A 72,089-nucleotide genomic window follows, 5' to 3' on the forward strand; every position below is an offset into this window, starting at 1 on the left:
TCAACTACTTCCCCCTCAGTGTCTCATACTGATGCACAAGGTTCCCTTTACCTGCTGTATGATGCACTGCTGGAAAGCCTTTTTAAAATGAAGTTAACATTGTGAAACAGTCACACTTTGGGTAGATTTAGGCACTTGGCTAGGTTCAAGAGAAGACCATGGTTGGTTGCGCATTCAGTATGTTGTGTTACATGCATCAAGTGACTTCGCTGAAGCGTCTCACAAGATGAAAGTTTCACAACTCAAGTCTTGTGATGCACATATTGTTATGTACCTTAAAACTTTTAATAACGTTTTGGATTCACATGAGACATTAAACCCAGTCTCCTGAGGCAAAGTCCTATGTTTGTTTATTAAGCCAACTGTCCACCCCACATTCTTAATGTCCCTTCTCGCTCTTTATTCTATGTTGAAAGCCGGCGCGTCTCATACAGCTGTGGATGGGTGTACGTTGAAGAGGCTAATGGGCTTGCAGCTGAGAGCCACAGATGGGGTAGAGATGTCTTCTAACACTATAGACAGATGGAAGAGCACATTGCTGGTTATGGTCTTTTCATGGGCTTTGTTGAAAGTGACTAAAATATAATATAACACCAGACTTATCCTTTAATAAGCAAATATCATTATCATCAGTCCGTGGGGGACATCTGGTTTTAGTCTTGTGTCAGCTTTCACCTCTTCTGTCCAATTCATTATTTCTCTCTGACCATAAGCCAATCAAAACCATGTCAACCAACAAGCTCATTATCAGACCACTCTGGCTGAGTCTCAGTGTGTCGCAATACAGTAGTTATTGTTGTAGATAACTGCTCTGCTGTTCTCCCTTTATTTTATGGGTTTTATTTAAATATGTGATTTAAAAAAACTGTTGAAGGTAAGAATAATCCTTTGAAAAATCCATATAATGCATAATTTGCAATGGTGATTAGACTTCTTTTTTGTTGTTGTTGTTTTTGCTTTGTTCCCTTTCTTTGAACACCAATAATGTGACTTCCAACATGCATTTGCAGTATTATGACATGCTTCTGAAGTTTTTTCAAATTTTCCACCATATACAGTACTGGATACTCTGGATTGTCCCACTCTAAACATGCATATGTTAAAATTAGCTCAAATACAGATGAATGTAAACATCTTATTCTGTACTGTATTGCTTTTACTGCCTATTCCAAAGTGATTTGGAGTTAATCATCCGTTATAAGGTGTGATAAGAGATAATAGACGTTGTAATATGATCTTAACCAGGTTATGAGCTAATATCTGGAAAGATATTAAAGATAAAGATATAAAAATAAAGAAGCAGGTAAGGTAAACACAATCAATGAAATTTTACCATTGAACAAATTACCTCCTAAAAATATCCATCACCTGTTATTTATTAGTGGTAGCAGGATTCAATTAGTAGACCTCCATCATAGCAGCCCTAATTCAAACCACACAAGGTCAGAGGAGGGCGCGGTCTGTTTATCTCCAGCTGATGAAGTGCTACATGGTCTGGTTCAACGGCCGTCACGTTCCACCCCAACAAACCCGCCCAGACCCCCGCTATCAACCTGCGACCTCTGACCTCCAGTGGTAGAGCTGGCCAACATCTGGTGGGAGGCACCCCGGCGCCGCTGCTGCCGTGGAAAAGGGAGGGAGGAAGGCTGGTGGGCGGTGCTGTTTCACATAATTCACACCTCAACAGACGAGGATCGGCTTTGAAGCTGGCATTTCAAAGAGCAGGTTCTGTTTGTCCGTGCCGGGGGTCAGTGGGTCGAGAAGGTTAGAAATCATGCAAATATTATACCTGTATTTTGAGTGGTAATGCACAGTGGGTGTAAATGCCATTTTATGTTACATTAGGCCTTAAAAATAAGACATTACTGCCAGTTAAAGACAAAGAGTTGAATATGGTGACTAAACTGGTTCTCAAGGCTTTAGGAGGCAAATGACTGAAAGACGCAGAATTCTCTCCACACAGCAAGTAAAGTTGAAAAAAAAAGTAAAGTATATATATAATAGAGCCCAAGCAATACATTTGTCAATTGATATTATCGATCTGATATTGGCCTATCACAGTTGTAACTGTATATACTGGTATAGGCATATACTAGGTTGTCTGAAACACGGCTATATTAAAACTTTTTTTTGACAGACCATAATGCAGATTTTTTTATAGGCAGCACTTATATATATATATTTAACTCCTTTTCTTAATTTCTTTAATATTGCCGACATGCTTTGCTGTATTTTTAATTATTGAAAATATAGGGGCAAGTTTACTGTTTCTGTGCCCAGTTATCATTTTAAACTGTAAAATATCCTGACTTCAGTAAATATCTTTAGCAAAAGTGTTCCCTACCTGCACTGCAAAAATGTTTTCATGTATATATTTTCTATTCTGCATAAAGAATATTGGCTGATATATCAATATCAGAATTTTTTTTTACTTACGTTGGAGGATGTGTTTATTGAACGGTACAGTTGAGCCAATCTCACATGTTTTAGGCTGCATATCTAAAATAACTTTTTTAATCCTCAAAGACAAAATTATTCTTTTTTAAATAATAATAATAATAATAACAATAATAATAATAATAATAATAATAATAATAATTATTATTATTATTATTATTATTATTATTATATTTCTTTGTCAATGCAATAATGACCCATTCTGAGCAGCCCAAACATGCCCATCTCGCATTTCCCCAATTTCCAGATGGCCAACCCATCACTGAACACAATCCATCATAGAATAACTTTTTAAACTAGATACTGTTTGATTACAAAATAAGCAAACAAGATTAAAATCTGGCCAGTTATTCAATGCCAGCTTTTGTCAATACTAGGTACTCTTCAGAGATACATTTCCATAATCACCAAAAATATTGGGCCTGTGCACCAAGGTCTCATCCACTTCTTTTCAAAACCATTCAAGACCTTGTTTAACTTATCTCAAACTGGCAAACATTCAAAAATGTCCAAGGCCAGTGGAAGCCCTGGTATAAACAGAGAAGGCACGGCGATTTAGAGGTTAAGAGGGGCTTTCCTTGCATGAATGAGATCACAAGTTCAAACTCTTACAACAGCCAATCTGTCCATTAACAGCCATGAAGAATCTTTGAGTGAGACTCTGAGCTCCTCCCTGCAAGTCTCTCAAGATAAGACTGTCAGCTCGACGCCTCAGATGTAAATTTCTGTGTCTTGTTAGCAGACAGCTTGACGGTGGCGTTCGTCTCCATCAGCTCCTCGGCTCAGGCCCACTTCTAACGATGCCCCTTTCTACTTTTTCCTCTTCTGCATGTAAATTCGCAGCTCCAGCAGCTGCAAAAGCCAGTCACTCTGAACAACAAGTCCCATCTGTGCATCCTTTGCTGAGGATGTGACCAAACAAACAAGAGCAGCAGTACAGTGGCTTTCCACAGCGCCATATGTTTTCCATATTCGCACTCTAAATCAACACTGCAAAGCAAGTTGTGTTTTCGTTTGAAGCGCCATATTATGCAACAAAAGCACATGCAGGGGATAAAAAAGAAGGCGCTACCACTGATGAAAAATGTACTATGAAGTAACCCCCTGCCTCCACTCACATCTTAGAAAAATACAACTGGCTTTCACATGGTTCACATTCCACATAAGAACACTTAGCAGCACTTATACAATGACTGGGTGAAAGTTTGATCAGTGCAGCAGGATGTCTGGATCCAATAAATCCTCTAACTGAAATCTTAGCGTGAGGCAATTTCTACAGTGAATCAATTTATTTGTTTTCTGTCTTGAAGTCAACAGTTGGCAACCAAACCAACACTGATGTTGCACAGAAAAGGCTGTGTCCCCTTATATGGCTGGGGATAGAAGGTGTTGTGTGTTGTACAGATTGTGACACCAAATTCGTGTATTTCAGAATAAATTACATTACATTGCCAAAAGCATATGCACACCTGGACATTTCATGCCCATGTGACTATACAGTTTTAACAACATTTACTCTTGTTGGAGGGCTGTCCATGAGATTTTGGAACCTGGCTGCAAAGATTTGCTTCCATTCAGCCATAAAGAAACCAAACTAAGTGTTGATATTGGAAAATTCTGCAAAATCCTGGATTTTGTTTGACAAAGTTTTGGAAGGTTCAGTGTTGATGTTACGTGAAAATTATTCACAGGATAATGGGATGCACAAAGGAATAACTTGGGTATAGTACTGACAATGGCTGATAAAACCCGGGTCACAATATTTTATATGACATTAGCTACTGCAGATGTAAGTGTAACTATTTATACATTGGCTACATAACGTGGCATGTCTTGTCATTGTTTATCACAAGAAAAGACATAACTCAGGAGCAACAATTTGTCACAGCATGCCCTGTCCCTTGTCCCCCTCTCTCACAAAGTTAATACTGCATTAACTACATCCCTCAATATATAGTAAATAGGTTGCTTGTGCACCTAGCTAGGTGGCAAATAGTTGCCAAGCAGGTGAAACTAGCCCCTTGACATTTTAGTACAGTGGCAGAAATGATCTAGCTGGCTTTGCAAGCTTATCTTTCTTTGTGCTTCCTTTCTAAGTACCAATAAAAGTTTGACATGGTCCCAGCCTGTTTTATTGATGATCTTGTTGTGGTAGGTAGCCAAATTTTATTACAGAAGATTTGGCAGACAGCCACAGCTTGTTCTCTTGTCTCCCGCATTCACCTTGGGGACCCAGGAGGCATGACAGCCATTAATGGTAACAAAACATTGAAACTAGAAATGAGTCAGTTATTGGTTGCATATGAAACAGGAAATTTTAAAACAAATAAATAATGCACTGGCAACTTAGTGATATCCCAGCAGTTGTGGTCTTGACTGGTCTGAGATAAAACCCTGAATCGTTGTTGTCTGAGACTGAGACCAGATCAAAACATTTGGTAGACTCAAATATAAGACCTTAAAAAACTGGGACTAAGACCAGTCTCAAGTATTCCAACACTAGGCCGAGGTCAAGGCTCTGGACATGCCAAGCAAGTTCTTCCACACCAAACTGGGAAAAACACGTCTCTCTTTGTTAGTTTGAAACAGAGAAGGGCCTTCCCCATACTGATGCCATATAAATGACCCAGTAAAAATGACTGTACGCTGTAGCATCACCATTTCACTTCTGGTACTAGAGGCTTATACCAAACCAAGAAAAAAAAAAGTCCCAAACCAAAAGTAAACAGTGGATAATGAAATATTGGCCACCTAGTGTAGCTTTTCTGGGGAAAATGACAGCAATGAATAAATAAATAACAGCAAAAGAAGTGGCAATCTGAAAAGAATAATAATGGAAGAGTGTTCCAGACCTTGGGCCTCATCCACTGATGCATTTTGAGTTCTTGTGCTTTTGAAGTTTATGTGGTTATTTTTGTTACTTTATTTGTTTTCTTTCTTTACTTGGCAGATATGTCTGATATTTTCCTCTTTGCAGTCAAAAACCGAAGCATCCTCAATGAACTGAATGTCTCTAAGGACTCATATTATTTACAGCACTTCATACATGGGATGCCCCTGAACTGTTCAAGTCAGCAGTTGACATTGCAAAAAACATTTTGCAAATCTACATCCTGCAAAAATAAAAATGTGAAGTTGAGATTCCAGCCCCGGTTTTCTATATTTCTATGGAAATCCTGAAATGTTTTTCTTCCCTAAGAAGAGTGGGCACCGTATGTGCCAACAGCTGAGGAGGTGATGGCGGTGGTGCTTGGAGGGATGTGCAGAGGTGTGTCTGTGAGTGTGTGTGAGATAGGGGCTCAGCCAGAAGGTGTACTTGAATGGTGTTCATCTCTGCACTGTTCTAACCTGCTGGAGTTGTATTACATAACAGGGCATATACAGAGAGATTCACACACACTCACCTGACCCACATCACCCTGCTCTCTGACAGAAAATTTCCACTCAATTTATGCCGCGGGTCTTTGGGGAAGAGCTTAGAGAGAAGGGCAATCTGCCTGTGCAATTGGGCAGAGGAAAAAAAGTGGGGAAAACAGAGAGGGAGAAACCTATGGGAGGAGAAAAATATACATGAGGGCTCTGTAATTGTCTAGTTGTGGTCTCTCACCGCAGATCAGATTATGCTATCTGTTGTTACGCTGAAATAACCTGGCAGGTGAACAATACATGGCAAAGAGCCACACTACACACTGTTGCAATGCTTAACACTACACACGAATCACATTTAAGACTCTGTAAGTCTTTTGTTAATACATGTCTGGAAATTACAAATCTGTAAGGATACCTCTGAAATGTTTTGCTTTGCTCCTGTGGCCATCAGTGGGTTCTTACAAGGGCTGAAGTTTCAAATCTAAATCCAATATTAGATTTGTTTACTAAATTTAAGTCCCTTTTAATCACCTCATCAAACCACTTGAAGTTGGGCTTAGCCTCATAAGACATAATCTAACAATATTAGAACATAGACTGAGATTCAAAAACTCTACCAGGATGTTTTAGTACATAATTTTGTAATAAAACTAACTGTCTACATTCACACCAGTGGCCTCAGAGCTGTGATCCCCATTGTAAAGAAAACCAAGTTGTAGGACTAGTAAAAGCTGAAGTCCAGTTAAACTTTTTATTTATGTTCAACAGGTGTGGACTCGAGTCACATGAATCAGACTGAAGACACAAACTTGGTCATTTAAGTCTTTAAATCACTGGAACTTTGAGAGATTGTTAGCATTCCTTCTCTGATTCTCTGATTTTGTTTGTTTGGGATTTTGTTTGTGTGGGATTTCATTCACAGTGTAGTCTAAGTGTTTACTACTACTGACAAGTAGTAAACTGAAAGAGGAAGACCTTTTTATATCAGCCTCTTACAATGTCAGAAAATTATTCTTCTTTCTTTTTTCTTTTCTTTCTTTTTTGTTTTTTCACATGCATGTTAATTCAATAAATCTTAAACGGTACAAAATCTGTTTTCTATTGTCTAAAACTTTCAATAACGTCACGAGTCTCCCCACACCCCGGTCAGAGACGTCAGTGCAGATGTTTTGCTTTGACAGCTAATGGAAAACACCTGCTGTGACATCACGGTGATAGGTTTTTGAAGATAAGACGAACAAAAAAGTAGTCCAAGTACCCTTCAAAATAATCTCTTATCCTCTTGCACTCATAACTTCAGGGTTTCTGAGTGCAGTTTAGATGTTTATGGGACTTGAGAGGTAATGACTTGAAACATCCACAATGACTATTGAATGAACCAAAAGACAGAAAAGAGGAGAGGGCTGTTGGGCCAAAAGTTACATAACATTTCCAGGCTCACAGCGGCCCCGGTAATAAACATGCTCCATATCCATCACATAGTCAAATTACAGGACTAATGACCCAGACCCACGCAGTAATAATCCTTCATGCTTTGCTGCTGGATATTCCTTTTGAAGATCAGTTACAGTCAGGTTCAGGTCGGTACAGATCTGTAGTATCGTTTGTGTCTTTGACTTTTATCAGAACTGACCTCCTATTATAGTTATAATCTCATTCCCTTGTGTGCACTGTTGAACTCTCTCCTCCTGACCTTTCCTTCTGCTTTGTGCAACTGACACTGAGACTAATCTACAATGTTAAACTACAGTATCCTCATTTTTTAGGTTCATTTTCTTCATTTATTGCACAACCTAAATGGCTGTCAGCCAAGACTGATCCATGTTAGTTTTAAAGACTTTTTAACCCTTTGTGGATGCTGTTTTTAATGACCCTACAATCTAATTTACATTTTGACAGAGGCATGCTCCTTTTTTTTTTTTTTTAATACTATACCAGTTCTTGAAGTTTACCTTGACCCAATGGCCAGTGGCCACAAAAAGTGACTCTGTGGACACCAGATATTCCAGATAGGTGAACCCCTGTGGTCACCAAGTTTAAGCCCAATTCTGTGAGCATTTGCAAACACATTACAGTTCCACTAACAGAAAAAATGGGCTGGACATGAATTCGGGAAACACCACATCACAGTTCACTGGAAAAGCGGACAACACAAGAGTCACCATTAAGGAAGGCTATGTTAGGGGTTTGGTGGCCCAGACAGCCAATGCTAAAAATATTAGTATACCTGCTGTACTAACACCATCTTAGGGTATTTTATCAAGTGCTGAAACAATTAGTTGATTAATGGATTTGTTGATGCACAGAATATTAATTTATCAGGATGGAATGGTTCACATTTGTTGGTTCCAAATGTTCTCAAATTTAAGAATTTACTGCTTTATCTGTATTCTGTCATTTTAAATGTAATATCTTTGACTGTCATTAGTCTGACATTTTCTCGACACATCTATTCAAGTTTTTAGACAGGTGGGACAGATGAATTGTTTGGTTTGGTTTATTTGTTGCACATATAAGATAAATAGCAAGATTTCTAGAGGGAAGGCAATCAGACTTCTGCTATACCATGCAGGTAAAATCAAGAAAAACTCAAAAATAAGTAGATAAGAGACAGCAAGAACAAACACAGTCTCTAGATGATAAAAGATACAAAAATATGTAATCATAATATTATAAATAATATAAACTTTTCTTCCCAGAGACCACCTCTTTATGAAAACATAAATGAAGGTACACTGGTTCAGTTTAGTTCAGTCATAGCTGTTTCTCCTCATCATTATCAATATAACTAGCATTATCCACCATTTTTTCTGTTACCAAACCAACTGGAAAAAAAAAAATACTGCAAAAAACTGCATAAACCTCTATGCCTCAAGGGTTTACATGAAGAAAATATATGTTGAGTGTTGGGTCATGTTAATATTCAAAATACTGTAGATGGGAAAACAGATATTGAGCAATCTGAAAATACTGCATGTCCCTCAGTAATCACTGTCTTTGCCAAGTCAGAAGTGCAGGAATTTGTCTTGTGGCATTGGCACTGAGGCTGACTGACAGTTAACGCAGAGAAAGTGAGATGGAACGGAGCGAACACTTGGCTGTGACTCAGTCAGATGGGGAAATAGATCACAAAGTGAGTGACACCTGAGCCGGTGCACATCTGGTTTCAGGAGTGAACCTTCTCCCCGAGGCCACACATGGTTTTCATTGAGGCTACATGCTGCAGGGTCAACCCTTAAGTGTAAGGAGAAAACCTGAGGCGGCGACCCCCCCCTCATCCCCACCCCCCCGCATCTGGAGTTCTCAACAGTCTCCACTTGACCCACTTTCAGCCCTGATAGTTGTTGTTTTTTTTTCTCCTCTTTTTCTTTTCGGTTCAGTGGCTGACTTGGCTCACTAGGTTGCTGTTATGTCAAGCACGAGCAACATGCTGTAATGTTGTCGATTTGATTCTGAGCTAATTATGCAACTGCAGAGTTACAAGAGGAGCCATGTGTTTTTCAGCAAAGCAATGTTCTGTAGCATCTGTGTAATACAGCAGATTTGTACACCAGACTCAAAAATGCTTTGAAAAACAGATCATAAAAGACCACAGTTTTACATGGACACAACAGTCTTACCATACAAAAAAAATGGTTAGGTTCAGGCAAGTAAAGTCAGTTAGTTATGGTCAGGCCAAAGGATTTGGTCATGGTTACATAACAGAGGATGAAGCTGAAAATGACTAATTAAAAGAAGTATTACCATACTTACTTTCCACAGTCCAACAGGCTATTTCAGTGTCAAACTATGTCTTGGATCTAGTCATGTCTCCTTCAGCTAAAGCACTGATGTTATACATTGTAAAGACATTAACCCATTACAAAACTATTCACTGCGCCAGTCCAAGGTTTCAGAACAATACAGGTAGCCAAATGGGATGAAAATATATTAAACGTATATTGGGCCTTCTTCTAGTCTTTATGCTAAGCTAGGCTAACAACATTTTTAATCCAGCTCAACTCAAGACATATAGATGAGCTTCATATCTTCTCATCTCACGTACTGAAAGATAGCAAATAAGTGCTTTGCCAATGTGTTGAACCACTAATAGATACTGTATCAGCAGAATGAAAAGATGCATAGCAACCAAGAAATTAAACAGCTAAATACACCTTGTTTACAGGTTGATTACTGGTATTTAAAGCTGCGTATAGTTTGGACAGGGGCACTCTTAGTTTGACTTGTCAATGAGAATCAGATTCAAATTGTTTTGCACTGCTGAAATAAAATGTGGGCACTGATTTTAGGTATTAGGTTCTGCTTTCCTGTGCAACTTATTCCAACAAAACAGTTCAGATCCTCCTCTAGACGTCCATGTTGTCTGTCTTCCACCAGCATTGCTCTGATGGATAAACAAGCACTTTTTTAAGTCTGAGAAACGTGTGAGCGCTGAAAACATTTCTCTCCTTGGACAGAGAATAAAGACACAAAATTGTGCTGAGCCACGTAGAAATGAACCTCTCTCTTTAACAGCTCTAAAGATCTATGAACAATTTGTCCCCCCTGCTGAGCTGCGAAAAAAAAACAAAAAAAAAAAACACTGTTTCTCTTAACTTGGCACTGCATAAAATCGCAGTTAATGTATGAGTCCTATTTGTCATAAGTGGAGTTTGTGTGGTCCTTCCAAGCTGCTCTAACAAAAAGATCTATGGCTGAGGACTGTACTTTGCATCCAAATCGCAGCACCGCCAAATGCAGGTGACAGTGATTAATCCGCTTACTGTTTTACTTTTGACCTCGATAACACACACACACACACACACACACACACACACACATACTCAGACACTTTTCCCAGCTTGACTGTTCAATTGCATTAATAAGCCGGCTGTAATTTTTCAACCTTTTTATGCCACTGGCGAGTCGTGGCATTACATACTGAGATAATTTATCAAATGAATTTTTTCTTATCGCCAGTGCAACTGCTGCTGGCAGGCTTTTTAACCGTTTCCACAACATCACATGAGTTTGGGGGCACACTGGAACTTTTTTTTCTGGAAGTGTAGACATACCCCCTCAAGAATAAGGGATACAATGGGTGGTTTATTACAGCATGTTTATTGAATTCCTAGAGCAGTCGTATTTTGTTTCATGCACATTCGGGTTCATTTTTGCAGGATGCCTTAAGGAAGGAGACCATTCAAAACAACAAAATGTTCTGAATTAAATTGCATTCACTGAAATATGAGAAGCAAAGCAGAACCAAACACATGCAGGAGTTTGTTCAAGTCCTAAACCCACAATTGTGTTTATATTCCAAAGTACAATGAGGTTTGAATGAGAGTTTTTGTTAAGTCTGTCATCACACATAATCCCCAAAACACAATTGTCTAAGCTGCTGATAAAGCAACCTTGACATGTGTTTTTATAGAAGTTTTTTTTATTTTCTACTCTAACTCAATTTCAATTCAACCTGATGACTAATGACCCAGAAAACATTTTGACATTGATATAGATGATGGTACTTGCACCAGCATATGCCGTAGTAAAAATGGAAGTCTGTTGCTGATACATTTTTATGAAAGTGTACCAGGCATACATCCATGTTTTAACAGAACTTGACATCCTACATGCTACTTTATTTTACTTGTAAAGTTTAGTGTGGATATAACTAACAGTTATTTTGATTATTTATTAATCCAGAAATTGCTGTTTCAATTAATCAATTGTTTGTTTGGTTGATAAACTATTGTAATGCAGGGAAACTAAAATTACCACCTCATGGTTGTAAATCTCCTCCAACCAGTCAACTTGCAGTTTATGTACATGTCTGTCCAGTCTCATATAATACATGGAGTGAAGTCTTTGCCAATAAAAGAGGTGTATTTTTTGGTAAAATTTAAGTTACCATGACACTGACATGCATAGTTGCAGTTGATTATTTCCAATTAGAACCACATTGTCTTCACTTAGAGGCGAGTTTTACAGAGAAGGACAGAGGACTCATAGAGAGCAGGAACATTATGATGCCACAGTGAAGCTGTTATCATCTCATCATTTTATTCTGTTAGATATTTGTGTGGGATTTTGACATAATTAACATATGAATTCTTAAGCTTGACCTTTGCCCTCCAAATTCGAATTAGTTCATCCTTGAGTCCAAGTTGATATTTCTGCCATGTTTGAAGAAATGCCCTCAAGGGGTTCTCCAGATATCGCATTCACAAGAATAGGACAGATGTGAGCTCATGGTCATCTCTACTTTTGACCACCAAAATCCTCTCAGTTTCCCTGCGTCCAAAAGGACATTTGTGCCCAATGTAATGTAATTCCCGCAAGGGATCCCTGAGATATGTTCATGAGAACAGGACAGATGCGGAGTCACACTGACTGTGACCTTTGACCACCAAAATCTAGTCAGTTCATCCATGAATTCATGTGGACAGTTTGAAGAAATTTTTCTAAAAAGTTCTTCATTCATGAGAATGAGACAGACAGACAGTTACAACCATGTAACCATCACCACCACCAGACAACTTAATTTCCAAAAACCCAAGATGGCATCTGATGCTGATTTTATCCGACCAAGAGCCCAAAACCCAAAGACATTCACTTATACATTCACAAAACAGACAAGCGCAGTCAAATAATCACATTAAACAAGCTGCAAGATAAAGCTGATGTAAATCTGTGGATCAGCTAATCATTTCAGCATTTAAGTTTAGGTCCCACTTCATACAATCCTGTTACCTTTTCCCCTGGTGGAGACAGTAATTGTCTCTAATATCACTGCAAGCTGCACTCATGTTCACACAGTGACAGCTCCAGCTGCCCGACAGAGAGGTCACTTAAATCCTGTTACATTACATCAGTAAACTGCACACAGCATGCTCATGTTTACCAGCCCTGCTGCTCTGTGATGTTTTAAACCAGAGGAAACCAAACACAGCAAACCATGCAAAGCCTTGTCTGGGCAGAAAGATTGTTCATTGCTGTTTAGGAGGCAGTTTGGATTTTGTTTTTAAGTGTTGTTACATTTCTCATGAGCAGACAGTGCCAATAACCTCCTCTTGGAATGAATTCCAGCAGTTATCTAACATGGCCTTTGCACATCTCCTTGAGGGATGCCCTCCAGCTATTGTAAGTACTATTCTCTTACTCCGAAAACTTTGCTAAACTTTTGAGAGATAAACCCTTCAGGGGCTGATGGAGTCCAACAATGATGTAGACTTACCCAGAATGCAAAGTAATTGTTTATTATTTCTTCAGCACGATGCACTGTGGCAGTCCATTATAAATTTAAGGCCAGTAAATGATGTTTGGATGGAATACAGCTCACATTTTCTAGCTTGGCTTTTGTACCCAGGCAAATTCAGTACAAGACAAGCAATGAAAATATCAAATATATTTGAAAATGTTCTGTATTTTCCAGACAAGGTGGCGAACTTGTGTCTAGCCAGTGAACTGGCCATGCACTTCAGACACTACTAAAGGTTAATGCTGCATTTAGGCCATGTCATAGAAAGCTGTCACATATTAGTTGGTATTAGATCTTATATTGGTTACCCCGATTGCTAGTACAGTATGGACATCCAACCTGTTCAACATCTAACCATAAATGAAGGAATCTCCATCTGGCTGTCAGTATATATGTATGTCCTTCAATTTTTTTCAACCAACATTCATCACACTGGGTGGGTGTTGAATTTGGTGCAATTTGGCCTGATGATGGCCCTACAACAACAGACCTTGTGTTTTGGCCTGAAACTTTTGAAATTTAAATCTCAGAAAGTCGGTTCTTTTTTCTTGGATTCTGTAGGTTCTGTAGGTCTGTAGATTTCTAGATCAGTTTTCTGCCATTTTGAATCCGTTTCACTATTCCTCCCACAAATTTTGAACAGTCATTACCAAACCGTCTCTGGGCCAGGCTGGAAAAAGTAAAATTTGTGAAATTTTGGATATTCTATACAGTTTTGCTATAGCTGGCTCTCAAAATTTGCTCAAATGCTGCAGGGCTTGTGCCACATCTCCTGAATATTTATTGCAGAGATCTAAACCTGTACTATCAAAAGAACTAGTTTTGGCCAAAAGAAAAAAGAAATCTGCCTGGAGCTACAATACAATTCTGCTTTCCTCTTAGATGTTTTTATTTCTTTGATTTTTTTTGTTTTTGTTTTAAATTTTGTATCCATTAGTAGCTTAGGGAGAGTCAAGACTAGCCACCGGCAAAATTAAGAAGAAAAAGCGATGAGTCGAAGATGAAAGCTATGTCACAATTGATTGGTACTTTTTTTTCTCTAAATTTTGTGTACAGGATACAGACTCTAACAACTATAAGAATGTAACTTCAGGCCTACAACACTGATAAATCAAAATTAAAATAAAAAAAATGCTAAAGCCATATGGAACCACTGGAGAGCCACATACAGCTCTGGAGCCGCAGGTTTCTGACCCCTGACTTACTGACTTACTGAAAGCGCAACTGATGAACATGTTATGATGTCAGCCATGTGTATGTGTATATAACTGCCCTTCCCTTACTTCAATAACTCTTCATCCTTCACATTTTGTGGGTGTGTTACTGTGGACCCAAGGCAGTGCATCATTAACTGGCCTGAGTGCTGCGGTGCAGCCACACCTGGTGGAGTTAGGGGTAAGTGTGAACTCGATTCGATGAGTAGTTCTTGAGAATCTGGAGGCTAAGCAATTGGCCTGCTTTGACTGGGCACATGTTCCGAATGGGCACAGACTCCAAACAGGCACACCCCCTGATAATCCTGTGAATAATAATACCGGAAGCCAAGCAGTAGGCCCATTCTGAATCTGAGTATTACATTACACCTGGTCTACACCAGACATGTCTCAGTCAGTCCTTGCAGTCATTGCTGTCCATACTATAGAAGATGAAGGGGACACTACTTTCTACACTGGTACTAAATGTTGGCATTGGATGTAAATTGCAGGTACAATAATGAAATGCAATGATACTTTGCTGCATTTTATTATGTAAGTCAATTTATTCCATGCTTATGCATATACTGTATAAAAAAGTATATAATAAAGATTTCATATTGAGCTGTTATAAGTGCACAGCAGCTCTGTGGCTAATAGATGTAATAGATCTGATGCAGGACTGCAGCTGCTTCATTCATCTACAATATTATATTCTTCTGCTTCTTCTTCTCTGCTGCTCTTAATAATATTTATCATTATCAGTTATTGAGTCAGTGTAACAGCGGGTGTGGAACGTTTCATATCCTCAGTTCTCCTTTGCATCCAGCAGCTGCAAGCATTCACTCATATACTGTATGAAACCACGCATGACCAACAAGTTCCAGGGTTGAGTGAAGGGGGGCATGTTAGTAGCTGTGCAGGTTTTTATTTCAGCATGACAGGGTTCCAGATGAGAATGAAAGTCCTCCTCACCGCACTCCCTAATTAATGCAGATGTGGGGACTGTATTTTAACACGGAAACCTGTCCAGAAAAGCTTCTGGTTGTTCATTCTGATGTGTGACTTCCCGTCCTAACTCTCCGTGTCGTCCTCCTCACTATCTCCTTCCTTCCCTGCTCTCCGTGGGAGCGAGCCCCTCTTGAGCCCTTCACCCCGGCTCTGTGCCAACTGCTATTTGGCTGTGGAACGTTATTTGGAATTCACACGCATTTGAAGGGGACACGGCAGGGGCAATTTCTCAGCACTCCGGGGGTGTTCTCTGTGCTTGGGGAGGAGGTGGCGGTGGGGGATTTTTGGCTCAGCAACCAGTCGCTCTTAGAGGGAGCGCTTGGCAAATCATAGATCTTAGTGGAAAAGAAATGGCAGCACAGCCACGTCTGTGAATGTTCTGATTGTTACTGACTCACAACATGGCTTGGAGATCTTTAGAGGGGGTGTTTGGCAGTCTCGGGGGGTGCAGGGGGGGGTGAAGGGCATCTCAGGCTTTTATTCCACTTTTTCTTCCTGTCTGTCTTTCTTATCTCTTTCTGTCTTTTCCTGGCAGAGCTGAGTTGTTAGCTGGATCACAGACTGAAGGAGAAAGAATGATTTCATTTAGGACGGTGGGGGCATTTTTCTGCAAGCACCCTCTGAAATTGTACAGGCCCTTGTGGGGAAAAGGGGTGGGGAGGTTGGAGGGGGCTACAATAGCTGCATGGTCTGACTGCTACTCTGACAAAAAGATGTAATGTGGATGGGAGCTTTGAGGCGTGAATGAAATGCTTGTGTCATGTGTCAGATATGTTCCGAGACAGAAAATGGAAGTCATTTAAATTTCGGTTCTGGTTTATTTCCGAGTATATGACAGGCTGTGCGGCTAAATTAGATATAAAAATCATCACTTCTAGCACCCTGCAAATAAACTTCCAACTGCCATTACTGCTGTGGTGATTGCAGTCGCTCTGCAATGCACAAGCACATCACACATTTGGACAAACATGTTCCTACATGCTTTTATTTGTCATGTTTCTATTAAAATGTACTTTTAGCTGCATTTCTTTGGTCATTTCTGCAATTTTCTGTATTTGCTGTTCAAAAATGTGCCTGAAAAAGGTGTGTAGAGTGTGATGACTACTACTGTAATACACCTTCCTCTGGAATTAATCAGGGTTACTGCTACCGGCTCCAACTGGTGCAGAGCACTGCTGCACGAATTATTATCAAGATCAAGAAACATGAACATAAACCTTCCTGCTATAACCACCTTGCCCTGGCTCCCTGTTAGGTTTTTCTATTGATTTTAAATTTTTTACTACTGACTTTTAAAGCTTTAAATAGCCCAGTGCCAAAATTCATTACTGACCTCTTAACCCTGTGTATGCCTGCACAGCCAGAGGTAGGAGTGAACTAAAATGACGCCAAACAAAATTAAATTTGAAAATGTCTCACTTTAGGTGCCTTTGGTCAGTTTTTCGTCGCTGAATGGAAATATTGAAAAATCGCTGCCTGGTTTTGTTCAAATGCACAATAGACGACAAAATCTTCACGAGGGGAAAAAAGGATGTGGGAGCATTATAAAGACAATTAAAAGAAGCAGTTAAATGAAGCTGTCAAGCTCCAGGGGTGAGGATGATGAACAGAGGAGGGATGACGAAAGGCGGACTGGTGAGAAGGAAAAGGGGTAAAGGAGGATGTGTGAGGAGGAGGAGGTGCAGGGCTGCTGTGTGTGTGAAGTCTCGCTGTGTCTTCCTGTAAGAATGCGCCCTCTGAACTGGATGACACGTACAGACAAAACAATCTGTGTGTGAGACACAAGACAGTTAAATGGATTCTTTCTAGTGTGAGCCTGGTGTGACCGTGTGTGTGTGTCTGTGTCTGCGTGTGACAGAGAGAGAGAAAGAGAGGCACAGCAAGAGAAAAAAAAGTAGCTGTATGGTTGGAAGGATTCTGTTTTTTAAAGGGTGTTTTGGTTTTTGGTTTGGTTCATTTAGTCTGGTGTCATTCAAACTCTCATGCAGACCAAACTCAGGACCGAGCAATGGCTGATTATGTGACATATGAATTCAGTCCATGTAATCATCATAAAAACTGTCACACAAGTTCTCTTAGACCAGAGGTTCTCATATTTTGTCATGCAAGGACCCTTTACACAATAGAAAATATACCTAGGACCCCCTCATGTATGTCCCTTGGAATAATGTGATGTAACATTGTTGATGTATTAAGACATCAATTTACATGAAGAAGTGGTTTTATTATGATAGTATCTATTATTATTTCCATATGTGCTGCCATTGTTGTGTGTGCAACATCTTCATGTAGTCAGGGTAGATAAATATGCCCTGGGTTCACAAGTAGGAACTCTGACTTTGGGTGGAATGCTATTGTATTTTTGAGAGTACAGAAATTTATGAGTTCCGAGTTGTCTGGAACACAACATCAGACGTATACCCTCTGATGCAGAACCACAAGTAGCCTAATTTTTTTGGACCTGACCATGACCTCAGTCATATAAGAATTCATGCAACTTTTACATCACTCACTTTCCAAACTTGTGTCTCGCTGAGTCTGGTGCAAAGGTGCTGACAGATATAGTTAAAGTTTGGTCCTTTACATTCTGATATTTTGAATCAAATCAGTTTCTGTGAAGCCACCTGTGTCACAATCCCACCACTCCTGGCTCTGACTCCACATCCACACACATACCTCTGTACAGAAATAGCAGACATTGCTTTAAAAAAAATCATAATTAAAAGTGTTGCTCTCTTTCTCCTCATCCTCATTCTCCTCATCATCTGCTCACAAATTTTCTGGCTTCCACTGCACATTAACTTAGAAATGAAAGAAGACTTACTTCTCCAGCGTGCTGGATGTGACACTTTTGGAATCTGGTATTGGTCACATTTTACAATTTAATGTGACCAGCCAAACAAAAAAAAATCTGATCTGAGCAATGAATCTGAAATCTGCACCAAGACTTACAATGCAAACATAGCTTTATACAATAATGCAAAAATCATTTGGTAACCATGGTAATGATGTCTGTGTCTATCAGCATGCGAGTGTGGGGATTTTCCCTGCAGTATGTCAACAAAATTAAGAATATTCAGCCATTATAGCAACCCTGACAGATTGTACTTAGATGTAGTGGTGCCTGGAGCTAAATCATCTTAGTTTAGTGTTGTTAGTTTATTAGCATGCCAGTATTTGCCACTTAACACTAAACACAATGGTGTAAATATCATCAGTTTTGCAGGTCATAAACCAAAGTAGTGGAAAATGAAGATTGTTTTATAATGTCATTTGAAGAAAAGTATGGAGATCAACGTCATTACAATCTATTGGGGAACTTGAAAGTATGTAACAAATTTACTGGCAATCCATTCAATAGATGTGGAGACATTTCACTTAAAACCAGAAATGTGAACCTCATCAGGGGATCACCAGAATCAGTAGATTCAGCCTCTGGGGACCATGGATGTCTGTCCAGATAATCTGTGTGGTAGATGTTGAGATATTCCAAAGGATGTGAATATTTTGACCTTCTGGTGGCATTACATCACCTACAAGAACCTCTGTGAACCATGACCATCTACTCACAATCTCATCTCTCATACAGTACCAGATGTTTTGTCCTGTCTCCATAGTTGCAGATGCAGTTCAGTTACAGGCTTGTCTAATACTGTGCCTCCCCATACTGTTTCTGTATGACCACTTGTTGTCTTCTCCAGAAATCTCTGAAAATACCAGTTTTGGTTTACCGTTGGTGTGTATCCTTGCTGACTCCCACATGGAAACACATTCTCATGAGATGTCTCATGGCTACACATGCTCTCTCATGTGTGCAGGACTGAGTGGGTTATACTCAGTGTGTCATCCAAACACCAAACAAAAGTGTCTAAAGTGGCAAAATGGGGGCTGAAACCATGCAATTTTGATGAAATACATCTTCACGATCCAACGCTTTCTCTTAGCAGTGCTCAGGGTGATTTTGTAGATGATACACACTCGGCGGGAATGGAGGAGTGAGTGCATGTCGCCCTGTGTCGTTGTGCTAAGTCATTCTTTGGGTTGTTTTTCCCCCCTTCTGCCCCTTTTGAACAGTTCCACTGAAGCAATGGGTGCATTGTGTCAAAAGGCAGGCCGGATATGGGCCTCTTGTGTCAGCCGATGCACCAGCCACAGGCTTGTTTGTGTGTGTGTGTATATGTCTGTGTGAGTGTGAGGATGCGTTTGTTGGTAACACAGCCAAAAGGAGATGAGTCTTAAGATGTTTTTGTGTTGCCTTCTTCTACATAAAGCACATGAAAGCAGTAAGATGGTTGTTTCTGGATTGTGTATCTCTACGCATGACAAACACCAGCTAGCTTTAATTTAGCATGATTAAAAAACACATTTCTGATCAATAATAGAAAGCCATATGGGTCTAGATAACTGTAGGTACAATACAGATCAATTATACTTGACTGCCTTTTTATTGGTTTTCCTTTTGTTTTGCAGATTAAATGTGCTGCAAAGAATCCACTTTATAGTGAAGCATTTTTCAGCTTCATAATCGTTTAATTGAGAAGAAATGAAAGTCAATTTACTGTGAAGATTATTTGTCTGCTCATCATAAAAAAGACAACGACTCAAAATGTGATTTTCAACGTTTTCCCAAACTACACAGTAGATTCTGTCTTCTTTGCTGTATCACTCCCGGTATTCCTGTTTCTTGAGCTGATGGTTCACTACTACATGCAGATAACAGAAGAAACAGCAGCTTTAGTGCCACTAATGCAATATTATGAACAGTGATAGTATTAGTATCACTTTTCACCAAAATGGGGCATTAGAATGTCTAAAGATTAACAGATACCTAACAGAAATAACAGTTCTAGACCAAATGCTGTGTGAAATAAGTAATAAAACTGATACAACTGTCAAATATTGTCTGCTTATCATGTCAGTAGTGTGTGTCTGTGTGTCTGTGGGAGCCACCCCTCCTATATGTTCCCTAACAACATCCACTGTTTGCCTCTAGACAGTTTGCAAAACACACAATTGTGTGAGAAAATATGATTATGGCACCAAACATCTCACAATTGGCAACATGAGCACTGACAGTAAAAGAAGTGTCCTTTTGACCTCCCCAAACTCCTCCAGGCAATATATAGTAAATTTAATTTCCAAAGACTTGCACATGTACGGGATTGTTGACAATAGTTAGCAATACAGACCATTAACCATGTAAAAAGTTGGTAGAATTCTGTGAAACTTTAATCATCCTTGGGGACTACCAAATGTTATCCAGGTCATCACTACCTATCTTTGTTAATGTTGATGTACTGATTTTGAGGCCCATTATGCAACAGTCCAGTTTCAGAAAATGGACCCTTGAGTCACTAGACTCAAGCAGAGATGAGCAGCACAGTACAGGGATCTGGTAAACTCATTTCTAACTCCAAATGCCCAGATTTGTTTAATTTTCAAACAAGTGATCTTCAGCCCCAAACAAGTTTGACATCACTGGAGGAAAGTTATCAGACTTTGCGCAGCTCCCTCTACTGTTTTCATACATACTGCACTACTCCCCAACACCTGTAAAGAGACCATGATGTTTAAAACCAGTGGAATTCCCCTTTAATTTAGGGTATTTTAACCATAGACATATGTCCATAGACTCACGTTGGCCTTTGGATTATACATCCACGTTGTGGAGTAAGTTAGAAAAAAAAAGTCACATTTTTTTCTCACCCCACACGGCACTGATCATAACCTTTTGAATATGATACCACTCATTGAGTTTGGTTGAGGAAAAAAAGTGAATGCTTTTTGTTCGGAAAAAAACAGCAGCTAACCCATTTACATGTATTTATTCACAGGTCTGTCTTGACCCCGGGAACATTTTTGCAACTATGATGCAACAAAGCCACAAGCCGAAACAGTCAATGCAACGTCCATGTACGTATGTCTAACACCTGCACTTTTTACTCTGGTTAAATCTGACTCTGGTTTGTTTTCCCAGTCCCCGGTGAACTCTGAAGTGGAGTTTTTGGCACATCTTCTTTGCCGACTGTGATGAAGTATGGTTTTTGTCATGACATTTCCTCTAAGTGCATATGGCATTCTGTACAGTTTTGTCTTGTATATTACCCAGATAATTACTGCAGTTAGGAGCAAATGCCAACTGTATCATTGCTCCATGTTAAAGTTTTTGTCATAGAAATATGCAATCACCCAGAACACCATGCCTTTTCCTCTGTTACCTTTCTTGATCGCACCCTAGAATAACTGTTCAACAAGTCGAGTGAACATTTTCACATGGTTTGTAGTGATTACAAATTCACTAACTGGTTTGTACCAGAGTAAATCAACTATTAGTGTGAAATGTCCTGCCTTCCAGTTATTGAAAACGAAGGTGTTTGAATTTTTGTTGATGTATTATGGGGTCATTGGATGTTTTGGGTCTTTCATGCACAAATCAAAGTATCAAATCTTATCAGATTGCAGTATAATGAATATTACTTGCAGTGAATAGGTATTGTATTAAATCAACTTTGGATTGAAGTGAACCATGTATGTAGATATGTAAACTAATATGTAAACGAATAATTTTAGAGGGGTAGATACAAGGTTCAAGACTTGTTTTATTTGTCATAAAATGCAGGATTGCACAATGAAATGCACTTGTAGCCCTCACCCCAGCCCTACACACACAGATCATGTATATTACACATTTAATTTTTTTGTACAGTACATAAAAGACATAAAAAGGAAAACTAAATTTAGCAAAAGTACCACAAACATTATAAATGGCAATCACAGCATTATCAGCAGTAATACTGAAGAAGTAGCAGCTATTAATACTGTGAATATATCAGTAAATTTAAGTTTATCTGCAGTAACTGAGAGATTTCCTTTGGGGTTTAGCAGTATAACAATAAAGACAGAAACTGATGTTTTGATTCCCGTGGGGAGTCCAGGCCACTGCTGCAGCTAGACTGCAGACAAACACTGCAAGTCTGGACAAACACTAACAGAGACCTTTAATAAGATCTCCAAATAAAGCACCGCACGCTTTAAGAGCCCTGTCCACACCTCAATATTGCAGCTATGCTATGGAAACACTGGCTTATAAACCTCCGCCTTATTGAGCCCTCCTGCTTCTCCGGCCGGTCCACATGTTCAATCAATGTTGAACACATCCCAACCAGCTCGCCATTCATTACCAGGCATTATAAGTAACATTATACCTCAGCTTTAAACATGGTCATCGACCTGGGGGCCAGTTAATGATAGAAAAATGATATCATTTGCTGCAATGTTCCTTCGTAAGCTGACCCCGAAAACCAGACGGGGGTCTCTTCATCTTGACCACGTCGGCTATCGATTTCCACTGAGGATAATGACTTTTTATGTCTGTAATATATGAGGGGATGTTTGATGTAGGCTGATCTGTTTGCTCACCGTGGCCCACTTTCATTGCCATTGTCAGGGGAGTCATATCAGGGAAAGCGAGAGGCAAGTCACTTTCTGGACATTGCTTAGCAGGCTTTCACCTCTCATTTCAGCAGCTTACGTCTCTGCAGCCTGGCTCTGTTTCCAGCCACATGCTCACTGCTCAATATTTGTGCTGTTTGAGGCATAATGTACTCTTTGTCATGTCTATTTTTGTTAATCACATAACAAGTATCAACATGAAGGTGTTCCATTTAATTATAGCTGCTGGGTTTGTGCTACTGAGAAATGCAATAAGAGAAGTATTCGGCTATGTTTAATTACATTCCTGTGCTAACTTATGCAATCTATTTTTTCTATAAAGAGGAAACCATGAAAGAAAAATTAATAAAAAAAAGCAACTCCATAGAAACAGAAATAATTTGGAGGATGTTTTGGAGGATGTTTTTCTCATTGTATGTTTCAAAGTTTTATTATACAAATTCAATAGGTGTATGCGCCTTTTAGAATCTTGTCAGTTGCTTGTTTATTTCAAGGTTATGTGCTTTGATTACTACCTTTTGAATCTGTAAATAAAATGCATTTAAAACTGAATCAGTGTGGTAACAGATGGAAGTCTACCATTGCTTAAGAAGATGTGTTACAACAAAACTATTCCCAATTATAGAACTGGATTTAACAGGGAAAAGAACGTTATTTCTGATACAAGGTAATGAGTCGGTACTCTCTGTGTGCAATATTGTACATCAATAATGAAAGTAATCATTGCAGCTGCAGAGGATTTGTTTCATCTATTGTGTGGGTGCTGTGGCTCTGACCTTTGACCCCCTGGCTATTGGTTGCTTGTAATGTTGGTGATCCAGGAAATAAATCTTATTCTACTTTTCACATTCATTTTGAGCAGCTCTGGATAAGAGCTTATGCTAACTTATTGGGATAAGAAAAAGGTAGTATTTTTTACCAGAATCACATCATTGATTCAATTAAGAAAATAATGTTACTTATTGTGATGTCCTGTCATCAAATACTGATATTTTGTCACAGCCCTCAGCATCCCATACAAATGCACAAGGTACCTTTTCTGTATGAGATGCACCAGGCTTTGATTCTTTTGATTTATAAAACATTCAGTTTCAGATTTTTAAAAATCCCTCAGTTAAGGAGGGAGGAAGGTAGAGATAATGACATCTCTGTGTATATCTAGTAGGTACACATTATAAAGTATAAATCTAAATGTAGATTTTGTTTTTCCTGAAAAAGAAACAGTGTTTAAAGCTGGGGTAGGCAGCCTGTTTTGGGCCTCATTGGGCAAATTTCCATAGTAACCTGTAAGCATATTGTGATTCAAGTGAAAAGCTAGACTTCTGCTCCTCCTGTTGGCTCTGTTTTCAGGCTTTACAAAAACTAGCCTTTCACAGGAGACCTTGGCCATCACAGGTTGGTAAGATCGTTGATTGTTGAGTCATTCCCAAATTGTATTATTTGATGACCTGGGAATGAGACTCCACAAACGTGTATCTTTTTCCTGCACACTGAAGTCCTAAATTGTTATTTCCTGTTGAACTGCTTGTGGCACCAACACGCTCCACCGATCAGATGGTTGGGCCAGCCTGCCTGAGAAGCAAAACGCAGGGCAAAAACATTTCATTAAGCATATCTCTGTCAGTATACAGTGATCTATAGGTGACCTCAGTGAGTGGACAAATATTATGCAGGAACTGAGGAGAAGCTATGGTATGTTAAGGAAGTAATGATGATAATAAACAGGTTAAACAGCCTGTGAAAGGTTTTTTCTTGCCTTTAACCTCTCACACACAGTTTGGAGGCAGTGCGGTATCCAGCAGCATCCTCGAAGTCATGCAGTTGTGACCTTTCTGCAGGGCAGCGAGAGCTGATTGAAATTAGCTCTGGCGGGATATGGATAATGACCTCAGTCTGGCTCAGCACCCACACTCTATACCAAGCAAAAATAAGAACAAAACCAAAAAAAAAAAAAAAAGAAGTACCCACCCACCCCTCCTTCTCAGGGTTAATGGACGCATGGATTTTTTTTCTTTTTTGCCGTCCAATTTATCTCATTCTTATTGGCATTACCCTTTTGCCTTGGTGCTCCAGCAGGGAGGAGGGGCGGCTGAGCGAAACACGAGACAGTAATGAGATTTCGCAGACGTTGCACCATGTAGAATTTCTGATGATCATATTACATTTTGTCGATAACCAACAGAATGTATTAAATCAGGCCTACTCGGCATAGCACTGGATCAAGTGGCGTGATTACATGACCCACTTTTTTATGTGCTTTGTTAAAGTGGAGATATACGCATTTGGCCTCTTTCTTCTCCAATCAACCCATGAGATTAGATTGTCAGTAAAGCATCACTCAATAATATCATCTCATCTATGAAGATAATTTGGTGAAGATGGAGAGGAATATGACAGAAACATTTGAATCAAGGGGAATTTTAAAAGGTGCTTTATGATTTTGCTCGGGTGCTTTTGTTGTTAAATTTTTTTAAGGCTCATGATAAGCACAGTGGTCCCAATGATGTTTCTAAAAAAAAGTCATTTAGATAAAAGCAGGGCTGTCTCTGAAAATAATATTCAACTGTCAACACAAAAGTATTTCATTTTATATAACCTAATTATGTTCATCATATTTTAATGTTTGTATTTTCAAAGAATAGTCATAAAACAGACAGTCAAAACTTATTGGATGTCTTCATTTGAGGAAATAACATAAGGGGAAAATAAATGAATAAAATAAACACAGCTTCTGATACTGACTGAATGGTGGATTTCAGGTTCATATATCTGTTCAATCTGGGCCACGTCGAACTCTGATGCAACTCCTGGAGGGATGTGTTCAAAGTCATAACAAATAATATAAGTTATGCATATGTTAAAACACTCTGAAATTCTTTTGCCCCATGTATTTTACACATACTGTGTGGGCAGCCTTGACAATGGTGATCAGGGTTTACATTTGACATGTGATAAGTTATACTTTAAGTTCAGGGACAGATTGTAGTTTTGGTTAAATATTGAAAATGCAAACACATCTTACCTCATGTCATTGTGGCTCTAATACTCTCAAAGTATGCTGATGTTTTGGAGACACTCTGGTCTTTTCCATTGACCCTATTGGCCATGCTGATTTGCCAGTTATAACACATAGTCATGGTAACATCTTGCTGACTGTCACCAACTCATCAACTCCCGTTTTGCCCTTAAACAAGCATGTTTCTTAATGAATCTCTGTAGTTTAAAGTTTAGTATCTTTCCTACATTGCCGTTTGTATTTTCAGATATCTGCTTCATTTTTTTTTGTTTCATGTTCACTTTCAGCCACAGGAGTTATGTGAAGTCACTGCTGAAGAAAACCCAACATTTCCTAATTCTGCTGCTTAGTAATAAAAACTTTTACACAACAATATAATGGAGAAGTTTTACTGCACAGAATTTATAGGGAATAAATGTTTTTATCCACGGTTTTACAGCTGTTCGACTCAAGACAATTTGTCATCAGTTTAAAGACATACCTGGGAGTGAGAAGCCAGGTTGTAATGAAGATGCAGCTCACTGCTGTCTGACACATTGAGTCACACCAATCAAGACAAGCCAGCACATGAGCATGGAAAAGGGGCTACTGTTAGGTAAAATCAACAGTGCACAGACTATATGGACATTAGCTCCAGCTGGTTAATAATAGCTAATTAGGCTCCAGTGTGATCAGTAACTGAAACTCCAGATTTTTCAATTATTTTCTTCAATACTTTACTTTTTGTTTTGTTGCTGTACTTTCAAAAAAAATAGTCATATGGCTACAAAACTTTGTTAAAACAAAACAAGTTTGTTTAAAAAAAAAAGTTTTTTGACCTAAAGTGAACCCCAAACTTTAAACTGGCGAACATTAAAGATTTTACAATACAAATGCTTTAAACACAGTCAGACAAACCTACTCAAATTTAAAGAATGTCTTTATTAAACATCCTTGCTGATAAATAATTATTTCAATTCCCTCCATATGGCGCCTTTAATCTACCCAACAGCTGGTTCTTTATTGGGGCCCAGTGGTTCCAATGAATGCATTCAATAATGCTTGCTATCTGTCACCGACCAGACACATTGAAATAAGCAGGTAATATCTAGTGGCTTTTTACAGGCACATTACTGTAATAATTCTGGAGTGCCGTGTATTGTTTAGTGGAGTGTTGTTCTGCTCATATTGCTCCCTGCTCCAATTTGACAAAGCCACTTAGGCTCCTCCACCTTCACAGTCATTTCCACTCAGCCTGGAGTGGATTTAAAGCCACTGGAAATTAAGTGTACAGGGTGACATCATCATGCTGTGTCTGTGCATGCGTGTGTGCGTGCGTGTGTTATTTTTGTGCCCATTTGTGTGGGAATCTTGCAGTGCCTGCATTTGTGTGTGTCTGTGCACGTGTATAACGTGTGTAACACGGTGGGGGCAGGTTTTTTTTATAGATGTGTAAAGGTGTATAAATTCCGTGGCCAACTCCATGACATCATGACGGATGAGTTAATCATATCAAAGTTTCATTGGATGAGTCACATGGGCGCTAAAACCTGCTGGGATTCCCACTCCGATGGTGGTATAGTAGTATATTTGGTCTTCTCAAAAAATAAAGAAATAAAGAAAATGTCATTGTGCTCTATTGGATGCAAGCTCACAGCAAAGGACAGACATAGTGTGCATAAAATGTCAGTTTTCTCTCAAATATTTTCAATTTTCCTTTAAACACAGAAAAAATAATGAAAATATCTAAGTGCAGAATTACATGGACAACATTAACTATCCAGACTAACCTGATATAGCAAAACACCTCCTCCATCAACACAAAGGACTGTGAGATGTAAAGTTACTCCTCAGTTGCTGCTGTCAGGCTGCCGTTGGTCTCCAAACACATTAGTTTATGTAGCCGCCATGAGACCGATTCACTCTTAATTGGAAAGTGAATGTATTGCACTGCATTACATCATATAACAATGCTGGGGTTATTGCCGGCCTGTGTTAACATAATTGAACATGGGCCTCTCTTATATCCACCAACAGGATCAACCGAGACTTGTTTTAAGAGTTAATATAAGAATGAAGTTATGTCAATGTGTTATGATAATCAGGGTCAGGAGTAGCAGGAATACAAGTAATACTTTTATTCACCTCTTAGAGTCTGGCGTTTATTTTATTTGCAAACTCCCATTTTGCATAGGTCTATGCAGCACAGGAAATTTGCCCAATCCAAATCTTTTAGTATCATTTATTATGAACAGGGCTTTCTTTCCACTCAATTTGACTTGAAACAGAAGGGTAAACACAGGTTTTACTAGTGATACTAATTAAGGCTCTGACCTCTTCAGGTTAAACAAAGTCAGGGTGCTGCTAGTGTGCTAGCTTACTGGAAAGGCTCTGTTACACTAATTGGAACATGACCTTAATCTTGGTAACACCAGTGTTAACACTATTATTTGATATCAGTATGGCTCCCGGGAAAAAGAAAGGTCTATTACCAAGTCAGCGTGACTTTCAAGGAAGAACGTAGTATAAAGAGCAAGAAAGTCCAGGACACTGGGGTCCAGTTCCAGCATGAGAGCAATAGTTAATGCTGATTGTTGTAGGGAGGTAGTTGTTTTAACCTAAATAATAATCCTTTCCCAAACCTAACTAGGTTTTTGCTGCCTAACCCAAGACCTTTATTTTGAAACTGTAACCAGATAATGCATATTATTGCTAACTTCATGGAGAAATGAGAGGGACAGTGGATAATATATCGGTTTGTTGTGCTCTGCGTTGCAATAAAAACTAGAACTGCTGTGAGACTGTGTTAAATAGTGCTTAATGGCTAAAGCAGTATACACTTTTCGTGCTGGTATTGTTTGTGTTATGACACCATCCAACTTTAATGTGGCTGCACAGTTACTGCGAATAGAATAATCCAGACACCATAACAATTCTTGCAACAACTGTCCGGAGATGGAAGAAGCCAGCATTCATCTCATATCCACATTGCATGTCCAACAGATTTCAAATTTCCACCTGGCATGAAATCTGTCTCTCTAAACATTGCAAATATTTACAGTAAACACATCCACAGAGATTTGATTTCTTTCACTTACAGATTGTCACAAAGTCAGAGATAGACAACAGAAAGAATAGATCTTACTTGTTTCCCCTGACAATCCAACTTTACATGGAGGCATCCATTTATTGTCTGTTAGCAGGATATCTTAAACAAGTTTGAATATATTTTCAATAAATTTTGCAACAATATGTAGACTTTTTTTTTCATGGGGACCCAATTTCTTGAAATGACAAAACACTGTGACCTGAGACATAATAAGCCTTACCAATAAATTCTGGTAACAGTTCATTCAGGCCTAAATGAATTTTCTATTTTCTCATTACCTTATATTATATTGACACTTTATTGAAATGTATAACAGACTCCTATTTTTTCCTCACATCAGTAAAACAATATACATATTTTAAATGCTTTATGAATGGTGTTCTGCAGATAGAAACTTAAATTAGCAGAATTGTCTTTAAAGTATTTTATTTATTTTGGGATCCAAATAAAATCTCCTGTGACCCACTTGTGGGTCCCGACCCTGTCTTTGGCAAGAAGAACAAGATCTGGGATTTCTTACTCTTAAAGCAATATGTTCAGGGAAATCAAATTTAGCTAAAGTGAGGTACTGAGAATGATGTGTGTGGGTGCGACAACAAGATGTTGCTAAGAGTCAGCAGAAGTTTGCCCTGAGAGTAATCTCAATGATATGTCTACTATCAAAGCTGCCAGCTATTTTTTTGACTTGCATACGTTTCCTTTTCATATGTAGCTCCAATGCATCAGTCAAAATTTGATATGGTAACATTACTTTTTTTATTATTTCAAAAATTGAAGAAGAAGAAGGGTTGCCATTGAACTTCATACAACAAAACAACTTTTTTTCTTATTTTCTTTTTAATGTTTATGTTTGCTGTACAGCAGGTTGGAGTTACATTTTTCAAACACTCCACACGTCAACTGGATGTATTTAATAGATCGGGTCTACCATAGCACATCTCAACTCCCAGGTCTGAGCCTCCCGGGCACATAAACAAACCCTTCACAATTTACACTCCGCAATGCCCTGACCCTGCATTACTTACTCTATCCAGCCAGCATCTGCTGCTCAGTGAGTCAGCTTCCTATCATCCGCTGTGGCCCAAGTCACTCTGGCATCCAGGAAAGAGTGTTAGGCAGAGATCCCCTCCTAAGCTTAGCAAGAACTGCTGATCTCATCCAGCTACGCTTTTGTTTCCAGTAACAGTTGAGATAATCTGTTTCAGTTTCCCTGGGTGACTGTGGGAGCTCTATGTGTGTGTGTGTGTGTGTGCATATGTCCGTGCTCACTTTCCCTGTGAAAATCAGCCAAACTTAGCTGTGAGGGTGGGAGTGAAAGGAAGATAAGCTTCCACAGAAGTCTGACTAAAATATTGTTTGCGTCATGACTTACATGACAGTTTGGCTTTTGTTTTGAGGAATTTATGATACAAAACCCTGAACCTGCTTTATTTTATTTTATCTTATCCTATTGTGCTTAAAAAATCTAAATTGAGCATAGCCTTGCAAAGCTGAATGAAGAGGTGCACGCTTTGTTAAAGGCTGAAAAGCCATAGTATCAATGAGTTTAAATGCCACAAAAGATTTATTTGCAATGTGGGAGGCAGAAGAAGAGTCCATTACAACTGATGCTTTCATTGAAAAGTGATGTAGGGAATAAAAATCCAAAAAGAAAAAAAATATCTGGAGATAAGATAATCAGCCTTGCAGGAGCCAGAAAGGTACGCCGAGCTGTTCACATACAGTATTTACTTCCATATATGAAGCCCTCATACAGATGTAAACATTTCACAAGTCCATTTTTAGACACTGCCTGTATGTGCTGTGAGGTTGTGCATGGCTACAACATCCCAAATAGGAATTGTTTACAGAAGCCCTGCAGTGCTGATCCAGTGCAGACGTGCGTCTGTCCCACCTGCCACTGCATTAGCAAGAAACAACCCAAACAGCAACAAACTGAACAGATTTGTGAAGCATCAAATGGCTGAAAAGTTCTTCCAAGCTTTCAAAGGCTTTAACTTATTTCATCTCTGGTGTATGTGTTTGACTCAAATGTCACAACTGCGAACTACAGTGGAAACATCACATCTGTCCACATCAAACTGACCACTGTAAGTGGATGATTATAATAACCTATTTATTTATTCATCAAGCAAATTACCATACAGTAAATGTATATGTATATGTATATTTATTACATGAATATAAAGTAGCTCTGACGGAAGGACATTGTGGCTATTTACAATGTCATTTCCAGACTTCTTTGACTGGAGTCGCCCAAGTGGGGCACTGACTTATGCAAGGGTGGCATAAAGTATGTTACATGTATTCAAAATTTTATTTGAGAGATAAATAGTCCTTCCAATCACAATACATACTGGGTGATACCACACAATATAATGTAAAGCTTCTATACCTTGTTATTTAAGTCCTCAAAAAGACATTGTACCTCAATTTATTTGTATGGTTCTTATTTTTTATTTAGCATTAATCTACCAATTTGTTGTGTATGGGTATTACTTTTGTGAGTGGCATAAACAGAACAACTAACATGGGTTGTAAAATAATCCATAAGGTAAAATTATCCTTAAAGTGGCCTGCATACAAAAGAAAGCGATCCATCTTTAAAACTACTCATCAAACAGTTGAATCAAACTAAAGTTCCTCCTCCTCCTGGACATCATACTTGAGGACTTGAGGATATCAGGGGGGCACTCAAGGTGGCCGATCAGATTTCAGGGGTGGCCAGTGCCCCCTCCATACCCTGCTTCTAAAAATGCCCCTGGCTATTTTACTAAATTTAATTGACTATTTACAGTACAGCTGTTTCGAATACTTTTCAAATTACTGTACAAATTAAATTAATGGACTGTGTGTATAGATTACTGTAGTTTCGCTGCAGTATCTCATTGGCTTGTTTTTGGCAGTGCCATAAGCTTTGAGAAGACCATGTTTATCATTGAGAGAAAATGACTTTTTTCCCCCATCATGACTTCAGTCTGCAGCAGCAGCCTCAGCTAGAAGCTGGAAGAAGACCTGTTTTACAGACAAAGTATCATGGGAGTAAAGTTAAAATAATAAAATAGAATTACCATATTTTTTTTACAAAGGAAAAGACCCAAAATGAACCATGTAAGCGGCGTACTTGATTACAATAATAGAATTATTTAAACAGCATTTGTATATGACTGATTAATCCCCATCCTTTTTGTTCTATATAAGCAGTTCATCAGTGTAACTGCGATCATTATCAGCTGAGTGAGCGATGTATCACCACAGCTGAATCTATGTTTAGTCAGGGTATAAAGCCTCCCCACATTATGCAGAGATTTGTTTGACAGTAAAGCAGTGTTTTTATATTGAACCATGGACACTTGAGGCACATCTCAGCAAAATAGACCACTAACCACTGTAACACACATTTCCACCCTCAGTAGCCGATAATTATGTCCCGATAAACATTGATCGAACTGCGTATCAGATACATTACATGACAGCAGACCAGATCAGAATTAAGATTAACTGTTTCCTTAAGTGTTTCTCTCCACTGTAAATTCCCATTTGACAGTGTCCTTAATGAGATCTTCAGTGTTCCTCAGAGTTTTGTTAAATTATCCAGAAGATAGAATATCTTGGATAATTTAACAATACTGTAGATTATATGTTTTCATGAATTCAGCATTGTTAACTTAACTATTTGAGTAGCAGCAAATTCCAGATGCTTGGTTCTTGTGATTGGGAACAAAATGTTGTGCCATAGTTGCCAAACTGAACTGACTGAAGAAGAGGAGTGCATAAAAATAAAAAGAGCAATGCAAAGACATACAGTATAACATTTTAGAATGGAGGTGAAGTTAAAAGGAAATCATGTCAACAAAACAACAACTTCTGAAGGATATCAAATGTGTGTTGGAATGGTCCAAAAAGAAAACAGAGATGCAACATAACAGCAATTCACAAGCAAGCAAGGTTTCTCTTATGTATTCTGGATTAATGAAATCCTCGGTGGCTTGTCCTCACACTAACTCAGCTGCACAAGAAGTTTCATCATGTAGGCATTGAGCTCTGCTGCTCCTCAATATCTCCCAACATTCAACGGCGATGTAAAACACCAGAGGCAGAGTGAGTCTGGGTCACTGAGTCTCTTTCTAAGTACAGCACAGTTACTCTAAGCATGACTAAATCCCTTCCAGAGAGATACCAACAGTGAGTCCCCTCAGCCTGTCTTCGCAGGAGTAATTCCCCAAAGCCTCGTACTCCTCGCTGTGGGCCTCAGACATGTGTAATTAGGTATAAAATACAGCTGTGTGGAGGGTGGGGTGGGCTGGGCCCGAGCCACTGTAACACAGAGGGGAGCTGAGGCTCAGGGCCGTAGAGCCTTGAGCTGCCAGTGCACAGAGACAATTAGGTCCAAATGAAAAATTGATTTCCACTCATACTGAATGGATGTTAAAACAAAGCACGTAATAAATACCATCTGGTGACAGGCGGGAGTGCTGGCCACAGCAGACGAAGCCCCTTGTTAGCCTCAGCAGCGCCAGCGCATCGATCGCTCGCGGTGACAAAGGCGACTCTAAATGGGGCCTAGAAGATATATAATTCAATAAACATATCAGGAGGCCTTAGACTGTTTGTGGCAACACGGGCATACCCGTGCCACCTTTAATATGTTCCTGTTGGTTGGTCTGTTGGCTGGTTTGCTGGTAGCCCGCCAACAATTGATGGAGTGAACATGGAGCCTGCATGGATCAAAATATTGAGTTACGCGCCAAGGCTGCACTGTGTTGTTCGAAGCTGTATCACATATGAAGTTGTGCTGTGATGTGCTGAGATTCATGGGGTCACTAGACCATTTCTCAAAGGATTTAACCCTTCCAGTTTTCCCTTATATTTACCAGGGCTGCCCCAGTGAGATTCTTCAAGTGGAGCAGTCATTTCTTTTTTTTTGTATTGGTCAATGTGCATTATGATAACATGATAAAACAGAAGCTTAAAAAAATGCACAGGGAAAACAGTTCAGTAGGGAAATATAAATTAGGGGAATAATAAATATGGTGCTGTGGGGCAAAAAGATGTTGTCCTATGTAATATTAGGTGATGTCATGTGGTGAGTAGGGATTAATAGTTTTCCTGAATTAAACATTTTCCATCCTGGGAACAGAAGCATGCTTTCCCAAAGTATCTGGTGAAATGCACCTGTTTTTAAAGCAGTATTTTAGCTACAGTCAAAACACAGCGGTCATATTACAGGAAACTCTATAAAGGAGAAGTGTGGGATCCAAACCTGAGTGATTTGTTTGTGTTATTGAGTAGTATAAATAATTACTGAGGCAGAAGAACACAATTTCAACAGTGATAAAATTATAATGAACAGAAGATAAACTGTACGTGCAGCTTAACTTTCGCTACACTGACTGGATAAAATGTATTGCCTATGAGCTGTCATCTGTCTCATGGACGTGACGTTTTATAATTCTCCATATTTAAAAAAAACTAAATTCCTTAAGTCAAGTCATTTGGTGTTTTCAAAGTCATTATATTAAGCTGGGACAGATCCCATATTCTGTTCACATTCAGAGGCTGCTGCTGCAGCGTGCCCAGCGGAAAGCTGGCATTGTGCGCAGTGTCAGATATAGTTGGCCAAATAAAGACAGTGATTTTTTTTAACACAAGTTAAAAAGTGAAACTCTCACTCACTTGGTGTGTGATTTTAGATGGATTCTTTGGGAGAATTTATCTGGATTTCTTCAGCGAGAGATGCATTTTACCAGAGCCAACTGTTGGAGATAATCCATCATGTGCTGCCATCTCTGCATTTCACCCAGAAGTGTTTGGGATAAAGCTTGAATCCAGTGTTTTTTGAAGCTTTGGGCATTTCACTTGGAATTTTGTCTGAGGTTCCAAATGTCGCAGTAAACCTCAGTCCAGCACATTTGACCCCTCGTTCACAGAGTGCACACTTTACATCTTCATTATTTAATCTTTTGAAGTGTTTCCATACAAAATGGATGGCAGACACATTGGTAATTTCAATATCCTAATTTAGATGGCAGAATCACAAATTACTGTACTAACTGCATTAATGGTAAGAAAGTGTTGATAACACATTAGAGCAACAAAACACCCGCTGCACCTCATTGTGTAAATCAAATATTAGAAATAATAAAGCATGGCTTTGGACTTTATTTGTGGTCCATTCAGATGCCAAAGAAATTTATTAGTCTATGGCAGTTTTACAATAGTGTTTTTTTTTTCTGGGTTTGCCTCAGGATTAGGGAGGTGTTGCATGTTCATCTTTAAGTTTAGCAGGGCATAAAACCACCGCCCCTCTGTACATTGTGCCTATGGTGCACTTATTAAATTACATGTGACAACATGCACTGGTGGTTAACTGATAACAGAAGGGTTTTTCTCCCCTTGATTACTGTTTGGGGCTTTTATTCATCATTGGACAGGATAGCCTGTAGACAAACAAGGGAGATAATGTGAGGAAGACACACAGTCAAGGTCCCCACCCTGGGATCAAACCCATGGCCACTGGTGAAGTCTCAGCCACTACATGGTTTGCACACTCTTACTAGTGACCTTTATATATATTTATATAAACACTTACTGTGTATTTTACCACATTTACCATCTAATTATTGCCTTCATATGTTTAGCTTTGTTATCCTATCCTTATCCTAGCTGTGTGTAGGTTGATCTTTTATGTGATGAGTTAAGGTAAAAGATCAGCAAAAATCACAGGTGTTGTCAATTGTTCTGCTAATTGGATCTCTTCTCAGGTAGAAGGCGGATGGAGCTCTGCTGGGAATCACCTGAACTCACTGTGTACTGATAAGATGAGTAAAGCTTAATCAGGTGAGTAAAAACCACCTGTGTAGGCAGGCCATGACTTCAACTTTCCATGAGAAAACTGCAGCAATCAATTATTTTAAAAAAGTGGATTTAGTATTTTTGTGGATTTGCAAGGCTTTCCAATAAAAGAGCCATTACTACTGTTTGACATTTTTATTCTACCGAGGATAAAATACTTTCTCCCACCAAATCCAAAGATCATGACTAATGTTAAATATGTACAGAGGTGTCTGATGTAGACTGAATGTCTGTGTGAGAGCAGGTTAATAAACTCACCCGCTGTCTACAGGTTTTCTGTTAGGGAGATGAAGGACCTCTGTGTCGAGTGAGTCATATGTTTTCTATCAGGAAAATAAAATTATACAGACCTTTTGAAATTGCTCCGTTGGTGTTACTAGACAAACTTCAGGCATGAATGTGTGAGAAATGAATGAAAAGCAAAGACATCTTGGGTAATGAGGTTAAAAATCTGTGTCAACAGGTACATGGTCATGATGTATTTCAATGGCATTATTTGATTAAAATAAATAAAGAAAAGAAAAAAGGGTTGATGAAAAAAGCTGTTTTTCTGAAGCTGTTTATCAGCTGACATTTTCCCTTGTTTAATTTCTCACATCAAAAAGCTCTTGTCTTTATGGAAACGCTGTGTTGTCGCGCTGTAAATTGAAGAGGGTCTTCTTTTAAGAATCCATCCTCCACTGAATCTGAGGAGGGATTTCTCCCTTGAAGCGATGCAGAAGAGTGTGATAGCATCACTAATCTTACCGGGCTTTGTATGCACTTAGTATAGCTCAGTAAATCAACAGTGAGCATAGATCTTCAGAAGAGACAGATGGAGAAGAGAGGCAGAGAAACAGAGACAGACGGGAGGAAGGAGAAAGGAAATGGGATAGACAGACAGGGACAGACAAAAACGGACATGCTACAGATATGGGGGAGAGAAGCAATTAAACAATGAGAAGGAAAATTACAGAGAGTGAGAGAGACATTCAGACACTAATTACAAAATGGGCGAATGTTTATTTCAAGGAGCCTTAAAATGTTGGCACAATTGAATTTTTGGCCAAGCATCTAAAAAGGCTGCGTGACAACCAAAGAGAGATTCAGTGACAAACAAACAAACAAACAAAAACATGAGGACAATTCTGGAATATTTGATGTGATTTTTATGAAAAAGGGAGAAAGTGAGAGTTGAAATCATGTTTCAATTGAAACATTTGTTTCAATGAAGATGAGACAAAATGCATTTAATGGAACTGAAGCAGATGAACAAAACAGTGAGACACAACAAAACAATAGAGAGAGAAAACTCATTTGCACAGATGAGATAAAATCCCTAAAGCCTTCAAAACATCTCACCTTATAACAAACAGAACAGGAATCACTATATCTGCAGCACATGTATGCATCTAATTAAATATTTTGTTTTGGTACTTTAATCTGCTCCACAGTGCAACTACAGACTTAATCAAGTTTGCCTTCTTAGCAGAAACCCTTTCATCACGCCCTTTGAAGCTACGTCCATTTCTCTTTCTTGTATTTGTATTTTTTTCATTCATTAGTAAAGCAAACAGCCCCTACATCAATTTCTAACATGTATTGACACAGGCAACATTGCAAAAGCATTGATGTTCTGTTTGTAAACTGACATGCTGCATTAAAATTAAATTTCAGTGGCATGAGCCAAAGAACCAAGAACCGTCCCCTGGTGCTGCTGCTGGTGGTGGTGGTGTTGGTGGTGGTGGTGCGGGGGGGGGGGGGGGGGAGCAGTCATTCTGGCTTCTATGTGACTGAAGCCAAGTGAGAGGAGCAGGAGCTACAGAAAGAAACAGGAAGGAAGCGATTGCCAAGTGAGGACATACTCCTAGCTCCTTGAAACTGGACAAAAATGCAGACGCAAGCACAAATGCGGGTCAACAACATATGCGAGAGTGACAAACTAATTTCTGCAACTCTGGCAACCACAGGCCCAAGTGTTACCACAAGGCTTCAGCCTGACAGATACACTGTTCCTAGAACTGGCAAACTTGTGATTGTAGGAATTATGCAAATCTCCCAGCTTTCTGAATCTATTTTACAATCTAAAGGAATGATTACCAGTTCCTTCAGTAAATGCATTTTTCACCATGAAAATAGTCCAATTCAGAAGCAATTTAAAATATCAATCAAGCTTCAATCTCCAGAAACCTACTTCCTCTGAAGTACAATGTCCTATCAGTGCATTGCACCCAGCAAATCTCCAATTGACCACTTTTAAAAAAAAAAACAGTAAAATATCAAACAATAATTTGGGACATCCCCTGCAATAACCTTGAGGACTTCTTTATTGTATAACAATAGCAATCTTTACAATTTTTCGTTATTTAAACACTTAATAGAATGCACATTCTACACACTCTTCTATAAAAAGTAATGCAAAACCTGACCTTTTTTGCTGCATTAATCAGAAGAGTGTCTGGAGGGATGGATAATTAATAGCAGCAAGTCATATCAACAGGTGGAGTCAATAACAGCCAATTATATCAGCTTATTTCATCCCCTTTACTGTAAAAGCAGCAGACAGTTAAATTGTGACGTGCATGGTTCCAGGAAAATGGGGGGATTTAAAAATTAACGTTTATTTTGTGACATTTCCAAATGTTGAGGACATCTTTATTACCATTGTCGGTGTATTTTGTTGTAGTGAGATACAGTAGGGATGATTCTAATGATTGCCTAGAGACACCTGACTTGATGCTCACATGGGATGTTGAGGGTGTGTGTAACTCAATAAATCAGATCATCTATCTACCTCCAAAAACATTTGTGTACGAGCATTTAATAAAATACATATTTTAGTAATTCATCTGGTATGTGGGTGTAGTCGGCTTGAGGATGACATAAACTCAACCTCCCTGTGTGATTCTGATTTTAGTGGCAAACAACTCGTCCCGCCCGTAAAGGCCCAGTATTCTCACTCTCTAGGCATGTGCTCAGTCCTTACTGTAAGACTTTCAAATTTGAAACTGCAGAGAGCGTTCTGAAGTAGCAGCTTAACTGAAATCTGAAAAAAATGGTCACTCACGAAACTGCTCCAGATGACTTGGATCACCTAATGATTAAGAGCCTGCAGCTGTGAGTTAGTGGGTGGAGTTAAACACATGGATAAGGACTCATAGCATGAGGACGCTGGAGCTCAATGAAGAAGACTTTTGAGGCTGAAATGTTTGACCAGTTTTCAGTTCCCTCTGCAACAAAAATCCCAGAAGCACTTGGAGCCTTTGGAGACGTTAACAGTTCAGATATTTCTTCTATTTTTGTCAAGTTGGTTTGGACGTCAGAAATTGCACCAGGAGAATGTATCTCAAAATCCAAGTAATTGGTGTGTGTGACCTGCAAAATATGAACAACAGAGGTGAAACGGAAAAGGTGGAGTTGAGAGAAAGCATAATAAAAAAGAGAAAAGCCCAGGAGGAAATTGTAGCTAAATGGTACAAAATTTCATGAGCAAAGGGTGGTTGGTGTAACCACAACCACACAATCACCCATCCAGTTGCTTCAAAAAAGCTGTTTTAAATTATTTTGGATGTTTTTTTCTATTTGTTTATTTGTTTTTTTTCAAGTGAAGAAACTAAAATAGTCTTTCAGCGTGAACAGTACACAGCAGAACATTCTTTGAAATATGAGTTTCATTCCTACCTCAGATTGTTGAGAAGTCCTGTGCACTTTCCCTCTGCTCCTTTAATCCCATCTCTCCATCTACATTAACTGGTATATCAATGAAAATGAAACCATCAACTTGTCCTTTAGAAATTAACTGAAGGACGTTTTTAACACAGTGGTCCTTTCTAATTTTGCACATTTTAAACTGCTCTCTGTCGACAGACTCCATTGTTTATTTTTTTTTTTAACTGCTCTTGCTCCAGCACCTTTAAAAAGATCATTTTTTAGGCCTATTTCTAAGCTGCTATTTTTAGCTGAGGTGTGGAAAAGGTTATAGCAGGTCAACTGCTAGGTTTAATTCATGATAACAATATTTTAAAATTGCAATCTGGCTTTAGAAAAAAAAATCATAGTACTGAAAATGCAACTTCTTAGGTCAAATGACTTATTACTGGCAGCTGATGGTGGTCATAAATATGTTCTTTCTCCTGGATATAAGCACAGGATTCAGTACCACTGACTATGAGATCCTCTTGGACCGGCTTGAATCCTGGGTGGGTATTGGTAACATTGCTCTACAATGCTTTAGGTTCTACCTAAAAGACAGCAGCTTCTGTGTTTGCTATTGATATTGCTATTGCCAGGTCAGCTGCAACAGGTGTTCACTGTGGGGCACCCCAAGGCTCAGTGTTGGGCTGAAACCTCTTCCAATTACATGCTCCTTCTTGGCCACCTTTATACATAAATCACACTGCCTTTGAAAACACTATTCAGAACACACTAAGAATCTCAACCTGCTAAACTGTCACAAAATCTTTTGCAACTAAATGCTGATAAAACAGACATAATTCTCATAGGTCAAGATAGTGCAAATACTCATATCAAACAGTCTTGGTTGTCTGTCTCATCCAATAACTCAGCACTGCAGAAATCTTGGTGTCATTTTTTATCAAACTTCAGCTTAGACAAACATGTGAAAGCAATGGTTCAATCCTGCTTTCATCATCTCAGAATCATTTCAAGGATCAGACCATTTCTTTCTGCCAAAAGTCTGGAAACTGTCATGCCCTCATACCTAGTCAATTTAGATTACTGTAATTCCCCACTCTCTGGCACCAGGAAAAAAAAAATCCCTTTCCCATCTCCAGCTCATTCAAAACTGCCAGGATTTTGACTCAGACTAAGAAACATGATCACATTTCACAGATCCTGGCTTCTCACAGTGACTACCTGTTGCATTTACCTGAGCTGACATTAGAATTTCAGCCTTAAATGTTTTATTATAGTAACTGCCACATTATTACATTAGGAAGTACAACGTAAGGTTTATGGAACTGTATATACTATGGAATAGGAACACTTTTGTTAATCTCATGTTATGTTAAAGGGGCTCTTCACCCAAAATCAACTTGTCGTGCTATTTATCTGGGTTTGTTTTGGTGTAAGTTGCAGAGTTTTTGAGATATCAGCCATAGAGACATCTGCCTTCAACACAATGGGACTAGATGGTACAGGCTTGTGGTGTTCAAAGTGCTGAAAAATTAATCAAGGCAATCCACAGACCTTGCTGTGAGCAGTTTTATGTAGGGATTACTTTCTCTCTGCTGCATCTACTGGAATTGCTTTCTTTCTACTAGAAATAAAGTAGTTCCAACATGAAACCACTCAGAACAAATTGTGTAAAATTGTGAGTAACTGGTAGAGATTTCTGGACAGAGATACTGGTGTTGAATTTTTCAGATGTATTTTTTGGTGCTTTGAGCACCACAAGCTGAGTGCCATCTAGTACCATTCAAGAAAAGGCAGACATCTCTATGTCAGGTATCTCCATCTTTCCAACTCACACCAAAACACTATAGATGGGTAAAATATGATTTCTGATTCTGGGGTGAACTGTCCCTTTAAATCCATCTGTGTTGTGTGCATACTTTGTGAAACTTCAATAATGTTTTACAAACAAGGTACTTTTAACTGTGCTTCCACTGTTTCTGTCTGGGCTCACTTTTTCCATTTCATTATGCAATGAAAATGCTCTTTTTCCACAACAGCTTCTCCACTACCACTTCTGTGAGTTTGTGTGTTGTGGCGATTTTCAAAATGATGCGTCATTATTAAGAAGCAGTTACAGCTTAAAGTTTGCCCAAATTGGCTCTTCTGGCAGTTTCAAAACATCTCTTCAAAATGTATGAGGGTTGTGACACATGTTTTCTGCACTCTGCAGTAAAACTGTGGTTCTTTGGTGTTACCCAGGTTGAGATTTACTTCAGCAGTTTTACACTTCAACACAAATGTAAAACTGCAATCTGCCTACAAACGCTACGCTTACGTTAGTTCTTCAACATGTCATCTCATGGGAGGACAAGTCCCACGATGAACCTGAATGACAGATGATTCATTAATGAGCGGGGGGTGGGTGGGGGCGGGGGCAGAGTTCCCAGCACCAGCGGAAGAAGCCTTAAATGCCCTTGAGACTAAATGACACTGATACTGAGTATAGGATAACATGTTTGTGACAGACTGACAAACAGGAAGATGAGGCATGATGGGAGAAATGTTTACAGCAGGCAAAACCCAACAAGTCTTTCAGTGAACGCTGCTATTAGCCCAGATAAGTGTAGGAAACATTAGTACAAAAAAAGCTTTAAAATACTTGATATGTTCACTTGCTTGGTGTGTTTCTAGTTCCACTCTGCTATTTTTTGAAGCCTGAATGTCCCTTTTGGTCCTGGCATCTAATCCAATAAATCTAATTGCTACCCAGTGACAGTAATTTGAACCAAGATGTAATAGCATGCTGAATCATCCTGTTCTTGCCAAGAGGAAACTCCTGCATGTGGCAATTTGAGTGAAATCCCATCCAGGTTGCATTTGCCCTTCTGTAAAGTGCCAGGAAATTATCAAACACGAGGGTGCTCTTACCGCATGTGAACGCAGCTCGCTCAGAAGTTAATTACAGTAGGTTGCGGCGGCCGGCATCATGGGAAAAACAACACACAGGACGATTGCATCCCATTATGGCTGCAGTTAGATGTGTTTGAACTTGTTTTGGCACCCACAGGGACAAGGAGGTGGGGGAGTTTTGGATTCTTGCTAATTTCTGACTTGGATCACATAAACACAGATGATTTCTCAAGAATTATGATGTTTACTTAAAGGTTTGTTTTATTTTCATTCCTGTTTTAAAGATTGTCTAACGGCAAACTGATCACCAGAAGTGATGTTGTTGTGGGAGGCTGTGACAAACAGCAGCAGCGTCACCGCAGTGATGTATCTATCCTTTGGAAGTTAGCTTTGTGCCATTAAAGTCAGTCTAAGTAATTGCAGATATTGGATGTGACCAAAGGAGGAGTGATACTCCCGGGGCGCTATTTGTACATCGTTCAATCCTGAGCCAGAAATCAATTGAAAACAGTTCTGCCGTGCATCTCAACAGAACACCCTTAAACCACTTGTTCCCACACACACTCCCACAGTACATACGCTGGTAGGAAGGGCTGACAATGTGTGGATGTTACTCCTCATAAGAACTGGTCATAAAATACAGAGAGAACAGTGTGTTCATTTGATTTGCACTGATCAAGATGGATGGATTGTCGGGACAGAAGCTCTGTAGGCAGAATGAATCTCAGGCTGAATATCAAGTACCTTCATAAGAAGTATGATCACCCTAATGTCTCCTTTAGTTAAAACTGCTATGTCTTGGCATTTTTATGTGATTTATAAGATATGGCTATATCTTTCAGATTCTATAGGCCTAAATATTAAAAGATGAGAGCATCCTTGTGCAGTACGGTAGTAATGTGCATTGCTGTTTTACCTTTTTTTTATATACTGCCACCAGTAAGGTGCCAAAGTTAGCTAGTCTGGTCCCAGACCTCTCCCACATCTTTAATTTTTGGCGAATTTGCTGAATGGAAAAACAATCTATTCATTCAGAGTTTTGGGTCCTCAGGCAAGAAGACTGAACACCAAATTGCTTGCTGCCATTGGTTTGTGTGTGTGTGTGTGTGTGTGTGTGTGTGTGTGTCTGTGTGTGTGTGTGTGTGTAGGTGTGTGTGTGTGTGTGACTGGTTGAACGTGTGACAACCTTTTTGTAAAAGTGCTTTGGATAAAAGTGTAGCCATTTAACATTTACTAGAGATGGTCAGGTTGACTCTTTTTAGTGACTAAGAGGTTTTGGCATTCATCTTTCTGTTTTTTCTGAAAAACTAGGTTACAACAGAGATGTATTTCAAAACTTCATAAACATCTCACTATTTGGAATTGTAAAATGAAAACAAAAGAGACAGAAGAAAGTAAGACACAAAGATAGAATCACAAACATTTTATTTAGCTTTAAACCTCGGTAAAATAGGTTGTTTTATTTTAATAACAGGTAGAAAATCTCAGTGCATATGCCGTGTATGGAATGCCCTTTGGAGACATTGCACCACATGAATGACTGAAATGAAAGACATTGAGCTTTATCTCAATTAGTGTGATTATCTCTACTTCGAAATCAGCCATCTGCCACCAAGGAATTTTTTTGTTTCTGTATATTCGTTTGAGGACAAACAGACACTTCATCTGGCAGAGATAAGGGTGTAGTCTGATCAGACCCAGCCTTAACATTATTCTAACTTTATGTGACAGACATAGACATCTTCCGGCCTGTGTAGATGCAGTATTCACTGCCAGCTACTTCCTGAGCCAAAACCGAACATGACTATCAGCTGACACATTTGGGGTTCATGGCAGAATCACAGGTTCAGTCAGCAGTGTGGTTTTCTCTGAAACAACATGTACTGTTTGTATATAAGGCACTCGCTGTTATTTTAAAAGTGCATGTCTAACAGTGCTTACAGAGCATTAAATGTGAAAGAAGGTTGAAGGTTCTTTCATTCCAGGATACTGTGAAATTCAAAGATAGTTCATGACGTTAAAATTCTCAGAATGCACTCAGTTGCTATGGTCATTCATCGTCACTTTCATGATGTGGGTTGTCTGATAGTTGGACATTTCACTTATTGTTGGATTTACATGAGTTTCTCTCAACAGACAGACCTTGTGCCCAGGAATAATTGATTAGAAATTGATGGTGATCCAGATCTGGGGTTTCTGCCAGCAGAGATGATCTTTTCATAGTTCTAAATATGACACAAATGGAGACATAGACTTGATCCACATTCAAAGGGAGAGTTTGCAGGCTCAAGAAATCAATTTAGCTTAAAAAATTAATTGATATGAATCTTGTTGTTAATCTTAGTTGAACGGAAAGATGAATTGTGCAGCACTGGCACAGCTTTGTGCTTTCCTTCTTTTATTTCATGTTTTTTCTGTGTGTATGTTACTTTCACAAGAATATTTCATTATAAAATACCCATGAATCCACCTCAGGAAATTCTTCATTTTGATTACATACTTTGGACCTGTTTCTACTGCATGACTGATGTCTGTATCGCAGTCAGAATGAGGAATGTAGTCAGGGTGTTTTTAGGATTGTAGGAAAGCTTGGTGACTACAGACAGTATAATATGAAGAGTTCACTTGCAAACAGCATATACCATAATAATACATGCTTTATGGAGCATTTTAATCCAATAAAAGCATGTTTGTGCTATTTTTCAAAATGTCATATCAGTTTCTAAAATGTCACATTCCAGACCATGGCGGTGTATTTTGTTTACCAATGACTTCATCTGTTTACTGGAACCATGTCTGAATTTTAATGTGCATACTAAATCAGGACCTTCATCTTTAGTCATGTGCAAATTCTTGAATCTCCATGGATGATTTTCACATGATGTACAATTTGCTGCGACATTTTATGGTTAAAGCTCCATTAAGTGATACTTTTGATATTCACACTGAATGAAATGACCCAACTGCAATGCAAGAGGGTTGCTGGTACTTAACACACTCAATTCTGCAGCTCTACAGTGTATGCACCTTTTAGCCTCTAGCCATGTGCGCTTGAGCAATGGCACAAATGGAGTGGCTGCACCCTTGCTATTGGACTTTGGGATAGCAAATCTATGCTTTTGTATCCCCACCTCTGATCATACAACTTTGCTATTTTTGAAGATTTGAGCAACTGCAAGGCAAAATCTGTCCCACCACAGAAAGGGAAAAAAAATCACAAAATAAAACATAACATTATGAAATCAATCATTTGTACACACACACAATAGACAGTGAATAAACAGTGTTATGAGTTGGTGTTTAATTTGACGTGGGTCTGATCCATTAACCAGCAAGTATTTTAGGGAGAAATCTTATTTGAAAATTTTGAAACCGCTCACCTCTCATTCCCACTGCCTTCTCCCGCTAACAGCGGCTGGAAATGGTTGTTTGGTGCAAGTTTATATAGAAATACAGTTTATTTATGGATTATACTGATGCTGAATTTACAAGATTACTGTTGACGTATGACTCCTTTTATTTTATGTTCCTAGAGTTATGTGTTTTTACGGACATGTAAGAAATTGCTAATATTTTTTAAAGGGAAATTGGTGTAATATTTCCCCAGAGGGGGCAGAGAGGTTGATTCAAGATGCTAAAATGTATATATTTTTTTAAAGTTTTGACAAAACTACTAAAAATGCTATGTAACTACTAAAAGATGATAACCTCATCTGACATTCACTGTTGTTAGATATTGGTCTGATTAATGGTTTAATAATGTGTGTATTGATTACACACAGTGGCTGATCGGACTAATTACCAGCTATTTGTACTTGGTTTCTACTGCCACTCACTGCTGACAGTACTTAACAGAACTAAAAACTAATATTTTCATGTATAATAGCACAATATAAACTGAGCTTTACAGTGAAAGAGCAGCCTTATTGGTTATGATTGAAGGGTCTATATTGCAAGAAATGGCACTATCAGGTATTAATGAAACATTTCCTGCCATACAAATCTCACACCCCCACTTTTGACTTTAACTAGGTGCCAGTGCCTCTAGCTGACTGTTGTAGTTCTCTGGAACAGATTTAGAAATGACGTATCTTGATTTATCTACAATTCACAAACAAGCCAAGTGTTTACTACCCGTTCGGCACCAAACAGCAGAGCTCAGATCTAAATAAGGTGCTGATAAGCTGAATGTCACAAGCTTCAGCATGTGTAGGTATTTTTTCTAAGGAGTAAGGAGAGGAGGAAAGGCCATATTGGGGTTTTATTTTTCAGGTGGACATGAAACATAACTCCAAATCGATGCTCAGGGATGTCTGTGCTACCAAGTTAACAATAATGACTGAAGTTGGCAGAGCAAATGTTTGTGGTTGTTACTGTGGTAAGAAATACTTCATTTTTAAATTTTCTTTTTTTCATCTTTGTCAACAGCCTTGTTACCATGAACAGCACCTCCTACTGTCAGTATGTCAACTAGTTTGACAACAGCTTCTTGGACCTTAATGTCATGATAATAGATAATAAACTTACCTTCCAGGACAACATTGAACACATCTACAAAAAAGCAAGGCAGTGCCTCGCTCTTCTCAGGAAATTGAGCAATATCACTGAACACAAACGACTGCAACTGCAGGACTTATTCATTCATTCCACAACCAAAAAGGCAAACCAAACCTACAGTGACTCCACCCAGCATTTCAATTGCTGACATCAGGCCACAGACCTAAAGTCCCAGTGGCCAGGAGGAATGAATGCAAGAAATCCTTTATTCCATCAGCTGTCTCCATCCCCAATAATCACTTGTTTGAAGGGGCTAGTTGGATCTCACCTGCCCCTATTTTGATATTTCAATGTGCATTAATTTATTCATTGTTGCTGCATACATATTGTTATGATGTTTATGACAGCTTGATATACTCTGCACTTTTATCATTGCCACTCAGTCACTTTAATTTTTTATCACTTTAAGAGTTTATTTGTCTAATATGGAATTACATATTGATTGTATTGTTGCGTATGGAGTGTGTTTTCCCCATACGCAAATACCAAAGACAAAGTTCCATTTTATGTGAATTTAATTGACAATAACATAATCTGAATGTTCCCAACAAAATATTATTGTGCACATTTAGAAGCATCACATTAGAAAAAGCTGGTGGAACTTTTTATGCTCACTTAAGAGTTCTGAGGAAGGGAACAATTAACTCACATGACTGATCAGCTGTTTCTGCTCTGACAGTCTCTTCATCGTTCCCATGGCTCTTAAATACATCCATGATTGCTCCACACACAAGACTGTTGCAATCTTCCTCATATACATGAAAAAAAAAACAGATATGTCATTTCCATCATGTTTTCTACATTGCTCACTGGTGCTCTTTTAATTACACTATCTTGTTGTGCCCTCTTCTTCTGCAATGGTATACTGGTTTTCTGACAGGAAAACTGGACTGAATCACCTAATGGTAATCAGTCTCATTTCATTCAATTGAAGAATGATGACAGTCACCCAGCTTTTGTTGCTAAAACTGGGTAGAAACCATTGGAAAAAAGCCAAAACCAATCTAAATCCTTTAGGGTGGCCCTTCATATTTGGGGCGTTGACATTGTATGTTTACTGAGGAGACTCCCAGCAAAGCTTTGTTTTTGTTAAGGTGTGTCCTGGAAAAACAGTCATGCTACTGAGGCAACTACCTTGCATATATAGAAATCCCGGATTATCGGTAGGTGGCGAGAACTCCAGCTGTCTGGTTTTGCAAGACTAAATGGTGGCAGATGGAAACAAGCAGTCACTCTCATTTTGTTTTGCCAAATAACTCAAATTTTCTGTCAAAATGTGTGATATATTTGGAAGAAAACATGGCTTATGACTTTTTCTTCTCTCTTTTGAGGTGATAATATACATTTTGAGTTAGTTTTGTTTGCTGTTCTCCTGTAGAAATTTAGGTCACCAACCATGAACCAGCTAGGGACTTTTGTTGCATGTCATAAACCATCTCTCAGTCTTTCATTTTGCTTTTAGCTATCACAAGACAATTTAAGTAATGGTGCTGCAAATTAATGATTTAACATGGGTTATAAACACTGATACAACACATCTGATGACTGCTGGTTCAGTTTTTCTTTTGAGACATCTATGTCAAATTAACCATCCACTTACCATCCCATATCAAACACAGCATCTTTTTAAAAGCAGAAGACCTATTTTTCTCTTACAAAAACAAAAACATTTTTGGGATGAAAAGTTCCAAATAACCTTGTAGCCTGGGGTAAGGGAAGCCTTTCGGCCAAGTCACAATTTAGTTATTCCTTCAGTATGCGGACAGTAGATACTCTGTCAGATATAATAGTTCTTTGTTTTGACTCTCTGTACTTCCATCATGTCACTTCTGATTCTCAGTAAGACCAGTGTATGTAGGTAACAGAGTTGTACTGACCCACTTTGTGAATCTGTGCCACTATATCAACTGTATATTAGTCTCTACTGTCCTTATAGCCACAGCATGTTTGTATAAGATTCAACTGACCCAGAACTTTGCGCTGACAAATGAATTTCTCATTGTAGTATGACTTCATGACCTTTGACTCCCTTTCTGTTTTTATTAAACAATTTATTTCTTTTGTCATTTAAGTTGTGAGTAGGCTAAGAGAAGGTTTACAAGCCAAATTCATTGATTAAAACTGAAGTACCCAAAGTTTGAATTTTAATAAGTAGAGTAATAAGATTTTGGAGGTCAAAGGTCACTGTGTCCTCATGTCCATCCCATTCCTGTGAACGTGATATCTCAAGAAGACCTGGGCAGAACTTCTTCAAATTTGGCACAAATGTCCACTTGGACTCAAGGATGAACTGATTTTAGGCATTTGGGCATCAAAGGTCAAGATAACTGTGACATTATAATGTTCTTCATAAACATTGAAGCTCTCAGTCCTCTATACTCCTCTGTAAAAATGGTAGAAGACAGCATGTGGAATCATACATGTCAATATAGTGATAACTATGCTTATTCTATTTAATACACAAAGTCTTCACTACACACATTACATGAGTCTGGACAGACATGGATGTAAACTGCAAGATGTCAAGGTGGGAACATCCTTTAATACACAATTTAGAAACTCACACTCCAGTGAAACCTCAACTGATGTTTTGTTTGTTTATTTGTTTGTTTCTTTCTTTCTTTGCTGTTTTTGTTTTGTTTTGTTTTGTTTTTTCTTTAGGGTTAGCACCTATGGAGTTGTGACTGTGGAGCTGTGACAAGACCAACACTTCATTTCTGTTGCCGTGGTGAGGGAGGAAGCTAATTATATCTGAGGCTGATGACATAACTAACCAACATCTGATATTGTAAAATAACCTATTGATGCACTGGATGCAATCAAGATGCTATTTTGTGTGCAAATCAATTTCTTCTGCAGCAGGCAATGGAATGGACCAGAATAGACCTGAATCAAATAGAGTGGAGCGCACATGAATGCAAACACATCATCTTCCATACAAGCATGACTACGTGCATACATGTGAATGGTGGGGTTGGGGGAGCAGGCAGGGCGGCTGCAGGACAGTGAGAGGGGCTGACAGCACCAGCAGAACAGCCTGCAGCGTTTTGTACACGAATTAGCTCGCTTCGCAAGTCTGCACAGGAGAACCGGTTTGCACTATCACCAGCGTCAGGGCAACCCCCCCGAGGTGACAAGTTGATTTGTTTCACACAAGCCAAATGACCTGGTTTTTCTTTTGATAAAGAGATAGTGAAGAAGCATGATTTAGATGCCTTCAGTTTCACAAATAGCTCATTGGGTTAGAGGGTTACGTTGAGTATGAACTGTGTTTTCCAATGTGCTCAATATTCATTCAATATTATATTATATTCAGTATTACGCAGCCATGTTATTATGCACATGGATGAATGACCAGCTCTGAATATAAACTGTATAGAGCACTGTGCACCATATAATCTACTTTGACTGTTGTCCTTGTCAGTATGAACTGTCAGTGTGTCATTTGTTTGCTCGCCTATGCACCAATGTAGTCAAACCAATACAAACTCATTATTTAGAAATTAATCTAACTGTGACTAAAACTGAACATTATTCATACTGCAGGACAAATAAATGAGTACCGAATTCGATGTTGCACTTGTCCTCTAATGCAAACAATAACAGGCACCCACAGACTGACTGAGCCAAATCTTATGCATGTCAGAGAAGCAGTGGCATGTCAGCTCCTGCACTGGGTCCTTTTTCTTTTTTCTTTTTTTTCTCACAGCAACACCTCGTCTAGTGTTTCTCAGGGACAAGCAGGCACAGGCAGACAGGCCCACATTACACCATCGCTAATAACAGAAGCTGGAAACAAGCCATGGGAAAAATAAATCTGTAACACTTTATAGTAGCTGTATTCCCGCCAGCCAGCATGTGCATGAAGTAATCATTCCAATTCTCATAAAGGGTATATCTGGTCTGGTCTGGTCTGGTTTGGTCTTTACTTGTCTATCACAAGAATAGGGATTTACCCTACAGTATAGTACAGTATGATAGTGATCAGATTTTTGCTGCTTGAAAAACTGTTGTAGGTCTTCTGTAGAAGAAATCCTACGTTTTAAGTAAAAGTGTAAATTTTGTTCATGGTTTGAAAACTAGGAAGTGAACATAATTAGCAACTGCTTCCACAAGAAAGACAAGTGTTACAGAGACTCAAAACTGCTGCAAAAATGGAGACAATTCTTTCAAAAATGCATAGATCTTGCAGATGATGACTTTAATCTGTGTCATACAGGGTCTGGAATAGACCCATTCTGATGTCAAAGGGAATTTTCTCCCTGAAACACCCACATACTCTATTTTTCCAGTGATTTTAGATTAATTTAACCAATACACTCAGCAGCTGTCTCTGAAAGTGGACTTAAACTGAATATGTGATCTGGGGAATTTTCACATTCATACTGAATTACTGACTATAAGAGATCATAATGTTTTTTTGTCAGATATTAATTCAAATGGGTATTATTTGAACACAGAGCTTATAGCTGTGAATGAGAAAATGTGCATATACCATTAAAATTGCGCTGGGTTGATGTCACACTCCATTTACTGACTCTGAATGACATCACTGCAGTCTCTGGTTCTTGTTATTTCACATTTTACAGTTATATCAGAAATGTATTATCTCATCATAACACAATATGTGACGTATGTATGTCTCAGAGTGGATTTCCCCTCAATTTCACGCAATTTGCAACTTTTCTGTGAGTGATTGACAAGGATCAAGTTCCTGACCTAAAACTTGTCAGTCATGATGATGAGCTGTCGTGTAGCCTGAGGCTGGGGTAACACCTCTGCAGATGGCTGAAGAAGTCCTGCTTCTTTTGCACAAAAAAATAGAATAAATCATTGTTTATGTTGACTGTCTTCTGGAACTTTTAGTGTTGCAAATATTTTACTTTGATTCCTAAATTGCAGTGACATCTCTCAGTTCAGCAACATAAGTTATGTTTTTGGGCTTTTCTTGCCTTTATTAGATAGAATAGCTAAAGAGTAGACAGGAAAGAGAGGTGAAGAGATCTAAATATGAATTGATAAAATATATGCCACCCAATCTAATTATTGGAAAATCATGACAAAGTTACTTATGAGTGTTGACAACAAGAAGAAAAATGATGCAACCAACCCACTAATGAGATTTTGCAGTAGTTTGATGTTTTATTATGTAAAACAATTACATATAGAGATTGTAAGGTTTAAAATTAGATTTTTAAAATGTCAGGTATAAGTGTATTTATTATTAGGAAGTGCTCTATTTTGTACCAGGTGACGAGTGCACTAAAATTAAAAGCAGTCTTTCCAAGTTCTGAAAAGAAACATGGCACTTTTCTATTAAGAGCTTCATATAAAATGCAATGATATGCACCATAGACATTGCTGGTGATAAATCTCAAGGCCAGGGTCCAAAAGTTTGACAGTTGAGGAGGATGTGATATGATACAGGACTATTTCATCTGCATACAGCTGGACATGACAGTTTGCCAAAGATTAAACAATACTGTTGACAGAAATAGTAAAAGAAGTGGACCCAAAATTGAACCCTGTGGAACACCCCCTAATACTGATAAGAACCCTGAATGTTAACGTCTCGATGTAACAGATTATTAACTCTTTCTGATAGGCATTTCCTGAACCAATTTCATGAGTTAATATTAAATCCAATACTATGTAGTCGCTGTAGGTGCAGGCAGTGGTCTACAGTGTCAAATGCTTTAGATAAATCAACAAAAAGTCCTGTGCTTTTGGCCATAATGGTGAACTATTCAGCTCATTTTAAACTATGAGATGACTTTGACTTCCTGCTAGAAAAACTTGGCATGAGATTAAGCAACAAACAATGGATGTTAGGCAACACTGCTGGAGTGAGTCATCGGTATGAGAATCTTCATGGTTTGTCTCCAAGTAGAAATGCCTTGTTTATTTGCCCTGATTGCTAGGTACACGTCTGTCACCTTTCAGTGCTACAAATCACAGGTGTCTGGATGTGCATGACATACCACTGCACCAGATACTAGACAGTTTCTGCTCCTCATGAGAACAGCATTTACTTTACTACAGGTAGACTCCACCCAGGCTTAGCAAAGGATTTAGCTTCTAACGCTTCAGCAGCACTATACTAAGCCAGGATCTACCTGTACCATGTCATTCCTGCATGTTGACATATTAGTACTGTTATTTACCGCTACTCTTACTATCATTTAATCTTATCTACTATCATGATGACTTTAATTGACAGGTGTAGACAGATGTTCTACTCATATGTCGGACTTTCATCATTATATAAAGATGGAGAAAGTCCACATATGGTGGAGGTGGGGTGGATGGTTTGCTCAAACAAACACATGATTTTCACCCAATAGATCAAGATCTGTGTCACCTGTGAAAAGCAAAATGTTAATGGTGATTTTAAGGGACATAAAGTTACGCCTGTTATGTGACTCTCATCTTGCAAGTTGCTTTGATGACGTTACATGACGTACATAACATACCTACTGTAACCCCAAACATGGTCTTATCCTAAACCTACCCAAATAATTCTCATGCCAAAACCTACACAAACTCTGACCATTTCAAAACATTGACTACAGGTTAAAAAGGCTCTCTGGCAGCGTCCCATACAGACGCTAAAGAGTACCTTTTGCATCAGTATGAGTCGCCAAGGGGTGATGACAAAACACCTGTACGTGACAAGTTAGGATGAGAGCAGGTTGGGCAGAGCAGATGTCACAGTTTGCCTTCAGGGATCTGACCAAGAGTTTTTTACTCATTTTTTTTTTCTAATCTCTTATAGATTTTCTCTTATAGATCATGCAGTTTCTTGGGCATGTGCATGACCAGCTGACCTGGAGCTTGTCTGCAGCTAATCCTGCATACTAATGAACCCATCTGAAACCTTGAGAAACCTTTTTTATGTGTTCATGCCTGGCCAGAGGCGTTACGTATTTGAGACCTATCATTACTCTTAACATGATATCTCAGGAACAACAAGATGGAATTTCTTCAAAATTGACAGAAATGACTAGTCTGTCTCAAAGATGAACTGATTAAATTTTGGTGGTCAAAGGTCAAGGTCACTGTTACTTCATGTCTGTCCCACTGTTGTGAATGTAATATCTCAGAAATGCTCTGAATGAATTTTCCTTTGGTACAAAGGTCCACGACACAACAGACCTCAGAATGAACAGCTTATATTTTGCTGGTCAAAAGGTCACTGTGAGCTCACAAAACATGCTTTTGGCCCTGACTCAAGAATTCTGTAGTTGCTGACAAAAAGATATGTAATTAAAATACAATAACTAATCAAAAAGTGGGTCATTAAAAAGGTTATATCCACATTTTTTTCAAAATGCCTGGTGGAGATCTTCACTATATCGAGTGCACTTTTTTTAGTTATGTAATTTATTTAAATAAAAAAGCATTTTCATGTATTTATTTTTATTACAGAAAGAGAAATGACATGGAATAAGGGAGACAGAAATGCAACAAGGGGGTTAGACTTGAACTGCACAACTGCATTCACCAGTCAGTCACTAACTGTCTGTCTGCTATTATCTGCTGAACAGGTAGTGTACAGTGGGTTTTTAGAGCATTTTAGCTGAGAACAGCTGCCTGCTGTGGCTGAAAATGTCACTATTCCTGTCATGCCTGTACCTGATGTACAAGGTAGCCGGCCAGAAAGTCTTTTTAGCTTGTGGTTAATGTTGTTAAACGGTCACAGTTCGGTTAGGTTTAGGCAACAAAACTAATTATTTAGTTTTAGAAGAAGATCATGGTTTGATTTGTGATACATTACATGCATCATGCAATATTAGAGAGCTACATGACATGCATAACATTATGTAACTAATGTGAAACCCTGGATGAACTCCTCTTTGTTTGACTCGTCTATTCAACCACCCCACTTCCTCAAATCGCTTAATTTCTTGATCTCTTTACTATGTCATTGAAGGGATCTACAGATTCAGGTGATAATTCTCTGTAGATTCATTACTTCGTACGTTGCCTTTCACATGGTCACATTTTCAATTAATGCATTTTTCTCTGTTTTGCTAAGCAGGTCCGTAAGTCTTGCATATCAAGTGTGCATCTGTGTGCATGTGTGTATCCTTAGCTCTGTAGAGTCTTCACAATATCATTATTAAATGGGGGACCTTGTTTAATTTTTAATTAACCCCCAACCCTTCGTGTTTTATGAGTTGCAATCACATAATAAAAGGAAATGTTTCATAATGAGATGATTAGTGCCCTGCGGGTCCATTTCTTCATATTGTTAAAAATTTGATTTTGCAAGAAAAATATACAAAAACATTAAGAGATTTCACTATTTCTTCACATTTTTTACGAGTAAAGTAGAAAATTGCCTGTTCACAAAAAAGAAAATTTAATTATTCACAAATTACATACACGTTGTTCTCCAGTGTGTGTAGATTACAAGAATCTTTTTTTTCTGCATGCTTTAGTGAGAGTGTGTGTGTGTGTGTGTGTGTGTGTGTGTGTGTGTGTGTGTGTGTGTGTGTGTTTCTGCACGCATGTGCATGTGATTCGTAATTGGTCCATGCTGGCAGAGGCACCTGTAAGAGATCCATCTCCTCCACAGGCGGAGGGGCCAAACGCCGCAGCATCTCCCACACAGATGGACCTCACAGCGGGTGGCAGTCCATGTGAACCCCCTTGCCCCTCACCAACGGATGGTGTATCACAGTGGGAACGTCGTTTCACATCAATCCCAATAAAGGCCTGGCCTGCCTTAGCGATGACATTTAGATGCTGTGTATTCTTGGGGTGAGAAAGGCAGTTTTCTTTTGTGTGTTTGCTTTGGTGATGGAGGAATGAGGCTCTCCTGGCAACTTTTTTTTTTCTCTCATTGTGGGAGGTTGTGACTGTGTGTATAATTTTGTGTCTGCATGCATGTCAAGAGCAGAACATGACAGCTCAATTATTCATAATCCATACACAAAGCATCTAGTGTCTTATATTTCAAGCCTGTATGATTGTCTAGATGTCTTTTAGTCATTTAAACAAAGTAAACTTGGCAGCATTGTGTAAGATTCTTGAACTGTCATTTGAACAATCTGATAATAGTAAAGTTACAGTGGGACTAATAATAATGGAATTCACTTTACTTCTGGTTGAGTGAGAAGTTAAGTAAGAATTCCCTTTAGGAAGGGAAACAGAAACGCATCGAACTGCTCACCGAAAGTTTATTATTTGCGTTTTATTTATCCAGATTAGTCAACAGACAACTAATTTTCATTTACAATAATGACCTAACCACAAGGCCAGGTTATTCTAATTAATTGCCTATACTCAGCACAGTCCCATCTAGTGCTAGAGATGAAATTGCTACTAACCCTTCTATCCAATTCCTGGTAAGTCCGGAAGTAAGAAGACATCTCATGACAAACTTACGGAATTGCTCATGTAGTAAGCCTTACTCAAAAGAGAAAAAAAATAAAACAAGCTCTACGAAGAATTTACATATGGACTGATTGCAATCAACTTAAATAAACACGGGTATATAGTTTCTTATAAACCATTACGATTCGCTATAGTAATGTGCACATCATCAGCAAATGTGGGAAAACATTACAGAATTTCCACTTTTTTATCTTTCTCTTTTATATCTGTATGATTTTGTTGATTAATCTGTGGGATTGTAAGACATTCATGAGCCCACTGCTGACAGACTGAGCCACTAAATAGGAGCTTATTTACCCAACTCTTCTCATTTGCTGTAAGCAATAACAGATGTGGAAAATATAATTGTAAACTTCATGTTGGTGTTGATGGATGAAAACCACAGATAAAAAACTCTATGATAATGTTTATTTTTTATTGGTCTCCATGTTTGGTGAAGGCAAAGCATCATGCAGCTCTCATGACTGCGTACATTTTAATCATGGGTGGCCTCTGTGGAGATCAAACCCTGGGTCTGGCATTATTACCTCAACTAAATGAGGGTCCAGTTTACCCCAAAAGGAAAATCCAGTCATTGTCTGCCCACCTTCTTGTCAATCACAGCTGTACTGAAGCATTTAGGATGTAAATTAGCCCACATACTTTCTTCTTAGTCCTTTCACAAACTACTTTACAGCTCAAACACAGCATAAATTATTCTGCTGTCAATCATTCCAGAAGTATACTGCACATATTGCATGATTAAGGAGCAGATACACTCATAAAACTCAGGTTTACTCCATACAGTACTAAGCTCAGTTTTCTGCCACAGCACTGCAGGGTAACTACAGAATTTCCAGTGAGAAGATATGTCGGCGATAATGAGGTAAATATTGTATTTTTGCACCCACAGAGCAGTTGTCTGGGTACAAATCACTGGCAGTATAATAAACAAGCTGGTTTGAAAAATGTTGTTTTTGTGGTTTTCTGGAAATGTAAGGAACACCACTGTCAAATGTAATAGTTGGGGAAAAAGCTGAGATCGTAACTTATCTTCTGATCCTACCAACGTATGTGGACCCATAATGGATGTGTTCACTGAAGAAACCAGGACCTTGAGTATATAAAATTATCAGTAGTAGTGGAATGTAACTAACTATTTACTCAAGGACTGCACAGTACAATTTACACTTAAGTACACGTGCATCTTCAGTACACTTAAGACGCACATGTACTTAACATGATTGTATTTGTTTAATACTACTCCACTACATCTGAAGAGAAAATACTGTATTCACTACATCTGACAGTTTTATTTACTATTTACAATACATGTAACATGTATTTGTTAGTGATAATAATAAATAATATACTATTTTAGGCAGTGCTTTTCATACTTTTTGTGCCCATGGCTCACCAAAGGACAGGCCAAAATCTCAAGGCCCACCTGTATTCATATCTGTAAAAAAATTGGCCTCTCCATGTCTTAACGCTCTTATCACTGTGTAAATGGTCTTTTCTTCACAGCAGCATTCTCTTATACACGGCAATGGTCTGATATACCTAAATAACAGATCTTAGAATGCTGTAACTGACCAATCAGAATCAAGTATTTAACAAAGCCGTGTAATAATGTGAAATATACTCTGACACAGTGGTGCAGGTTTATTTTTTTCAATTCATCAGATTTATTGGAATGACTGCATAAAATACAATGTTGCCAAAGCATATGAATACAAACATGGACATAGTAATATACATAGTAAGTAATAAGTAAATATTTCACAAGAATGAGCCACTCATTATCCTGCTTATTACTTATTATGCTACTTACTTAAAACATCAATAATTTGACACTAAATATGAATTTTAAAACTAATTTTATTGATTTCAAAATCAGTTTGTTGCTCCTATAGAATCTATGATAAGACCTGTGTCGTTCATTGCTATTCAAAATAACAGACCTTAGAATGCTGTAATTGACCAATCAGAATTTAACCACTAACTTAAGTAAAGGATTTCAACAGTCTTGGATCTGCAAACTTACAGACAGCAAGAATTAAGAGTGTGTGTGTGTGTGTGTGTGTGTGTGTGTGTGTGTGTGTGTGTGTGTGTGTGTGTGTGTGTGTGTTTTCTTTTTCTCACTCTGAAAATGCAGATTCATCGTTCTTTATTGCTTAATCTACAGAGTGAAGAAACCCTGCTTGCGTCTCAGGAAACATATCAGGGCATGCACATATATGAAGGAGCAGGAGGAGCAAATTAAAAAATACGTGCAGTACGAGCGAGGGAGTGAATGAATGAGTCGTCTCCTGTTATGTAACACAGCGTTGTGTTCTGCAAAACATTGAGTAACTGCTCTCTGCTGTCTGGGTTGAGGCTCAAGACAATTTTGCTAGAGTAAGACTCCGGAGGAATGTGTGCATTTGTGTGCCTGTGTGTGTTTGTGTGTGTGTGTGTGTGTGTGTGTGTGTGTGTGTGTGTGTGTGTGTGTGTGTGTGTGTGTGTGTGTTACAGCCTTTGATTTGCTGCCGTTCTTTTCTATCTGCTAATTCGATCATGCTGGACTCCAAAAACTAAAGTAAAGTAAGATGAGACAAAAAGAAGGGAAGAAAAAAAAAAGACAGAGAGAGCGAAAGACTTTGCAAGACGGAGAAAAATTGCCAAAACCAAAGAGAAGAGAAAAACAGACTAAAGGGAACAGAGAGACAGAGGGAGAAAGAAAGAGGGAGTGTTATGTAACTTTGTCCTCAAGAAGCTCTGCCAAAACTCGGCTTGGCTTGCCTCGCTACTACAACGACAGAGATTTTCTCATGGAACAGATTAAACGGCGCTCAAGCGGGAGACCAGCAGATGCATGATGGATCCCAGCTCTTCTAGCACACACAAACTGTAGTAAAACACCTCAGTGCACTCTGTATATACTGCCGGAGGACACTGAGACGTACCAGTGCGCCGCAGCTAGTGGGAACAGCGTGTCTTCACTTACAAACTGTATGCCCAGCTTTAAAAGCTTTTTCATAAGGCCTGTGTTCTGTTTAGCTTAGCTTTAAAGCCATTTGACCCATGTTTAAGCTTTGTAACCACTGGAAACTTGCCATTTTGGGTTCTTACATGGTGAATTACAATATGAAACAGTCCTAAACCTTTAACGTGATTTTGATTGTAATTTTACTGTCCATGCTTGTGTGCAAGTCCTGCTGCTCTGAGTCGCATTTTGAAGGAAAACGGTCTTCCTGCTCACTTTCCAAAAAAACAAACCACAGACTGTTGAGTCCAAATTTAAGAGCAACCGAATCATGATCAATGCTTTTATCCAATAGATAATTTCTGAAGGATGAGAGCCTTCAAAACAGTAATCATGAAACAAGAAGTAGAATTCCTTTTGATTTCAGAAAAATGAACTTGGTTTCTTCCTATATGCAGTATAACTCATTTTCCTTGGGCATATAATACACTTTAAGTGCATTTCTAAAGGGTATTCAGAGATGTACTACTACAGGTATCTCTGTGCATTCATGAGAGACAACTGGCCTTGATTACATAGAAATCCTTTAAGGGGAAGTCAGAAAACTGCAGCGCACAGACTTTTACGAACTCTGTGATGCAAACAAGATCAAAACTCTGTTGGTGAGTCAGATTTTCTAAGAAAAATGCTGACTGCAATTGAATAAACAGCCTTAAATTCTGGCGTGTGATTTAAACCAAATGCAAAAACATGGTGTCACAAAATAAAAATTTTATATCTAAATTTCTTTTAAATCCTTAGCCTAAATTTCTGAGGGATGTTTCATAAAGACAGTTCAGAGGAAATGTTCTTATTGTGAAAAGCTGGATCTGGATGACTAAGAAACCGAACTAGCTGATTAAGCTGTTTCATAAAGCCACTCTTGAGCTAATATAATCAGCCTAAGTCAAGCCTGTCAAAACAATGGCCCATTTGTGACTCATAGACTCAGCATGTCAAGCAAAGAACACATGTGGGCCTATTCACCATGATGGGAACTAAGATATAACCCTTACTGTAATTTTAAAAAAAGAAAAATACTAAAGCAAAAGGGGTCAAAGCAGTAACCTCGGATTCAACCCCTTCTCACTCCCAATGCATCAAATAGAGCTCAATCAGTGGCTCTTGGCTCCAAACTATGATTTTGTAGGTACCCTGCTTGCATCATTTCTGGGGGCACCGCTACAATATAATGCTTTGATGTGGCGTCAAAGTCAGGTAATGCAGTATAAATAGTGAAAGTGCACATGGTGGAAACTGGGGTGGATTGATGGGTCAAACAAACAGTCTTACATTCAGGAAATTGCTGTTAATGTCCCTTGTCAAAGCAGTAGTCAAAGTTATTTAACTCATGTAACGTATGTAACTTTTTTAATACAAGTCATGATGTTTTCCTAAATCTCACCAGGTGGTGTGGTTGAATGGGTCAAACTAACACATAATTTATGTAACACACTTATTTTAACCCAAACCACCAAACCGACCTCCTTCCTCATTCTTTCATGTATCAGATGTATTGTTTCCCCAGAAGTTATAGGCTAGCAGGAAATGCACCCTTACCTTTGAATAAATTATGGATTGCTCTGTGTTTGAAGACTGTTGGAAACATTTGGGATTATGTAACTACACAATTTAACAAAATATATAACATGTCTAGCTTTTTAGACATTTTAATGCAAAAATGTTACATATTATACATACATATTATAGCTTTAACGGTGCAATATGTGACATTTAGCAACATCTAATGACTGTCATAATAGCTGTCATGCCTCCTTTAGCCCGTCACTACTAAAAGCTGACATGTATCATTATGTAACCATCATGTTAATTTCAAAATAATAACCAATAAAATAAGAATAAAACCTATCTCTGTCAAGTTGGAGCCCTTTCGCAACTTGTAGGTCGTAGGTCAAATGCGCTTACATGTACATGCAGCTGGTCCAGCTACCAAAAAAAGTGAACAGAGACGTTTGCATAACAGTAAATACATTACCAAACCATTACTCCACTATATCTTTACATAAACAGCTGTTTGCTGCCACATTTAGTTCAAAATCTCATATATAGAACCAGTGGAGCCTACAAACATTGCAGTACATTTGGAGTGGTGGCTACCTGATGAATAAAAGTCCACTAATCATTGTTCTAGCTCTGTTTTGCCCTCCACTAACTCATGAGAGGTGTGAATGCTGAATGTTGCACTTTCTTCACCAGTGGTATGATTGATCATTAATATAAAATTGATTTGTGCAGCTTTAAGAAATTTAAGGGCATTGTTTAGTAATTTGGGGCCACAAATTATTCATTTGAGAAGACAAATGTGGTTCCGTAGTACAAATTACTAAAACGAGATAGTGTATATACTAAGTGCACAAGGCAGTAATTTGTGGAAATGATTTGTAATTTGAGGGCTTGAATGGCTAATTTGAGGGGTAGGATGCTGTTTTATGCTACATCGTGGATAGCAAAATCTTCCATTAAACATTAAATTTCTATGTTAATCAGCTTTAAGGGAATCTCAGTGCAATTACAGCATGTTGACAAGAGTTAAGCACTTAAATGTTACCTTGAACCTTCACACTCTTTGCCCAATCATGTCATCCAATCATGTGTGCTTTGCTCTCTTCCACTAACAGCTCAGCTATCCCATTTACTACCTAATTGGGCTCTCAAGGATAATGGCCTATTTGTTTGTTTATGTGTGAGTGCGAGTGATCAAGAGTCTGTGGATGTAACTGTGTGTTTCTTTCATGCACATGTTGCTGTGTTTGCATGCCCGGCTCTGTGTGTGTGTGTGTGTGTGTGTGTGTGTGTGTGTGTGTGTGTGTGTGTGTGCGTGTGTGTGTGTGTGTGTGTTTGAGATGGCCCCCTTTCCTCAATGTTAATGTCAAGTGAATGAGGTAGATCTATGGCAGGTGTGAGAACAGCTTGAGGCTCGTGTCATTAGCCCGCCACCGGTGTCACTCCGTCCTGTGCCGATGCAGCCTGGCACCATCCATCCACCACATGCTGCACACACACACACACACACACACACACACACACACACACACACACACACACATACACACACACACACACTTTTATTAAAGTGTGTATTCACTGCAAAATGATTTAATGCCGACGAGCGCTGGTCTCTGTTTGTGCCTGTTAAACTGATTATGAAGGAACCTGAGGTAGAGTCCATAAGGGGCTGGCTTCATTTTGTTTTTAGCTGCAACTTAGACCCAGCTGCCTTGTACTGTGATCATATTGTGCATTTTAAGTTTTTAAATTTTGAGAGTTTTGCTTATTTATCTGGAAGATTTTATATGTGTCTATTTTTACTGTCCTAACTAGAACAACTGTCACACTCCATATGGCTGTCGGTGGCATAAAAGTTGAGAAAAGACAAAAATGCTTTGTCCAGCAGATTTAAAAGAAAATGAAAAGTGTGAGGAGCGCAGCAAGTGTTGAAGTGTGTCATCTCGAGCATTTGACACTTTTGAATATGTGCAAGAGTCAACACGAGCAGAGGATTTGGTGTGGACAAGGCACGGAATCGGGACAAAGTGACAGACTGCCCCGTAAGCCCTTGGCACTGGCATCACACTGCATTGTGGGTAACGCCGCATGACACGACCACAGGAGTCGGAAAATGAATTTTCCACCGTGGGCGCATGCCTTTGGGGTGATTAACAAGGTAAATGTTACTCAATACTAATTAACACTCATTGATGCTGATTAATGTGCATTTAAGGCACCATAAATGTTTAATTCTTGTTACATGCAGCAAATGGGAAGCCTTCGGTGGTTTTACCTTGAACTAATTTATGTGCATGCTTAATAGAGGAGTAGTAATAAGCAGCTGGTGGTCTTGATCGCTTGGCTTCATCAGTGAAACTCATCCGAATGCAGTGAAAAAATTAGATTTGCAATAAATGCGTCTACCTTTTACACTTCAGTACATCGAAAACCTGAAATCTTGCTTACTGGGAGTTAACAACCAGACAGTTTCCTCTTATTTTACCCCGGGAGGTAGTAGACTCATGATTGCTGACTGTGGCCTGTCAGCTGTCCATTATACTGTACACTTGCCAGAAATATTTATAACCTTTTTTATACAGGGAAGCTTTGCTGAGCATGCACCCTTTTTTCAGTTTCCTGCATGTCATTCATAAAGTTACACACAATTCAACCTGACTGTTACTGCCAGGTACAACCGCAGACTGCTGCTACAGGCGGCACTGGAAGAGAAACCTTTGTACTAGAGATGCACAATATTGGATTTTTGCCAATGTTTGATATACTTGCCAGTCTTGATATATACATAAATCTTTTTTACCTAATTGCAGGGCACATCAAGCCTCTCCAGTAACATATTATTATGACTACTCTTATCATGATGGCCCACTAGCAGATGCAGGCATGCTTTTCAAAATGTACACATCCACTGGGCAGCATAAGAAAACTACTGCTGGCAGTAGTTTTATATTTATTTATTTATTTATTTTATTTATTTATTGCTAGTGCCTTTTTCTTTTTTCTTTAGAAATTTGTCATAATGTTTAACATGTTGGCTCTTAAGAACAGCAGTTGTGTTAAAGGACTGTGACTTTGTTCAGTGTCTGTCATGTGAGGAGGAGCAATTGTTGCAAATAACAACTGTTTCAGACACTTCGAAGAACCTCTACACTGCAGATATACTTGTATCATGTGAGCAGATGCAGAATTGTTGGTATTTGAACTTATTTTGCAAAAAAACATATGAGACAATTTATTACTTCTTGCAGAGCATTTTATATTATATAAAACATGGCTGGAGGTGGTCTTTAAATAAGATTACAACATTTCAGGTTGGCGTAAATGCCATTTTCTTGCACCATGTCAATAAAGTTCTTGCATCTTTAATCTTGAATGTTATAGCTTCAAAGTTACAAACTGTTAGATCATCTCTCACACACTCTATAGACTCTGGGTCTGCTCAAGGTTTCTGCCTGTTAAAACGAACTTTTTCCTCAATACTGACACCTTAGTGCTTGCTCTTGGTGGAAACTACTAGGCCTCTGTCAGTAATAATCTAAAGAGTACAGTGTAGACCCGCTGACTCTGAAATTACTTCTGTTATGATTTGGCACTTAATAAAATAACTAAATAAAACTGACTTTACCTGATTTGATTTGCATGTGTTTGAAGCAGGAACACATGGGGCAAAATTCTCACAATGCATAATGTATCTTTGCAGTTTTAACTAAAGTAATAGTAATATTAAATTTTTTATAGAATTATTTACTTTTTAGGCCTGAACTTACACTTTGCATGGGAAAATGTACCTGAACTGGACCTCTCTGCACTGAGTACTGAATTGAGTGCCTTGCTCAGAGACAACCTACTAGTTTAACTTGAGGGAATACTGCCACTGCTTCATATCCCATTCACATTTTCCCAGTGTGTAGTAAAATCAGGGTCAGCAGGGTCATGTCTGTACTGTCCTACAGCAGCTGTAACACAGCACAGCTTATTTGTTGGACTGGGTGGCTCTGGGGAGCGCCCTGCTGCCACACTGGTTGCCCCAGCACATACTGGCCACACACAGAGACACAAACACACATGCACATGCAGACAACCTACACACAAGCCTATGATCACAGTGTTCATTGTCAGTGTGAGCCAGGGTGGCACAAACAAACACAAATGGATACCATTCTTGTAAGAGATCAAAACATGCACACACAGACGTACACACAAAACGCTCCCACATGCAATTGACTTGACATACCAGCCCACATACTGAGAAACACACACTCACACACACACAATCCCCAGAGCCCAATATAGAGTCCATTACTTTGGAATGCCACACTGCTTTCCTCTAAACACGAGAAGTGCTCAGACTTCGCAGGGCCTGACCGGCGTGAGTCACACAGGACCTCAGCAAACCGACATGATTGCCCATGCGGCTGCAGCGACTGCATGTTTAAGGACAAAGTGACTCACAAACGCCCAAGATTACCCTGACATTAAAACCCACAGCTTGTGTAAATACAGCTCTATTATTCCCGCTGAGCTCTCTCATTCACTGTTTGCTGTGGAGTGATTCATACAGACGCAACACGTGACCAGAACAGTGCTGCTGCTCTGAGCTGGAAAGCATGCATTTTACACTGGGGGGGTTTCCCCACTGAAATGGATGACCAGGCTGTCATTCTGCACAAGACTCCCTATAATTTCTGTGCAGATTATTAGTTATGAGCTCAAGGAAAATATGACTGTATGACATCATTGAATTGAACGAAGGTTGCTCATGAGCTGTTTTTAAACATCTACACGGATGCAAAAAGTAAACGTGTTTCATCATAGAAAAAAACAACATAAAAGGAATAGACCATCTCCCACTTTTAAACTGACAAAGAATCCTATTTTTATGATCTTCTTTCAATTCTACCAGCAAGAGGGCATCGTGAGTTCAAAGCATTTAACTGAAGGACCTACGTCAACTCCAATGTCTGCAAGAGGTACAACTCCCTTTAAGAGAGATCCAATGAACACAAATTTGGACCAGCAGGAAATTAAATCAGTCATAAGGAAGCCAAATCACAAAGACAGAGTTCCGACCTGATTCTACAGCAATGACCTTGCAGGGTTTTGCTCTTGTAATTGACACTGCATACTACAAAAGCGAAAAAGAAAAACAAACAGGACTGGAAGCTTACATGTTGGGCTTATCATGCTGGCATTTACCAGGTGAGCAGGTTCAATTGGCAAACGTAATTCAAACCGTGCCATAAGCTGATGACATTTGATGACAGGAAACACGGTTTACAACATGATGTTTCTGTCCAGACTTGCAGTACATTATGGGAGGACCAACAAGAATTACTGCCTTGCTGGTTGTCATGTACAAATGCAAATGTACACACACTCTGTACTGAAGTAGAAGTAAAGATACTTGTGTAAAAATAAAAGACTCTTGTAAAAGTAAAAGCGCTGATTCAACCTCTTAACTCAAGTAAAAGTGGAAAAGTACAGGCTCTGAAATCTGCTCCCAAGTATAAAAGTAAAAACACCCTTTCTGAAGAACATTTCTACCTGCTGTTTCTTAGTTAACTGAACCTCAGCTTTTCACCACGGTACAGTCTCCCTCTATGTTAGTGTCATCTTATGTCTTTTACATTATAGTTTTATCTAGTTACATCTTGAATCTTGTTTTTGTCTTGTTACATCATGTCATATTGTTTTTATTAGGTCTTTTATTTAATTTTTGTCATATTTGTCTTGTTATGTGTTGTTACATTGTTTTCATCTTGTTTCGTCATTTATGTCCAATCTTTTAGATCAGTTTTCTCTAATGTCTTGTAATTTTCATCTTGGTACACTGTTTTGTCTTACGTTTTTTACATAATTTCTGTCTTACTATATTTTTTTACGTCAATATTATATATTTTTTTTATTTTCATCTTGTTACTTCTTTCACATTGTTTTCATCTTGTGATGCCTTTTTATGTCATTTTTATCCTGTTACCTCTTGCTGGGAATTGCAACTAGGAACTGTTGACTTGTGACTCACAAACGATTGCAGCATAAAACGTAATCGCCTCATCATTTTATTCCATTAGAAATGTCATCTTAATTAGCATATGATTCTTGAGATATGATCAAAAACGTGTTTAGTGAGATCACCGTGAACCTTTGACCTCCAAATTATGAGTTCATCCTTGAGTCCACATGGACATTCATGCCAAGTTTGAATAAATCCCAGCGTTCTTGAGATTTCACTTTCACACAACTGGGACAGATGGACAACCTGAAAACACGATGCCTCTGGCCACGGCTGTCACCGGTGCGGAGGAAAAACAAGCTCACCGAAAAACCAGTGGGTGTTACATGCTGTAATTAACACTGGAATGAGGAGTGAGAAACATTCCAGGTCAGATTAAAATCACTGAGAGATCAGTGAATGTAAAATCCAACTTCACCAGAGAAATATATCCCATCTGAAAGAGGCTCAAGATTGTATTGTGAGGGTGATTTGCAATTTTTATTTTTTGCCTTTTTTTCCGTGTGCTTTGCCCACAGGGGTGTTTTCTGATTCACAAAAAAACTGTGAATCAAGCTGTGGTGCAAACAAGCTCTCAGAGGGAATCAGTCCGCCAGCTATTAGTCGTCTTCCTCACCAGTCACAAGCGCAAATTGCTTCAGCTTTAAAAACTGGCATCATCATGCCCTGCCATCCTTGCATCTTTATGCCTTTTTATAAAAACCTAATGCATTACACTGGGGGAATTTGTGTTGCAAAGTGTAAATGAATTTGGCAAATGGTTTGGAGGACTTCCACTACAAATAGCTATTATGAGATTATAATGTGATTTACACATAATTTGAATATGCATGACCACGACAGACGCAAAGAGGATTTATTTTTTTGCCAGCGCTATTAGGCAGCTTTCCAGTCTTTGCACATTGTTAGGGAATTCCACAGAATTCTGGTGGAGGCATGATGCTGACCAAACCTTTTCATGAATCCGTGAACCTGGGCTCCCAATAGCCCCAGTGATGCCTCTCTGTGGTTCCTGATATGATGTCAGACAGACTGAAACATTGTACCATTATTACAATTATTATTTAATTCAAATATTGGAGGTATTGGTTTGCTTTTTGCAGAATCATCATCATTTCTTTATTTAATTTTTTCACATAAGCGTGGTTAGGTTTCCAACAAGCCTTCTTTTCTGTATGAGTATGAGTCAGACAGACAGGATGTGAAATGCTGCTGATCGGGTGGAGGATTCCCCTCGGAGTGGGGAGGAAGGGGGGATGGATTCCAAGTCTGGGTTACAGTGGGAAGGAGGGGGTCACGTTCCTGTTTGTTCGCATTATGGTATGGCAGTGGCGGTGGGGATCTGAATAGGGGTGGGTCATGCAGGGTCCTCTGGGGTCATTCACTCCTATCATCACATTCACAGCTGCTGTGGCCGGACTGAGTGGGAAGAGGAGGTTTGAAAAAAAAACAAAAAATCTCCCATGATGTACACTCCTCAAGCATGCTGGACTTCAAGCTGGAGTTGAATGAGGACAATGAACTGGACCCTGTGAAGCGCTGTGGTGTAGTGTGGCCCAGCGTGAATGAATGAGTTTAAAAAAGGGAACAGCGATGCTCGGCCAAACTTCCGGAGATAAACAAAGGTTAAAATAAAACTCAGCAGTCTGAATGAACTGTTTCTGCACACTGAAGGATCCTCTATAAAAAGTAATGAGACTGATGTGAACAAAGCCTTCTTTTATTATAACATCTCTGAGTTTTTTTTCACTCAACACAACTTTGTCATCAGTGGAAACTGGGAAGGTTAAAAGCTGCTGGGATACTTATATGTCTATTTCCAGTCTTGACTATTGTTGCATTCACAGGCACCTTAGAAGGTCCCATTTCCTGAGTTGGGAAGTCGTTTTCCAACTTGTGTGTTCAAGAGGTTTTGAGTCATAATGTGGAAACAATATGGACATTGTGAGGGGTAGGGTTGTTGTTGTACTTGTCATAGTGCCTGGTTGATGGGTTGGCTGAGAACAGAGCCCTGGAAATATTCATACTGCTATTTAGTTACATTAGTTGCATTCCATTAGTTAGTTACATTAGTGCTGCAGTCAACCAAAGACAATCTTGGTTGGCTGATATCCAACCTTGCCCTAAAAATCCAATATGGCTGCTCTGCGCATTAACAGTGAATGGCTGTTTATTAGCAGTTACGTTTCATTAAATCCATCATACACACAGTGCTGTCTGTGGAGATGTTGTGGACATGGTTGGTATCAAGCACATTTTTTTCCAACTTGTTGTACTTACAAAGTGGTCAACACAGGTGTGACATTATCACCAGCATCTGACTTCTGACCTCCAAGGGAAATGGAATGCACCATAACTGAATACAATCCACCTGAAAACTTAAATGGGTGTGAATCAAACTTACACAGTAACAACCATCCTTCCTCACACATAGGTATACCGATACTTTCAGGGCATGTCTAACAAGTAAATTTACATACAGCAACAACACAAACATACATACACGTACTGGACACACATGCACCAGTGACAAGGATCACAGAGTAAAACTGACTTGCTTTAAACGAGACTTAACATTCACACAGTTTCTCTTGATTGTCACTCAATATTACAACATTAATCCAACATCGGCCGAGCCAGTGGGAATAGCCACATTAGCAACATGCTAATGCCAAACAGGATAAAAAAACGATAGTCTACAAAATTTAACAGTAAAACAACATCGAACATGGCAAAACTGTCAGCTTTCCAGTTTGAATTCAGTTCACAGACAGCTGGTATTTATCCACCATTGACCTTAAACAGTTACCTTGTTGGTAAAGCAGTCTGATGGAGTAAAATACACACACAGTCATTAAAAATAAACCATTTATCCACTCAGCCCTTCTGTCCTCTGAGGCCGAGGGCCAGTCTCGCCATTTGTGCTGCTTCTCTGGAGCCAAGTAAATGTTCTATAGCCTAATTAGCCTAACACTCAAAAATAAAACACATCAGGCCTGCATATGTCTCCTGACAAGAATGTATTGGTAAGCCTCTCTTTATGAAAGTAACACCAGCGAATGTCCGATCAATGAGATTGGACAAGAGCATATTGACCAGCCAATGGACAAAGTGACCAGAGAGTGTTTATTTAAACTAATCTAGGTCACTGTAAAGCAACTAACTTTTCAAATCTAATGCCATATTATAAATTTCATGTAAGCAAAAAAATTTTATGTAGCACATGAATCAAAAAAAAGTTATCAACAAAAAATGTACCTGACTTATCAAGGTTAATGCTAATAAAAAAATATATTTTCAAACTATCTAGGTCACTCTTCGAGGACATCAATGTATGTTTCAAACCTAATAACATATTACAAATTACATGTGAGCAAAAAAATTGTTATACAGTATGTGTATCAATAGAAAGTTTTCAGTCACAAAGTTACTTTTGTCCCCTACTTTTGACCCTGTTTATGCGTATATGACATAAATGGACAACAACTTTCAAAGTTGTGTACCAAAATGTTCACTGACTCTCAGAGCTGATGTTCCAACTTGAAGGGATGTTCATGTGAATTCATGTCAAGAACTCATTTTTCTGATTATTCTGACACCACATGAATGCAAGATAAGTAGATGGAACAAAATCAGACTTCTAACTGAATTCTCAGCTCAATTCTCAGTTTTAGCAAGCAGGACAAAAAGAAACAAGGTGAGAAAAGAAAGGAAAAATAACCGATTCAGAATATGAAATGTAAAGTGTAATGAGTTAAAACAAGGCTGGATAAAACTGGGAGACAAGCATGTTTTCCTGCCTTGGCTGCAAAGACCTTTAAGTATCTTTCCACCCTTTTCAGCGTCTCTACATTGCTGCCACATCCTTAGCTGCACTCTCTAATGTTTGTTTCTGCAACCTGTTTTTTCTATCAATTCATCTGTGTCCTCTGCATTTCCCATTTGCGGGGATACGGCGGCTTCCTTCCTCTCATGAACAACAGGATGTGTGCTACTTGGACTGTACGTGCAAGTTTTTGTAACCTACAAATCATTTTTAGATCTCTATAGTGTCGCTGACTCTGTTTCCATTTTGCTTCACACAGCTGCTGTTGAGCAGATTTTGGAGGAAAGGATGATTAGCAAAAATGCAACACTGGTATTTGAAGATTTTGACTTCAACATGCTGTAATTGTAGATTTCATGAATAAGGTAAGCATACCTACGTTTTAGAAACATTTTCAACCTACTTCCTGTGAGTGATGACGCAGTGGTGCAGTATAACACAAACCATTATGGAGAAATCGTTTTTTTGTACATTACCAGAATTAACAGACCCTGCACATATCTCATTCATATCATTCAGTCATAAACTCCCAAGGTGCAGTTTAGTCATTTCAAACCTGCTCTCATCTTTTTTTTTCTGCTTTGTTAGGTCGAGATTCTGATGATTCGACTCATTAATTCAAGGCGCTCTATAAGTGCAGGGTTGACAATGGAGATGAGGAACCAAATTGAGCCTGTCTTTGAAAACTGGCCCTGCTGTGGAAATGATGGGCACTCGGCTTCATTACGGCACGACATGCACTTAACTGGTGTTATTACGACTGTCCAGTGTTAAATTTTATGGCAGAGAAGAAGCAAAACTATGATAGAAACTTTCTCTTCAATTTCACATACTAAAACCCTCTAAGTGTGCAACAGATTGTTGAGTTTTTAAACTGTCCTCCACCACGAATGAGATGAAATATTTCATGAGTTTGTTTTAGACGTCTGTATAAGGAAAATATATAATACAGACGCTATGGAAAGTATTCACTTTCCCAACCAAGAACTCAGATTGCTCCTCTATAATAATTGTTGATAAGTTGGTGTTTTCATTTTGCTCCATCAATCACATTCCAAGGTGTAAATGCATCGACTGATATCTCACATATATCTCACTTTGGAGCGAAGCCGCTTTCTTATTCCACCGAGGATCAGCATTCAATTTATCTCTCTTTCTCACTACAATTCAGCAGTGGTGATAAATCTCCAGAGTTAAAGCAAAGCTAAAACAACTGACCTCAGCTCTCACTGATGATAACAGTCATGCTCCCTTAAACTGAAATCAATACTTTATCTTTTACATTTTTTACATCTCACACATTTGGCTGATGCAATCAGGCAGAATGGATGGTTCAGTGTCTTGTTGGAAGATTGTTGAATTGTTAAATTTCACTTTATTTCAGCCGAGAAATCCACTCAGTCTCCCTAGATATATATCTTCTGGGTATATATAAAAAACAACTTAGTGAAAAGAATTTAACAATTGAAATCATATAAAATAAAAGCATATTAAACCAGAAGAGTGCAGATCTCCACCACACAACCTGAAAACAATATTTAGTAACTGTATTTTAATCACATATTTTTTTTC

The sequence above is a fragment of the Lutjanus erythropterus genome, chromosome 12 (assembly GCF_056507025.1).
Source record: "Lutjanus erythropterus isolate fLutEry1 chromosome 12, fLutEry1.hap2, whole genome shotgun sequence".
Taxonomy (NCBI): Eukaryota; Metazoa; Chordata; class Actinopteri; order Lutjaniformes; family Lutjanidae; genus Lutjanus; species Lutjanus erythropterus.